Here is a 72089-nt window from a genome sequence, read left to right as displayed (position 1 = left end):
ATTAATTCCTTATTTTACTAATAACTGATTTGAATTTCCAATGTGGGCTGTTTCCTGCTTCATGTAATATCTTCTAAATGTAACTTCTTATTTTTCTCTGTTGCATTTGGGGAATGAGGCTCATAGAAGTCAATTACCTACAGTCAGTGTATAAGTAATACCAGAAAATTGTCTCTGAAAAAAGAAATCATGTAATCTCATTATATTTGCTATGACTTTATAATGGATGACAAAAGATGAATTTGTACAAGCTTTGTAGCTTTCTAGATTGTATACGAACTAAGTACATATATTCATCACTTTTGTGCTCATTGGGGTGGCTAATCTTGTCTGCAAACCTAACTTTATTAAGAGATGTCTGAGAGACAGCAAATTCCATTTCGGAGTGTGTCTGTGGAAGTGTTTGCAGAGATAACTGGTATGTGAGTGAGCAAACCAAGGGGACAGACCTACAGTGATTGTGGATGATGCTATCCAACAGACTTTACACCCAGACTGGAAAAAAAAAAAAAAAAAGAAGAAGGAGGAGGTAGCCTGTGCTTCAGATTTCATGTCTGCTTGAGCAGGCACATCTTTTGTTGCTTCCTTTGACTGTGAACATTAGAGTCTTCTTTTGCCCTTTCCATTTGAACTCACTGTAGTGACTCCTCAAGGAGCTTTCAGTGTTTTCAGATTCAGATTGGTCCTACACTCTTGATCTCTCTCATTCTGAAGATTCTAGCTTCTTGGACTGAAGAGATACTGACCCTAAGGCACTCTAGTAACCAGACAGCTATTGAGAAGTGCACTAACAAGACTCTGATCATGTAAGCCATGATTTTGATAACAGATATTGAACAGAAATGTACCACTTATATTGCTCTAGAGAGCTTTAATCAATAACATTCATGATATCTAAATGGTCTTAATTTTAGTCTGTAAAAAGTGTTTTCTCTCATAGCCAATGGGTTCTAACACATTTTACAACGGAAGAAGGGGTATGAACAGGCACTGCACTCTTCACAAACAGCCACTTAATTTGCATATGCCTCTGAACTTTGCAAGTTACAAACATCTATCAGTAAGATTATCTTAATTTTAAAGATGAAGACTAGTTTAAAGCAAGTCAGAGGCCATACATATGTATGGCTTTTTTATGCTTTGTGTGTGTATTTCCCCCAAAAGCTTCATGCAGTCATTGGGATAGACTTCTCAGAGGCATCTGAATTGAGAATTTGTGATTGATTCATGGTTCAGCACGGAGATTAAGAGCATGAGAGATACTGGCGCTATATTGTAATGCAGGCAACCTGCATACAATATAAGGGACAGAAAGAGGTCTGTCCTCTCTCTTCCCTTGTTTGCTTTTTTTGTCTTCTGCTACTGTGACTGTTGTGTGCCTTGTGCCACGCTGCTTTGCAACCAGTCAATTATGGGCTGAAACCTCTACATCTGTGAGCTAAATAAACCTTATTTCCTTAAACTTTGGATGTTGAGTATTTTTTTCCAGCAATGAGAAAAGTAACTAAGACAACTTCAAAGCACTATTATTCATATTATTTCACCTTTCTCCTTTTTCCATACTTTGGAATTGTCACAGAATTCTGACATTTCTGAAATTCTTGAAACTGATGCTGGCTCTATCACTTTCGCTACTTGAAGACTAGAACTGATCAACATCTGACACTCTCAAAACCGAAGCCTCCATGCTTCAAATAAACTTGCATCAAAGAAACCTAGCTAGAGTTACTGCCCCACTAAGGATTGTGCTTGGATTTAGTGTTGACATACTAGTTAAAATCTTCCTTTGAAAGTTGAACCAATGCTGTGTGCTTGGCTGGCTCAATACACTTCAGTTAACATTTTTAAGAAAACAACAAATGATGCAATACACACTTTTTATTTCTTGTTTTCCATGCATCTTTAGGCCTTGTAACTATTAATTAATCATACTTTAGCCCTTCAGGACAATAGCTAGGATGAGGTACATTTGAGTGCATAAATTGAGGCAAAGTGTCCAATGGCAACGTACATCCCTGTACCTGTATTCCTTCCTCCCCAAGGAAGCATCAATACCTCTCGGTGAGTGTGAGCACGGCTTATATAGCACTGAGCAATACTTACCCCCAGCAGCATAGTGTTTGTCCTTCTTCCCCCTAAGAACATGACTGTAGAGGTGATAAATATGAAGGAGGCCCATAGGGAAGTAAATGATCTGCTATCCTAACAGAAAACCAATTTCAACTATAACAACCACATCCACAGGAAGCTGGACACAGCTCCCTTGATAAATACAAATTAGACTTGTGTTTCTACTTAAAACAAATGGGCGATAAGCACAAGTCAGGCAGTAAACTTAGCAGAACTGTTTCTTCACTAAATCTGAGCAAAGATAAAGAAAATGCAGCCTATGCAATGGATTGAACTCCTCGTGTCATATTTTATGCATTGGTCATTCAAAACCTACTCTTGTTGTCATGGGTCTTAGTATAGAACTCCCTGATTGTAAGCTGCATCACCATTGCAATTAACTTTTGGAGAGAAGGAAATAAAAGAAGGCAAAGGAACACTAACAAATCACTATCAAAGAAATCACAGATTAGGAATTTTTAAAAAAAAATTTGTGTATCATAAAATCAGAGAAATTGTATATCAAAGCCTGATTAACCCTCCTTGCAAAGGCCTCTGGTAGAAATTCGTGGAGAAATGACAATCTGATCTTTAATTCTTTGGGAATTGAAGAATATTTATTCTTTAGTAAGACTTGTTTTACTTTCTATATTCACATTAGCCTGCTACCAGTCAGTATTTATTAAATGCAAATATTTACCTACTATGTAATATATTTGATTTACTATTTATATTTTACAATTATATATTTGCTTGGAACTTTCCTAACCAGTGTCACTAGGATACAACTATGTATATTAGTACAGAGATAAAATGTTCACAGAAAAATTGTAATTTAATCTCTGCTTAGCTCCATTTGCTATCTTTATGGGAAACCTGGAGTGTAGTTAGGGCAAGAAATATGTCAAATATCATATGGCACTAGGTGATATGCAGAGTTTAAAGTGTTCTTTCAAAGTTTACAGATACAGTAAATATTAAGCACTGCGTAAGTTGAAATTTTTGATAATAAGCAAAAGATTGGTTATAGTTTTTATACCGGAAACCATAATATCAGTATGATGTGGCTCTAAATATGAAAGCAGGCTAAAAAAGAGGGGTTCATGGACATTCACACTGCAGAAACTGTTGGGTGGTGTTTTCAGTTGCTTATCATTACCATGAATCCATTCTAAGTATTTCAGTCTTTTGATCAGTGTTGTCAGGTTCCAGAGGAGGAGAATGTAATTATCCAAATTTTAGTTCTGTTCCCATAATTTTAATATTTCAGTCATGGATCCAGAGTTTCATTATAGTTACTCATAACTGGTCAGTACAATGTCCAATAGTGGGATTCAAGTGGTAGCCACAGCAAATGGCATGTTATTCTTGCAAGAAGAGTTCAATAGGATAGGCATCAAAACACTAAATGACAGTTATAAGTCCTTATTCAAGAGATTCTTTATACATTATATCACACATTATATTAAATCCAGATAAATAGAAACCAATTGAAATTTAAACACTATGCTAATCCCATGCTAATGTATCACACAGTTAATCCTTCTGCTACAACCTTCATTTTCTTCCTTGTCATCTAATGCTCTGGTTTTTGCGGTAATATTTTCCTAATTAGTTCCTGATGAGCTACCGGGTGCTGAGTCATGAACTTGGTAATGAGTGTATTTCACACATATTGTCATGGCATTACCAAACTACCATCACTGGATTAGAAATCCCCAAGTAACTACATAATTTTAAAATTTGAATTTAATTATTAAATCAAACACATCATCTAGCAGCTAAATGTATATTATTAGAGAATATAATTTTATTTCCATGTAGGTTAAATCTGTGAAGTGCTTCCTTTTTCTGAGTCACACATTTTCATTTTTTAATATTCTTCTGTATTAGCCAAGGCCCTCGAGAAAACTGGTGTTTTGTACCCAATCCACATCCATTGGCCTGAGAATCAGGAGCACCAAAGTCTCAGCATTAGAGAAGCAGAGGTCTTGCTTTCACCTACTTTTTCTGTACGTGCCCTCAACAGATAAGATGATGTCTGTATTCACTGAAGAAGGATGAGAGTCTTCACTTGGTCTATTTATTCAAATGCTAATCTCTTCTAGAGAAACGCACACAGTTACACTCAGAGAAAATATTTGACCAGTGACCTGGACATGCATTAGCCCAGCAAAGCTGACATAAACCTTTAAGCATTGTGCCTACTAATTTTAACCGTGACCCTTACTGGAGGTATGTACGGTATATCTTTGTAAATGTCTGTATATGTGGATATATTTGTCATCTAGATAAAATACCTTATCTATTTTTTTAAATTGTAATAACTTGTTAAAAATAGGTACCTTGAGAGTCATATTTTATAAACAAGCCTATTTCATGAAAGGGAAAAGAGACACACATTTATTTGCTGAACTAAACTAAGTGGTATTTCATATGGATTCAGTGAATAAATAAATTAACCAAATAAAGTAAATTAACTATCTTTCAAGAAATGTTTTGTTGAACTTCTAACTATATAGCTTCCTTATGTCTCCCAAAGTGCTAGAATTAGCCTATACATTGGAAAACTAGGGTATTAGATATGTTCATCTTTAAGGTTACCTTAAATTTCAGAATTTCTCATTTCATTATCCTTATGTGTATGCAGAGGGAGCTAAACTAAGTCACATGGAAGTCATGTATACCTAATAAGATATGACAATAAAATGGAGAGTATAAATCAGTCAATCCAACTGTTCAGCAAAAATTTATAGAATCCTGTTATAGGCAGCTGAGTTAAACAGTAATATTATGGATAGTCCGTCAAGGATAGGCCTTTGAAGGAGCCAGTGCAGGTGACCAGATACCTTGCAACTATCGGGGAAAAGAAACACCTCCCAGATCTCAAAATAAAAGACAAAGCAAATGCAGCCACACTCTAAGGAAAAACATCAGAGACTGATATTCCAAATAAGTCTGTATCATGCTAAAAAGCCAGAAGGAGCCACTAACCCAACTCCTGATAGGCAAAATCCCTGTTCTCTATTCATGCTGGCTTGCTTTGTGACTGGCTTTCCCATTTTCTCCCAATTTAATTTAATGAATTTTATCTGAGTGACTGCTCATTGTCTGACCATAGTTCTGTTCTACCTTGGGCCTGCCTGCCTTGTGAGTTCCCATTTTTCTCCATGTTGGACCTCCTCACCTCGTGGTTTTGTTCTATAAAAATCGCTGGAAAAGTCAGGATATTTGGAAGCCACTTAGGACCCCTTCTGTCTCTTTCTCAGACAGACACTTTCTTTCTCTTAATACATATATTCTGATCTTAATAAAAACTATGGGATCCTTGTTCCAGAACAGTTTCTTGAGCCACAAACGGTACCAAGATTCATGTCTAATACATAGACTATTCTAAAGGAGATAACTATGATTTTAGTCAATATCCACACTGATAGCTAAAGAGATTTATATTGCACTTTGATATGAGTACTGGATATAGAGGTGCTGTTTGATATAGTGATTTTGATGAATGTTGCTAATTGTTATATAGCTCTTTTCTATTGGAGGTTGTCCAATAAGTCTTCATAAATGTTTTAGGGTTGACATTCTCATCTTTCCTTAAAATGACACTATAAAATGGAAAGATTAGACTGCATGTGTTTAGGTTTGAGCTTAGGATTGATGATTAAGGAGTTAAAAATTTAAATGAAGTACTATAATTTATTACATTAAAAATAGGATATCCAGTAAAGATGGAGACATTTTCAGGAAAAAAATATTCTTTTAGAACGAGGCTCTTCACTATAGTAGCCAATATTTTTGTGGACTCTGAAATATGATGTGAAAGTAAAATAGGTTTTCTTTTTCCTATAGCTTTGAATGTAAACTTTTGCTTGGGCAGTATTATTTTCTCCTTGAGAAAATTATTACTTATCTCATGTCTACCACTTAATATTAATAATTGTATATTAGCTAAGGTAAAGTTAATAATATGCTCTGTTTGTGGTTATATACTGCCTGCTGGTTATGTTGGTATCAAGACCAGGGAGAGAACTAAAGGATGCTGGATTGTAGCCTGTCTCTGCACCTGTCTCTGCCCTGCTCCTGCCTCTGCCTCTGCCTCTGCCTGTGCCACTCTGTCTCTCCCCAACCCCTGCCAGTCTTGTTAAATCATGCTTGGCTTTGATGCCAGTGTAAGATGTTGGGCAGATGTTATCAAATATGCTTCAATAAGAGGGGATCCTAAAGCTCTTAAGTCATTTATGCTTCTAAATGTCAAGTAGCTAAATTGATATTTCCATCTGCTTGAAACCTTAGTGTGGAGAAAGGAAAATGAGGAATGGAAATTCTAATTTTCTTTCAAAGTGACTTCAGTGTGTTATCATGCCAGGGACATCTATTTTTGAGGCCTCCAGTTTAGCGAAGAGGGCTGGGTAACTTTAGTGGGTCTTTTAAATTATATTTATTTGAAATGCCAAATAATTATGTGCATTCTCCATACCTTGATTGAAGTCAGTGAGGTTGTTCTTTGCAAGAAAATGTGATAAAATGTTAGGTTAAAAAACAACAGCTGGTCTGCTATTGTTCTGACTCCTCCACACACTTGTATGCCTTTCTTTTTATTATCTTAACCAAGCCCTCTTTTGTCTTGCCTCTGCCCTCTCTGCCAGCATATTCTCATTTTCCTTCTTGGATGTCAGTTCTGTAAAATATTAGCAATCCTTTAAGTTTATGCTTCAAATGACTGGAAAATGTAGATGCATAAGTGTTCACAGCTTTTAAAGCATAGATAACCCAATTAACCAGGCTGCTAATGTTGGCCTCTAAGGAAATGTTTATAGGTAGTATTTATTAAGTAGCAATTACATATCAACCAAATACATATGGATTAACTCTTTTAGTCCCTGAATGCCATGAGGTATCCAGTATTAACATCTGCATTTCACAGATGAGAAAAATGCAATTAGTAATTGTTTACAAAGCTCTCTAATAAAAAAGAACTGGACACTAACAAAGCAAGAATTAGAACTCCAGCTTGTTGGCTCCTGGCTTCTTTATTATTGGTTTTTGTTTGGTTAGTTTTTTGTTATAACAAATTACTCTGACTCTCACTGGGTGACAATCTGGGTGTTGCCAGGGGTATGTTCCTTCCCAAGGATGCAATAGGAAATATATTTCTTTGTACTTTCTGGGAGTCTAAAGACTGATTGGATTCCTTGGCTAGTGGCCCCTCCTTCTGTGTTCAAAGTCAGCAGTGTCAGGCTGACCCATTTTCACGCTGCCATCTCTCCAGTCTTCAGTTACTGTCTTTCATTTTTAAGGTTCTTGAAATTATACTGAATGCATTATACAATGCAGGAGAATCTGACTCACTAAACTGAGTTTCTCTAACCTTAATTCCACCCACAAATTAATTCCTCCTTATTACTCAATATGACACCTCTGTAGGTTCGGAGATTAGGGCAAGGACGTTTGAGATACTGTCTCTCACACTTTATTTTTAATCACACCTTTTCACTAGAAACTGAGTTAATAACATTAGCTATCTCCCATATTCTAGGTTAGATTTTATTTAGGTATTTTCACTTGATTCTCAAAAAAGAAAGGTGCTTTTTTTCTATTAAAAGATAAGAAAATGGGTTTTAGGAATTGAGTCCTTTGTGTACATAATAAGGAGATTTGAGGTGAAGTTTGAATCTAAATCTATTCAATTAAAAACCTATGTTCTTGTCTACACTGCAAAATTTTGGTTTGATAAGCATAGTTGGATGAAATCGCTATAAAATATCTTAATGAAATGCTTAGAATATTGAAAGACCTAGGTGAGATTGTGCTTTTTCTTGATTACACAATACTTTACTCAGTGGCAAAGTCACTATTACACTTGGTCCTTGCACAGAACTCAGGAAATAGCTCTAGACACCAAAACACATTATGCCGTGTTTGCTCTCATGTATCTTCTGCAGGTTTTGTGTTTTCTCATCTTTAAACTGTACATAGTAACATGTAACTTGAAAACTAGAGATGATGCTTTTAAGGCAAACCAGATCACAAAGAGTTAATCCTTAACTAGCATTGGTTAAAGCTTAGCTACTACTAGTTAATCTTTAATATGAGTTGCTATTGTCTTGTGAAATACACCTCTAGAATCTTGGATTTCTGATTAAATCTATATCTTAAAAAGTATAATAATAAAAATACAAGTATTTGAAAAGTTAAGTGAATCAGATTTTGGTTAAATTTCTTATAAGTAACAAGCAGTTAGAAGCTCCAGGAAAATCATGAAAGAGACTATTTTATTAAGAGTTTCCTGGGAAAATCAGTGACTAGCTTTCTAGGAGACCTAGAAACCCATGACTTGGGTCATACATACTTTTTTTTCAGAACTGGGAACTGGACTCAGGGCATTTCCATTCAGTTATATCCTGTCATCATTATCATCATCGTTATCATTATCATATTTTTTTACTTTGAGGCATAATCTGGTCACCTAACTTGCCAATAAGTCCGTAATTTTCCAGGGATGAGCTTGATCTTGCAGTTCTCCTGCCTCAGCCTCCCAGAGTCTATGTGTGTCTGCCACCTCATCTAGCAATTAAGCAGAGTTCTGCTTGAAGTTAGGCCCCACAGAAATCCTATGAGGATTGTATTCCTTCTAAAGTCAAACACCTTATTTGAACTTTTGCCTGCTTTTCACCACTACAGTACCAAATGTTATAGAAGTTTAGGCTTCAGATTTTTGAGGTGCAATATTTGTGCATGTACCACTAGAAGAAAACAAAGACATTTACAAGCCCCTGTCACATCACATAAAACATTGACTGTATGATGAGAAGTATAGGATTAATGAAAAAGAGTAATATATATTTTAGTTACATACACTTTTCTTCTTCTGTATCCTTAGTGTACTTTCTAATATAGTGCCTGGAATTCAGTTAAAACTTAGTACACGTGGGGGCTGGGGATTTAGCTCAGCGGCGTAAGCGCCTGCCTTGCAAGCAGGCAGTCGTGAGTTCGATCCCCGGTACCAATAAAAAGGAAAAAGACAAAAAAAAAAAAAAAAAAAAAAAAAAAAAAAAAAAAAAAACCTTAGTACACGTTTGTAGGGTAAATACATGATTGAGATTCCTGGGGTTATTAGCCATAAGCTTGACCTCTAAGAGTCTTCTGTATAGTACTAAAAACATTAAAATAGCATCCAAAAAGTAATAAAATTTCCTTCCACATCACTTGTTATTTTCAGAAAGCAACTTAACATATGTTCTTTCTTATTACTCCCCAAATAGAACTCAAAGACAGAGAAAGAAAACACCTTGGCCCTGACCTGATTATGGTCAAATGAAAACCTGATTCTGATGGGGGAATTTTTTTTTCTTATGCTGTAGAATCCTACAGATTTTTTCTATAAAAGAAGAAAGTTCAATGAGCTATTTTCGTGGATCATCTTCTGCACAAATAACTTCTGCCGGTCTTTCAAAAGGGGTTGTTAATGTTGGGTTTGGCAGCATCTCTAATTGTGGACAGATGTTATAGAAAGTTGACCTTTTTTGCTTAGCAGGGTTCAGAAAAGAATCAATGAGATATGATGATCAAGAAAGTCTCACATATCCAAAGTGAAAAGTAAAAGTCAAGTCAAGATAAGAAAAGTAAATATAATCAATAGAGTGGAAGATTAGAAATTAAAAGCCAAAAAGTTTGATAATATCTTATATTTAGGCATATTTAAAATAGAGACATTTTAATGTTTTTAAAAGAATAAGTAATATAAGAAATATCTTATGCCTGCATATTTTAAAAATGAATTTAAACAAAAGACAGTAGATATCTAACATTTCTTTTAACAATAAGGTCCCTAAAATTTCTCACCTCTCATTTCATCAGTGGAACAATGACTATTAATAATTACCAAAATTACTTGTCATGCTTTTACACACATAAAACTGACCCATATACCTGCATACACAGCTACATAACTGTCTTATTATTAACAAAAATGGTACCTTATTTTATGTATGCATATGTTTATGAATCATTTTATCCACTCAGTCAAACACTATGGATCATCTTGCACTCCTTATAATCTATACGTGGCAGCATGTATTGTGACAAACTTAACTATTTTATATGGTTTCATACATCTGTGTTTGTATTGATGTGTATGATACACAGGTGAATCATGGATTGTTAAGTATATTTTCTTTGTTCCTCTGTTCAGTGTTTTGTTGTGAAATACACATATTTCTTTTTACTAATTATATACAAACATCCTTGTACCAAAATGTCATGTGGTATAATTTAAAACAGAAAAAGAAGGGAGGAATCAGGGACAAAAATACATCACTCCAATCACACCCCCTACTAATCCACCTGTTTCAACTGCCCTGCAGCAATTCAGTTATATATATAGTGCACACATGGTTCGTATTACCTTCTGAATGTCTCAACTCCAAACGTGATGCAATTTCTCTGCTTCCTGGGTGCCATCATGTGAACAGTTGACCTGTTCCATGCACCTCCACCATGTAATTTCTGTGTTGGAGTCAGTTAACTATGGACTGAGCCAGCTAAAACCCTGCAACATCAGGAACATCTCCAACCTTATACTGTTTCTATTGAGTATTTGTCCCAGCAATGAAAAACATGACTAATACATATATATAATGAACTAATCAGTACAACCAAGCAAATTAACATAACCATCATATAATGTATGTATTTTTATTTTAATAAGACTATGTAAAATCTACCCTTAATAAATTTCTAGTATGCAACATAATCTTAATAACTGAAGTCCTCATGTGATTCATTGACTTTCTAGACTTATCCTATATAACTTGTATCTGTTATGAAATACACATCTTCACTGTACACTGCATGCATATTTCTTGAGATGAAGTGAGTTAGGAGTCCTAAAGCATAAAGGATTGATAGTCATAGTGGTAAGTGTATACTTGAAAGATTTTGAGATTTGTTTTTCTAAACTATTAGTATAGTTGTTTCTTTTAACCATGGAAAATCCATCTCAAATAAATGGAATAAGAAAACCTTTTTTTTTTTTTTTTTTTCCTGTCCTTTTCCTTTTTATCAGTACCAGGGGTCGAACTCACAACTGCCTGCTTTCAAGCCAGGCACTTATGCCACTGAGCTAAATCCCCAGCCCTTGAATAAGAAAGTCTTAAAGGTGGAAAAGTAGTGTTGTTCAGCCCGACTCTTACCTCATTCAGCTTCTTTCCTTGTAGAACTTCACCCTCGTCGTAACTTCTGCCTGCAATCACCTCTGGCTCTAAATCTGATTACCTTTCAATATTTAGCTTGTGGCTCCATTTTCTAAACCCTTCTTGGGATTAGAATGTCCCACTAGTGCTCTGAAAACACGCTGCATTTCATTAGAAAGGACTTGTGTTATGCCCTCTGTAATTATGGATGTGTTGTCCTGTTGCCCTATTTTTCTTTGTTAGATTATGAATTTCCTCATTGGAAGTAAGTCTGTCTGCAGCATTCCCTGTCCACGATAAGATGCCTAGAAAAGTACCAGTATTTCTTCTTTAGCAGAATAATTGAATGCATTAACACATGCATTATCTTTTTTCCCTTTCTTGTAGCTAATGTATGCATCTGGTATTTTAATAGACTGTGTGTGGCAGCTTTGAGGAGCACAATTCTGGTCACCAGGATAATATTTAAATTTGGGAAACTTAAACTATTAAAAAAATCTGTGCTGTAGAGGAAGAAAGAGGTGACTCTTTTTGCAAGAATGGCTCATCTGCTTCAGCTGTTTTGTGAGAATGTTGATGTAGGTTTCATTCCATTTACCAGCCTTATGTGATGTACCTCATATTCCTAGTATTTTTCTTTCATCCAATAGTTATCTTACGGAGGCAATTCAGCAACTCTCACAGGAATGCCAAATGAGTCACTGAGTTGTGATCACAATACCTGATGCCCAATTGCCCATGCTAATGGATTCGCCCATGATTCACAGCCTCTCACAGTCCCTCTTTCTATCATGCATAACTAGCTTTGAAGGAAAGAATGTCCTTCAGTTGTAATCCAAGCTGTCTTCATCTCTGTCACAGATTTTATCTTCCAGGATTGTACCTTTCACAGGAGTGCTACCATACCTGAGGGTTAAGAGATACACCTTTCATGTTTTCTCCAGATATCTTGTATTGTATAAACATTCTTATGTGAGATGCTGAGGTTCATGTTTATGGGAAAACATGAACTCATTCTATCATATTCCAAAAAGTTTATCATAATCCACAATAAATTTTTTAAAACTGGATCTCCTTAGGTAGTTCAGGTTGGTCTTGAACTTACAGTGATGCTCCTGCATCAGCCTCCTAGGTTCTGGGATTACAGGTGTGAGCCACCAATCGTGGCTTTCATAATAATTTATTAACTATGAAAATGGCCAAGTCACCTGAAAAACCACCTAATTCTACTTGAATGAAAACTAAAGTTAAAAAAATACTGAGTGTCGTCTAACTAGAAACTAGTTGAAGCAAGACATGAATATAAATCTCTTGATAATTCATACAAAACACATTTCTGACTTGGCAGATAACGGAGGCCCCTGTGAATGACTAATTGGGTGCCTGTTGGGGCTACTGATGGTTGGGACAATTCCTAACAGGTCATCCCTGTGCTCCCATTTCTAGAAGCAGTACAGTATTTGATATAACTGTAGAGGTCCTAAACAAAGACTACACAGATCAGAGTTGATCTTAGTAGCCAGATGAATTTGGCAAGTTGCTTAGGCTTTGTGTGTCTCAGTATAGTTAGCAATGAAATGGAATGGTTGTAATATTCATTTTATGGTCATCAGGAAATTTAAGAAAAGGTTCATCAGCGTCAAGTGCTTAGATGAACTGGAACACACAACGCTCAGTCTCACCTGTGCTTGGTCATAGACGTGTGTCGGATTGGGAGAAGAACTGGGGCTTTCCCATCTCCCCTTTCTTATTTAGAACTTGAATGAGATGCACACTGTGCTATATATTTCTTGGGATTTCAATGCTTTCTCATTTGTTTCAGTAAAACCTTAGGTCCTGTGCTTAGTTTTGAGCTGTGAAGGACAGACACAGCCTGGTGTAGAGGCTAAGTCATGAGGCTGAGGGTCAGTCAGACTGGGTTTTAGGGAGACTGGAATTGACGTGTGTGTGTTTTTGCTGCTTTCATGTCACTTTCTGAGGTTTATATGGGAATTTATGCATCAACAGAAGCTCCAGTGGAATATCATAGAGGACCTACTTTGTAGCAAATATAATGTGAAAAAAATATAAATGATATCACACACTCATCTCAATATATTTTCTTCTTTTGGCTGCCCTCCCCTCTCTTTTCTTCTCATCCTATCTCCAAAAATCCTTTATCAAAGGAACAATTTTGTTGTGATCATAACACATTTTCTAGGGTAGGGTGAAGTGAAACAATATTTCTTCATTTGGAGGAGAAAACTTCAGCTTCTCCTTTTATTGTTTGCAGATTGAGAGATTATTTTTAAAAGCCAGCATTCAAAATTAAGGCACCGTAAATTCTACAATCTGAAAGAGTATTTGTTAATGTTAATAAACAAAAATGTTTTAAGTGTAATTATGTTTCTAGAATTTGATGTTTTAATGTAGAACTTTATGAATTAAATGACCTAGAAAAAAATGTAAGAAATTTTAGACTTTTCATCTTGGAATGGGAAATATTTGGAAACAGATTATGTAATAAATTTATAATCATGGTAAGGTACTTGAAAATAGAAACACAAAAGGAATGCTTTTAGTCACCTTAAAGGAGCACTGATGTGGTATTAAGTTGTCTGGATCCTAGCCCTGAAGGAGTTACTATTTCATTCTCTCTCATCCTATTCTGCTGTCCCCCAGCTGTAACAACCTCTGACTCCTACAAATGCAGGTGTGTTAACTTGAAAGAGGCATCTGCTAGGGCAGACAAACCAAGCTGAAATACATTGATTAAAGTGCCTGGCATAGAATTGCAGATGAAGACAGAAGTGTTTTAATTCAATTATGCGTCAAGACCTGAAGGAAGTGGCTTGTATTGATTGTCTCAACTGGTACTTCAGGCTCTCATAAATGGAAACAAAATTGTTTCTTCTTCTTTTTTTTTTTTTTCTACTTCTAGATTCTCTCATGATCACTGTTTATTGAACCCCTTCTGTGTGTCAGGCAGTTCATATTTATTCTAATAATAATAGGCAACTGCTTAATAATAATGAAGGTAATGATATAGGAATTATATTTCTAATAACATAGGTATTATTTTTTAAGTAGAAAAAGTGGAATTAGTGAATGAACTTCCTCAGTTCTACAGGAGAAAATTTCTGCTGCATAATACCATCAATCCCCAATTTATAACTACTTGACTGCTTCAACAGAATTCTCTGACATGGTGGGATTTTTTAAACACTAATTCAATTATTTCAGATGCAGGACAGGAAGCACAAACACTTCACAGGTCACTGACAGCATTCTCACTCAGAAATATGAGTGATAACATGACAAAGAGAAAATATTATATGTGTATTTGCAATTACAGTTTTAAAAAAGGAAATAACAGCAATTATGCTGCTCTTTGGTATTTTGACTTGCAAGTCTCACAAAAACCCAGTAAAAGGCTGGGGATTTAGCTCACAGCACAAGTGTCTACTGGCAAGTGTGAGGTAATGCGTTTGATCCCCAGAAACAAACAACAAAACAAAACAAAGCAACAACAGTAAAAGTAAATTGATTTATGCATTTTAAAATAGAGATTGCTTCAAAATCTGGTCAGTGTGATTTTTTAAAAATGTCAACTCACTATCTAATAGAACTCACACAGTATTCTCATTGCAGTCCAAAAAAGTATAAAATATGGATAACTGACTTAATCCAAGGGATCGTGAGAGACTTTGTAGAAGCATAATTGAGCTGACATTCATAAGAATAGAAGGACATCAGCCAAAAGCAAGGTGTAGGTGAGCAACAGAACTCCAGGCAGGAGTACTGAAGGCTCTTTTGATTAGGGTGACAAGAGCATATTCAAAAAATGTAAGTATCAAATGCATAATGTAAAAAGCCACCAATATGAAACTAAAGAGGTAGGCTTGGGCTGGAATGCATGGTGCCTGTGGAAAAGTTAAAGAACTTGAGGGTTCATCCTAAATGCAGTGGGAAGCCTTTGATGTGCTCTGAATATTGGAGGGAAGGATCCAATTTCCATTTCAAAAATATCACTCTAGTTGAGGTGCCCAAAATGGACTGAAGGAGGCCAATAATGATTCGAGTGTCAGGTACACAGGATAATTTTAAAAAGCTAAAATATGTCAGTCATCCTGATGAAATGACTGAAACTTTTAACAATCTCAAAATGAATTTATAGAAACTGAAATAAAGTCATTAAAAGTATTGTGACAATATAGTCATTACTAACATAAAGAACGTACTGGTCACCTTGGAAGCCTTTTTCTTAGAAAAAGCCAATCCTTTATATCTTATCTGGAGGCAAAAGTTGTCCCATCCCTACCTCTATGGACCAGTTTTGTTTGCTTTAGAATTTCGTGTAAGGAATTATTATACTTAATCAATTGCACTCCCCAAATCAGATTAACATTTTCAAGTAACAGGCACATTATTGACTGTATTTATGGTTTCATATTTCCTACATGTATTATATTTTGTATTTGTATATCATTACGTTTTTATTCATTCACCTTTAGGTGGGTAGGTGGATTGTTTTAAGTCTAACATAGCTAAGGCTCTTATGAATTTTTGTATACAATTTCTTTTCAGGACATATGTTTTCAAGTACTTAAAAATGGACCTACTTAGTTATCAGTTAGTGCATAAATCTTAAAAGCTAGATAACACTCCCGATTATTAATCAACATGTATTCTACCTCGTTATATAAGATTCTAGTAGTTTGATCTCTTAATTAGTTTTCTTGATCTTTTAAAATTTTAGTCATTTCAGAGGATGTCAGTGTATTTCATTTATTTAGTTTTATACTGTCTTTTTGAGACACGGTTTTGCTATGAGGTTCAGGCTGCCCTTGAATTCACTTTGAATGGTAGGCTGACCTTGACCTCAGCAATCCTCCTGCCTCAGTCTCCTGGGTGCTGGTATTACAGGTGTGCGCCACCACACCTGACTTATTTCATTGTTTTAAAACCTTTTTTTCTGATGACTAATTATGCTTAGCATTTTTACAAGTATTAATTGATCTCTTGTATATTTTTATGGTATTTACCAAGTTTCTTAATTTGACTTTTGTCCTCTTTCTATTGTGATGGAGAAGTTCTTTGTGCTTGGATAAAATTCATTGCTAGATACATAGAGTGGAAATATTCTCCTCTCAGGCCCTAGTATACCTTTATTTTCATGAAGTTGTATTTTGAAGAACAATAAATTTGTCTATGATAAAATCCAGCTTACTAGCATTTTCATTTTAGTTTTTTTTAACTAAATTTTTGCTGAGCAAAACTACTCCGTTCTTCATTTTCTTTAAGAAATTTTGTAATTATGTCTTTTATACTTAAGTTTGTGATTGTATTTGATTTAAGTTTTGTGAATAGTGTGACATAAAGGCTGTGAGTACTTTTTGTTTCTCTATAAATATGCAGGATTGTCTGTTACAAAAGCACAATTTGTTAATAATACTGTATCCACTGAATTTGCAACAAGAGTATTTGCCAAAGATCATTTGAACTGATGAACATAGAACTATATCTTTTGTTTGTGCTTATTTTATAATGGTCAGAATGATATTTAATTTTATTTATGTGGTACAGTGTTGTAATTCAATACTCATATATATGTACATAGAAGAATTTTGTGTGTTGGGATTTTCATACTCTTCTCCTATAGTTATATTGAAATGTGTAATCGTGGTGACTAGGGGGCCCACTTGATTGGCTTTGAGATCTACTTTGGGGATTGTTGGAACATACATCTACATGTATCTAGGTGGGCCATGGAGGTGTAATTTTGAGATGGATGTCTGGTCTGTGACACATTTATCTCTGATGTTGCACTCTTGCTCTGATTCCTGGCATCATTAAGTAGCTTTGTTCCACTAAATTCTTCCACTGTGATGTCTTTGCCTTGGAGCCAGCTGATTATAGACTGGATTCCATAAAACCATAAGCCAAAATAAATCTTTCCTACTTTAAATTGTGTGGATTTGGTGGGATAATTTTACATTGTGCCATATAATAGTTTGCATGTCTATATGCAGAGGAGTTGAGCAAAAGGAAAACTAATAAAATAATTGTATAGATTTTAGTTTCTTTATTTCTTGATTCTATTGTTTACCATTAGTCTATTTAACTCTTTGTATGAAAACTATACTATCACTAGGTAGCATCTGAGGAGATTCTCCAAAAAGGAAATGGGAATCTCATTTTGAATCCCCTTCTAGTAAGTTCTTCAACTCTCATCATAAAAAAAGATTATGAGATGTGTTAGTTTGAAGTGTAGACAGCATTATTATGTAGGGTTAGAGAGTAAAATAATATAGAGGACTTCACTTAAAGAGCTAAAGAAAGCAGAAACTCTGGTTAAGCAATATCTCATATCTGAGTTTGAAAGGTGGCTCTTGCAAAAGTCCTTGTCATGTGAGGGGAAAAACAAGTGTCCGTGAGATGGCTGATTCTGTTTAGAGCAGCATTTTGTGGATGCTTTCAAGGAATTCAAAGGGACCACAGGTTTCTTGCAATTACTAGAAATTTCTAGGCAGTTGTTTGCAGTTAAATGTCCTGTAAATCTCTTATCTTGTTGTCCTCTGGCATTTGGGGAGTGAGATAGGTTATATAAATGTAGTTTCTAGTAAACCTTGTATTGCTAGCTCTCAATCAGACACCCCTTAAGTGATTAACATGCCTCTATATGGTTCGGAGCAAGATCGACCCACACTTTGAAAGTAATAAAGAAGACAAATACAATTTTTTACATTTATTTACTTATGGACATCAGTAGGCCAAAATATAACATCACTTTTTTAGGGAAATTTTGTTTTAAATCCCTGACTGAGTCAGTACTCAGAAGAAACTACAAATCTTGTTTTTAATAAATAACAGAATAAGTTACTTTGTCTTCTGCCCCCATCATGATTCTTAGCTTTGCTGGTATCTTCTACTGTATCGTATGTGTATAGCTCATCCCAAATTATTTTATTTTTCCAAAATTTGACTTTTCTAGATTTTTTTTGTATTTTCACATAAATTCTGTAATCAACTTTCTTGTTTTAAAAAAAAATCAATGAAGTTTAGACCAATTAAGCAGAAAAATCATCTTAATTAAATTGAGCCTTAAAGTCCATGATCATGAATAAATACACATATGTGTATAATGTATATGAGTATACATAATTATATATAAATAGATCTTTACTCTCAGATGTTTTCAGCTTTCAATGTATGTGTGTTATCTTTCATCTTTTTTAGCTTTATCTGTAATTTATGCCATCAGCTTTTACTCCACAGGGTATACGTTTTAATAAGAAATAAACTATATCACATTTTTATTGTGTAATTCTTCCAGTTTGGGCAAAAATGTAGTTTTGTAAAAATTAATAACATTGCAGTAGTTAACAGTAGCAAACATGGATCAGTTTCTTCAGCCCAAATAGTTTCTTTATATAAGATGTGTTAATTGAATTCTCTATCCAATGGAATCTGGAAAAAATGATTAGTTTTCTATACCTATAAATTTCCTTTACTAGAATGTCATATGAAATAATGTATTTTTATTCTGCCTTATTTAACAAAATACCTTTGAGATTTAGTCGTGTAATTTAGTGTAACAATAGTTCAGTCCTTTTTGCTACAGCGTAATGCTCTTTGGTGTGTATCTCTGTCTCCAGAGCCCAGGGCTAAACTGGGATTTAATCTCAGAGTGGCTAGCACCTTTGCCCAGAGGAAAGTGACAAGGGGTTGTGTGTTTCCAATGTGAATGTCCTGTGGCATTCACATTGGACATTCACAGCAGGCAGCCACATTGCCTAGTTGTTCCTCACAGAGAAAACTTGTTTATCCTGCCATATGTCCTCCTGGCTCTTGTCTGACCTGTGTTCATTTTATGCCTGCCTGAGGATCCCTCCAACACAGGGACAGTTCCTGGTGTTTTCTTCATAATCTAGGAAACTTGATCTGGAGAAGCCCATGGATTTTCCTAAGGAAGACACAAATTCAGTAAAGCACCACCATTTGAAAGGAGCTCAACGATTTATTACTAACAAATCCTTTGGAAGGGTACGGTAAGTCAGGAGGGCAGTTTGTATCCCATGTCAATTAAGGAAGAAATAAAGGAATGAGCAAGAGAGAGTGAGAGAGAGAGAGAGAGAGAGAGAGAGAGAGAGAGAGAGAGAGACGTAAAGAAGAAGGGAAGGGGGAAGGAGGGAGGATCTGAGTGAAGCACAGAGAGCTAGGGACTGGGAGGGGAAGGAGGGGGGCGAAGGACAAGGAGAGGGAGTGAGGACAGAGTGGAAGGAGAATGGACAAGTTCTGTAAAGGAATAATAAGTAGGTCACCTGAAATTTAGTGGCAATTGTTTGAATGGCTTATAAACCAGGCAGTGTAAAATGAGAAGCCTCGCCTTCTAGATGGGAAATCTCTTGCTAAACTCTTATCCGTAGATAATCAGTTCAGGCCATTTGGGTACAGTGTTATAATTCATACACAGCAACTTTGTTTGGGTCCTCATTACAATATATCACAATAAGTTTGTCCATTTACCAAGTAAAGGGTACTTGAGGTACTAAGATGCTTTTAAAATTATATACAGCATATAAAATCTGAGACATTCATATAGAACTGTCTGTGTAAACATTGAGGAGTGAGAATCGTAGCTTGTTTCATATTAATATATATAACTCTATGAAAAACTCCCAAAGAGTTTTTCAGAGTAGATATACCTTTGTGCATTCTCATTAGCAATGTGCAAAATTTATAGCTGTTCCTTTTTGTTCATGGTTTCTTAAGTATTTACTCATTATACCACACATGTAACAGTGTCTAATTATGGATTTTTATTTACATTTACCTAATTGCTAATAATGCTAAACATTTTTCTATGAACATATTTGCTTTCTAAAGGTCATGTTTGATGAAGTTTCTTTCTCTTATACTAGTTTTTTAATATAATATTAAATATTTTTCTTATTTTTGAATAATACATTCATCTATGAGCTTACCTTTTAGAGTTTTTTATAAATTCATCATATATGGCCTTTTATGATACATGTGGTTTGTAAATGTTGCTCCTCACGTTGTGGCTTGCTTTCTGATCTGTTCTCATTTAGAAAATTGTGTATCTCAACAGGTTTATGAATTCTGATGAAGTCAAAATTTGGTAACTATTTGTTTGGATAATGCTTTTGATATCCTGTGTAATAAACATTTTCTTAACCCAGGTGTATAGTATTGTCTATTGTGGATGTTACTAAAAATTTTGTAATTTTAATGTTTTTATATCTGTGATCAATTTTGAGTTATTTTTATAAAGCATGAAGTATATTGTGAGCTATTATTCACTCAACCTATTTTAAAAAGATTGCTTTTCTCTACAAAATGGCCATTGGACTTTTATCAAAATTAAAATCTATTTAATAATAAATGTATATGTGCATGTCTATACATATTTTTGGTTATTTATCCTGTTTTACTGATCAATTAGTCTTAACTTATATTAATCTTGTATTAACATTATCATGATTACCATTTAATGTTGCTTTATGATGATCTTCAAGACCAAGTAGTACATCAGGTTACAAATAGGCAACCCTATTTTCTTGCTTTTCTCTAAAAAATTTCAAATACATGGCTAATTTCTCCAAAAATACAAAGAATAAATAGTTTGGTTTTCATTGACACTTCAGATTAAAGCTTACAAGTCAAAATAGCTGACTGTTCATTTAAATTTTCTTTGCTCTCTTCCATCAATACTTTGCAGTTTTCAGCATAACAATCTTACACATTTTGTTTTACTTTTACCTAATATCTCTAGTTTACAGTGCTAGTATAAGTGGGATTTTCATTTCAATTTACCAAAGAATAAAAACTATATTCAGTATATTATTGATTTTGTACTCAGACAACTTTTTTTTTTTTTTCAGACAACTTCTTAAACTGGTTTCTTTTTTGTAGAATTCCTCATATCATCTGTGTAGGTAATTTTGTCATCTGCAGGTATAAGCTACTTTGTTTTCCTCCTTCAATCTATAGACTTATTGTTCATTTTTCTTTTATAGAAGCTTAAACGTATGTCTCTGTGTTAGACAGAAGTGGTAGAATAAACATTTCACTTCATTACTAATATAAAGAGGAGTACATTCAGCTTTCACCACTAGATATGGTATTAAATATCGACTTTCAAGAAAGTGCTCATTTTAGTTCATTGAAATTCTCCTCCATTCCCAAAATGTTAAGATTTTTATATCATTAACTAATACTTAATATTGAAAAGGCGTTTCTGCACCTATTATAAATTTGTATTCACTGTTTTAGGATTTTTTTCTTCCATATTCTGATAAAATGAAAAATCTTACTTTCTCAATTTTAAAAGTTAAGCCAACTTTACATTTTTTGAATAAACTCTTAGAACTTAAGTGGACTAATCCAAGTGGAGGAAAGAACTAAATAAATTACATATCAATAGCACTTACTAAATAAAATTGAAAGATAAAGCTAACATAGCAAAGGTAAAAGGACAAAGCATGTAAAAGTGTGGGACAATAGTGAGTAAGCTAACGTGGACCCTTGGAATTTCAGAAGGGAAAAACCATGGAGGTGAAAATAATATTTGAAGAGATAACAGCTGACAAATTTCCAGAATAATGAAATACCTTGCATTACAGGTACCAGAAACTCAGAACTGAAAAGGGAAAAAAATCAAGTTTGTTCATATTTTTCAAAAGAATAAAAATAAATCTAAATCGATTGCCTTTAAATTTTTGCAACCAAGAATAAATACAAAATATTGAAGTAAAAGCCAGAGGAAAAAATGCACAATATTGAAGAAACTTCTCCAAATTAATGAGAGAAATGACTGAGGAGTGGCGATGACTTAGGAGATTTTAAAGACAAAACTTTCTATTTGGGTTTATATATTCAGAAAAATCTCTCTAAAAATGAGCCAGATATAAAGACTTTTTGATCAACAAAAACCAAAACCATTGTTTTTTAGTAGATTTAAATTAGAGAACATATTGAACAACATTCTTCAAATAGAATCAATATGATGCTAAACATGCTAGATCTACAGAAAAACTCTTACTGGTGTAATTATCTTATTGTGTTGCAGTCTTTCTTTACATATTCTGGGTGAAACCTTTTGTGGAGAAGCTTGTCATTTGTTGACTATATATGCAAATATAAAACTGACACATGAAATAAAAATAGTACATATGTCAGGAAACAAGGATATAGAGCTATCATGACCTGACATACAAATCCAAATATTAAATAAAATTGAATTTTAGTGAACCAGGGATTCCTTTTATAACTTTTACTGTTTTCATGAAGTTTAAGACTATAAATCCTTCTAAATAGATAGTAAAGTTATATGAAGCAACCAACCCTAAATAAGTAAGAAATGAATAGTCATGCAACTATTGGTCATGTCCTTAAATAGGCAGATGGAGGGTTCAGAAGAGTTCATTTTATCACAAATTACATGTTGTATATTCTTCCATATGTAGAGAGTCTAACAGTAATAATTAAACTACAAATTAAAGCTACATTTTAGGAGAACACCAAATCTTTAATACATCCTTTTTTTAAGATTGCTATTTGTAGTACATATATAGACTATATTATTATATTTATCCAGCAGAGTTGGCACATGTACATAACATGTCTTCATTATAGTTATATTTTTAGCATAAATTTTTTTACTATAATTTGTTACATTTTGTACCTATGAAAGAGAAAATTTTTGTATATTTTTTCTTGCGTGTACAGAATCTTTACTAATTTTTTTATTTAAATTTCAGTGTGTAATATATTATATAAAACCCCGAAACCTCTGTTATTTCTTTGTGGTAAAACACTCAGAATCCTGTCCTCTTTCCTTACAATGCTTTATAGTTACCTATAGTTACTATATAGTTATAACCTATATAGTTACCAATAGTTACTATAGTTACCTATAGTATTAGTCAACAGAACACCAGAAATTATTTCTTCTTTCTAATCTAACTTACTACCCTCAGCTAAAGTTTGTCCATTCTTATCTTTTCCTGTATTCACCAGATTCTCATAACCACTATTATATTCCCAGCTACTGTGAGATAAACTTTTCTAGGTTCTGCATATGAATGGGATCATCTGTTTTTGCTTTTCTGTGCCTGGCTTATTTTCATTTAACCTAATGACCATCAGTCGCTTGTTGTCACAAATTACAAGGATTTATCCTTTACAGGTTAATAGTATTCCATTATTCCATCCACATTTTAAAAATCCATTCAGCAAGTGATGAACATTTAGGTTGTTTCCATTTCTTAGTATTATAAATAGTGCTGTCATAAATGTGAGAGTTCAGGTATTTTTACGATGTAATGATTTAATTTCCTTTGACTATATACTCAGTCGCAAGTTTGCTGAGTTACATGGTAGTTCAAATTTTAATTTTTGAAGAAATTCCATAATGTTTTCCATGATGTCCATACTAACTTACATTCCCATGAATAATGCATAACATTTCCTTTTCCTGTACTTCCACGCCAGCACCTGTAATATCTGCTACATGCAGGTTTGCAATGGACTGTGTGTCGTGAGTACAGAGTCCAGAGTTAGCCCTGTACTGCATCTGCCCATATACGCCATCCCACTATTGCTCCCACCGTCCACACCACAGCCCCATGCATTTGAGTCTCGGAAACCATTGCTAAAAAGTGCTGATACAGTTTAATTCTAGAAAGTCTTCTGTCACGCTTTCAGAAGTTGAGCTTTAAGAAGGTGATTGGATCATAAGGGAGCGTTACATTCATCAGTGGATTAACTGGCTGAAGAGTTCACAGCTGAATGTGATGCTATGGCATAGGAATGACAGGAAAAGCAAGTGACCTGAGAAGGTAAACAGTATCTTGGTCTACTCCCTTCTTTTCCTTTCTCTGATTAGCATGACATGAAGCTCTTTCCTCTGCCAGATCCTTCCACCCTTCCCTTCCTGCCTTGTAGACAGTCAATTGTGGACTGAATTCTCTAAAACTCATTAGCCTAAGTAAACTTCTCCTTCCTAAGTTGTAGCTGTGAAGTATTTTGTCACAGCTTTGATGAGAAAGTGACTAAGGAAATCACTAACATGGTTAAAAGCTCTGATCTTATGCAAACACACAGTTAGATCATGGCCCATGGATGATGGTAGGTCATGTGTGAGTCTCCATCACATTAGCAATATGCTAAACATGATCATAGATTTGAAATTCTAATTGTCACTTTTCAATTATCCAACCCTCATAGGCTTTTCTTTGAGCATTTGAAAATACATGTTACTTGTTCCAAAAATACTTAAGGGGTAGAGTTAGGTTTAAACAATCTAAAAACTTCAAATTATGGTTCTTTTTATGCATTGGTTTTTCAAGCACTGTTTGTAATTTTGATAGTTATCACTAAAATAGATACATAGATAGATGATAGAAAATAGATAGAAAAATATGGGCACAGATATAAATTATCTGTTTTAATTCTGATACCTGAAGAATTTTCTGTAATGATTTGAGATTCAAATTCAAATGTAACTTTTGACTAAGAACTCACTGTGTTAACATGCATAATTGGATTCCACTGTTTTCCTCTTCCTATTTCTTCTGTGGTTTTGTTCTAAAACTCTCTCTCTTTTTTTTTTTTTAATCTTTTTTCTTTTTATCGGTACCAGGGATCGAACTGACGACTGCCTGCTTGCAAGGCAGGCGCTTATGCCGCTGAGCTAAATCCCCAGCCCCTCTAGAACTCTTTTTTGACACTTTTTCTAATGGAAGAAATTTCTGGCATCATGATAATATGCCAGTATTAATTTTGTCATTAAACACATTTATTTCCCTAGTGACATTTCTCCTGCTGGAATCTTGACCTTTGTAACTTGCTCAGCTCATTTTACTGGCAAGAGTAGACATCCAACTTGCATCAGAATGCTCTGGCAGACACTTCCCTTTTTGGTTGACATCACATACTTCAATTTTTGACATCTACAATATCCTACAGTTCCTGTGGATGACTTGAGACTGTATTTTACCCCCACAGATAGCATCCTTTTGAAGCATTCAAAAATCTCTCTCTCATTAATGCATTAACTTGTATCTTAAGCATAATTTTGATGTTTGGTGAACCATATTAACTTTTATGCTACCAAACTCACAGTATTGCACTATTTTTTCAAGGTATGTTTACATATAGTAATTTCATATATATATATATATATATATATATATATATATATATATATTATATCCATTTGTTTATTACTAATTTCCTAGGCAACCACTTCTTGAACATGTCTGTCATGTGACAGACCAGCAAAAGTAAAAGAAACAATTTACAGGAAAGAGACCTGTGCTTAATTAATAGTAGATGGTCTGAAACGTTTATTCAATGAACACATAGTGAATGAGTAAAGTAGCAGCAGAAACATTGCATAACTGTATTTAGTTTCAAGTGCTTATTTGAATTTTTCATTGGAAAAATTCTAGAATTCCAAAAACTCAGAGACAATGCTTTTTGTTAATAATAATAGAATGGGCAAGTGTTACCTCTGATCTTTAGTTAGTAAAGGAATTTTATCTGACTCTCTGCAGGAGATGAACTTGACTGTCTAAAACTGAAGAAGTGGAAAGTAATAAAATCATCAACTGAACAGAAAAAAAGAAGATGCTAATATTCTGAGACTGTTTTATAAGGCTAAGAGGTACCAGAGAAGGCAAAAAAGACTGTGTGTCATTTGTGACATTATAGGGGAATAAGAATGGCATTACACAGAAAAATAGTACTCCATGACCTCACTTATTGGTGGAATCTAAAACAGTTGCACTCATAGAATAGAATAGTGTTTCCCAGAGGATGGAAAATGGAGGAATTGGGGAGATATTGGTTGAAAAATATCAATTACAGTTAAGAGAAGTAAGTTTTAAGAGATTTAGTCTGCATCATAGTGACTGAACAACAATATACTGTATATCTAAAATTTCAAAGACATTAGATTTTAAAAGTAATTCTCTACACAGACAAAAAATATGTTTGTGAAATGGTAGATAATTAAATTTATTTAGAAATTCCACAACTTTTACATATATCTAAGTATCATATTATGTGTCATAAATATATGCCACTTTTGTCAATTATAAAACAAAAAAGTATAAAAGAGTGTGAAAGGGGTTACAGAGAATAACGAGTTCTGTGACTCTAATAGTTTTCCTGTATCCTTAGAAGACATGCAACTATATTTTCTTCTTTTGTATCACTGCAGAGAGAATGAGCTATTGCCAAGATGGCTAAAGCTATAAAGCTTAAAATATAACTAGAGGCAGATAAAGACTCACAATAGTTGATTAGTGTACAATAAGGTAGCTGCCATGATTCATACTTAAAGCACTTGTGGTTGATTCTATCAGTGATTCATTCCACAAGAAAGCCTGAGCATACTAATAACCTCAGGGAAACAGGGGCAATGGCTTTTGAGCTGATGAAAATGAAATACTGTGTCTGTCCACTCTGGAATTTAATCAGCAGACAGGGAGGTCACGTATTCACTGTTTATGGTGTTTCTCTGGGTTGCATTCACTTAACCCGCCAAACGTGTAGCTTCTGAGCTCAGCACTGTGCTGAAACAGCTCTCGTAAATGATCTCAATAGCTTTCTATTTGCACGATTCCAAAGCATCATCTCAGCTCTCATCTTGTTTGGCTTCTCTGCAGCATTTGACACCACTGACCATTTTTCTTGCTTTTAAAACATTCAATTTCTTTGACTAATGTGGCTGCAAAGTATCTCCATTGCACATGAGGCTGTTAAACATCTGGATCCCCTTCTTCCTTGGGTAAAAGCTTTGATTTTTTTGAATTGTGTTTGCATTTTGAAAACTTAAAATGCCTAACATTCCTCAGTCCTTAGTAAAGATAAACAGGAACATGCCCACTGATCATACACAGACATATTTACTCCAGAAATATGGATGCAAAAACAAACAAATCATAGAATACAAAAAACTGAGTATGAAAGAGCAGCAGTGGGGAATTCTATTCTCCAGGTTCAGTGATTTTTTCCCATGTTTCTCTCTGCTTACTCTTGAAGCATCAGTAACTGACCCTGACTATTAGAACATTTTTCTTCATAACAAGTTTAAATTTATCTCTCGGAAACCTTCTTGCTCCATTGGGCCCTAAAAATGTAAGGACATAAAGGATGAGGTTAATCTTTCTTGGAGTAGATTGTTATTATTTACTTTGCTCAAAGTTTCTGAGAAGTCTTCTCCAGAATGAGAGTCTCCCTAGTTTTTTTTTTTTTTTTTTTTCAGATTGGTCCTCGTATATTGTAACCCTCTCATTCACCTTAACCATTCTGGGCAGTCTCGTGAGTATGTGACAGTTAACTTGTTCACTAATAGCTGGGAGTGTATATAACATTTACGCTGTTCTCTTTCCACCTTAGAATTTAGTGCCTTAGTTTTAGTGAAATGTCTGAGAATCTGGCATGTTTTTAAAAATCTTAGAAGGAATCTTAGTATGTGTAAGTAGTCTGTTGAACAGTGTGCAGAGATAAGCTTTTAGTACTGAGCACATTCCATCTTTATGTCAGTTTAATAACTGACTGCATGGAATGGGCAGGTAACTCTTACATCTGGCCTCGGTTTCCTCCTCTTTAAAACAGATTTGCTCATATAGGTTGAGTAACTCAAAGGAGCTCTCAGAGTTTTATAGTGCTTGAGATTATATCTGAGCCAAAAAATGAAGAACATCTAATTTATTTTTGTTACTCTACAACTCACATTCCCCAATTACCAATCAATTACGATGTTTCAAAAATTGACAACTCCACCTCATATAGAACTGAGTTTCTGGCATGGTGTGAGGATAATCAGTTCTTTCCCAGGTATTCTGCTCTTTCTCAGTTTAATTAGACCTTGATTGGTACTGGAGGAATCTATAATTTGTAGCATTTCGGCAAGTCCAGAAAGATCTCCCCGGGGTGCTGTCATAAGAGGTAGAAACCAGGACTTCCCAAGACGAACTCTTCTAGTAATGAACTATCTTTCACTTTGTCCACACTGTAGGAATTCAGCCCATTAGTTGGTTTGAGGAGCAAGTTAGGGCACTGAAAACTTATGTGTGATCATTGATTTTTCTTTTTAAAGCTGCATTGGGGATTATCAACTGAGCAAACTCAAGCAGACAAACAGTAGATATCTTTCATCAGGTTATTATCAAGATGACCTAGCTTGTGGCCAACTACGTTAGTTGAAATAGGTTGTATGTGTGTGTATGTATGTGTGTGTGTGTGTGTGTGTGTATCTATGTGTCTGTGTTCTGTGTATGTGTCACTGTGTGTATATATCTGTCTGTTTGTGTTTAACGATCTAAAGTAAACTACCCCTCACTACCTAAATTAGCTGGAATACAGGGGACACTCATAAATTATTTACAAAATGTACATGTTTCCTACTTATTGTTTTCTTCATCTGTGACTTGTCGGGCTCCTTCTTAGGTGAAGTCAGAGGATAAGTAGTTCAACAATTGCCTCTTTTCTCCCTTAAGAAAATTAACTGGCCATCAATAGCTTGGTAAAATATTATCTTACTTATTGTTTCAAGATCTTCAATATGGTTGTTTCACCAATAACGTGCTTTGTTTCTTTGAGCAAAAAAAAAATGCACAAAATGATAATTTAAAAACAAGTCTTTGTAGGAGATAAAAATAATAAGTGAAGATTATCAATTAGTCAGTGAAGAGTAGGTGCCTAGGACTATACTAGTTGGGTTTCTGTAACTTATCCAATAACTGTAACTTTAATTTAAGTCATTCAATATCCATAATCTCAGCTTTGCACCCAAATACTTTGTGTCCTATTGTAACATGATGGAATAATACAGTGTAGCTTATCCAATATTCCAGTAGGCTCTGCTATTTTATAAAGTACTTCAAAGCAAGTAATCAACTATGGTGTTTTTACCTGTTCTATGGTGCATTTTTAGTGGCTCCATTTTATAAGTAAGCAAACTAAGACAAAACAAGTTGGCCTCCAGTATGATTCTGTGCCTAGTCAACATGAATTGTTTTAATGACCATTTTGCTGGGAACGTACTGCTTATCACAAATAATTCTAAGCGCCTTTCAAATTATATTCTGTTGCCTTTCTGAACAGTCATGGGAAAATGGCATTACATTTTCCATTTAGCACTGCTACAGTTTAGATATAGTATGTGTCTGAAAACCACTGTGTTCAGATTGAGTTCTCTGGAAGTTGATTAAATCATGTGGGCATTATATCATTGACAGATTGATTAATCCTTATAGCTAAATGTGTTGTTAGGAGGCATGATCTAGGAGTACGACCTGGAAGGATGTATCTCTTTTTCCATCACCTTTCTTTGTTCTCTGCTTCCAAGCTACCACAATGTGAGCAGCTTTCTTCTACTAGACAGGCCACCATGCCTTTCATGTCTTGATGTCATCAGACCATGGTCTGAAAATGTAAACTCAAATACTCCTTTAAAATTCACTGTTGGGTATTAGGTCCAAGAAACACGAAGGTGACTAAGACAGACAGATAAAGGATCTGAATTTTATAGAAATGAGATATTTTCCTTGAGATTATTTAACTAGTACAGGCTGGAACCAGAATTCCAACTCAGGTAGCTAGCCTTAAGTACTTAGGTTCTTTCTCTAAAAATAACTGCACTTCAGTGTAGGTAATCACATACTGCCTGGCTTCCTGTCTTACTCTTGTGATGTTGAAGATACTTTCAGCTTAGTTACTCAACACAATCTCACTGTCCTGATGTATAGAAAAGGATAATAATGACAGCCACTACATGGGGCTGTGGTGAGGGTTAAATTAATTCATATGCCTGAAGTGCTCACAACAGAGCTTGGTGCTGAGACTTACAGAGTGAGGGCTAGTAATTGTTTTGTCATTACTGTTTTTATTGTTTTTACCTTTGTCTGTAGCAACATAGGGTATGATAAAAGACATTTTTCCCCCAAAGCCCTTCCCTGATTGAAGTGGGGACTGGTTTTGTTGTACACGTTTCTTCTGTGGAATCGAAATTCATTACATTCTTGTGAGCAGATGCTAGAAATATGAGCCACATTATACAACTATTTTTTGCACGATATTCCCCAGATGTCCAATGCACAGGACTTCTCAAGGTGGCCTTGTTATCTACAACTCTTGTATTCCACAGCTCCTTGCTGAGTGTCCAGTTGTCACAGTGATGTTGACAAGTACTGACAGGCTTCGAGACTTCCCCTAGGAATCTCTGGCCAGCACAATTGCTTGTGAGGACTGCGTGTTGGTTTTCGCCTGCTGGTTACAAGTCAGTCAGGTGCTTTCCTGGAAGCCAGTCATTCCCCAAAGTCTAAAAACTGACACAACGGAACAAAATACCTGTCTCTCACCACAACCCAATCAAGCCAAAGGTCCAAACTATCAAATTAGGATTCCTGGGGCCTGCAGCAGAACTCATTTTTGCTTGCTCTCTCTAGGGCATTAACTTGCCTGTCGTGTTCATCTACATATGATATTTTCACTTCGGTGTCAGAAAGTGTCTTAGGGAAAGGCTGAGTCAAACTGAGAGGGAAAATTGCAAATCTTTGGGATGACAATAGTCGAAACTGATTCTTATGTACATGGGGGAGTAGCAAGTTTTACTGTTAAAATCATGAGCTATACAGTCTAAACTGATCATTGTTGATCATTATGACCTGGGTAAAATTAAAAGTCAAATTGTGGAAGTCTCATCAGAAAATCTAAGATCTTGAAGAAAGATCTGTAGAAAGACCATGTTTGTCATCTAGATCTGCACCATGCAATTAGTTCTCTCATGCCATCATACATGGAAAAAGTTTAAAGTTTGCATATAACTGCCTAATGTTTACACTGGCACTCCTTACAACACTGCAAATTTGAACCAAAGGCTAAATTCATTTTTATAATCTGCAAGTTATGGATAATTGACACTCTCTTTAAAAGTTGTTTTGAGACTGAAAAGTACAGATGATTTCAGAGAAGTTAGAAAATTCTACTTACCTTCTCATGACAAGCTGATGTATCCTTCTCATAGCTGGATTTTGTCTGATCCCGCTTTGTGTGCTTTCTTCACTATCATGTTCTTCTGGCTTCTCCGTTCAGGTATTTCCCAGATCCTATTGCCACTTGAAAGGATTTTATTGTCGTATTTATGTATTTGTGTAAGATAATTTGTCTTTCTGTCTTTTCTCCTCTTCCATCTCTTCACTCTCTCTTTCCTTACTTTTTCTTCTCCTTCTCTTTCTTTCCCCTCTTCTTCCTCCTCTCCTTCTCTGTCTTCTTCTCTTTCCTCCTCCTTCTGCCCCTCCTTCCCCTCTCTTCCTTCCTCCTCCTTCTGTTTTTCTTCTCCTTTTCCTTCCTCTTCTTCCTTCTGTACTTCCTCTCCCTCTCCCATTCCTTATCCTTCTCTTTTTCTTTTTTCCTTCTCTTCCTCGTTCTCTATCACACCACAGCTACTACTGTTTCCCCTCCTCCCCCTCCTCCTCCTCCTCCATCTTCCATTTCTGCCCCCACACTGGCATTCCTGGTGTTTATAGCAGCACCTGACTCCCTAACAGGTAACAAACTGAAAATTCTAAATGGCTAGCTGAATTTATTGTGCTGCTGCTGGATCAAATTACCATCGACCTGATGGTTTACAACAACTTAAATTTATTTTCTTAGAATTATTCAAACCAAAATCAGTAATGTTAATCCAAAATCAAGGTATAAGCAGGTCTCTACTTCCTCTGGTGCTAGCTTGCTTTGGTCTGTGGTCACTCATTCTCTGCCTGAGACCCAAGCGATTTCTCTACTGACTCTGCTAAATCTCCTATGTCTCTCTCTAATAGATCTACTTGTGATTGAATTAGGACCCATCTGGATGCTAAAAGAGAATTATTCATTTAAAAAATCTGCAACAATAATGTCCTAAAAGTAATTTCATACATAAGACAACACAGGTAGGTTTTAGCAATTAAGATTATATTTTGGGGAAGAGGCATGCATAGTCAGCCCACCAGAATATTTGCTTTGTATTTATTTTTATCAGCTCTTCCTTCTGTTCTTTCCTTTCTTTGTTATACTGCTGTCCATCAATATTATTAGCTTTCTTCTCTGCTACTACTTTTTCTTCTCTGTGTCCCTTCTTACTTCTGCATCTCTGTATTTCTTTCCTATAAGAATCCCTGAATTTTAAATAATCAACTTGAGGTTACACTTGCTCTCATTAATCTTCATAAAGTGTGTATTATAAAGCAACATATAGTACGTTTAAGCAAAGCACTCACTAAATATTGGGGAAAAGTGGTTGCCATCTTTTCTTTCTTTTGATTTTAGAGCTATGATTATGATTAGTTTCCAGCCCTTAGCATCCCCTCTCTTAATAATGCTCAGTGAATCCATAAGTAATTATCAAGAACAGTCTGTATTTTGGTGAAGAGGGCCAAAATAATTATAACAGTAGTCTAAGATGCCAATTGCTAAGTAATTATTCAGCTACCACCTGATAATTAACCTGTTTTACCTGCATGATCAACCAGCTAACATTTCAATTAGAATGTGATGTAGGTTACTCAATGTCCTTGAGTGCTACAGCAAAATGCAAGAAAAAAAAAAGGAAAAAAATTATGCACTCCAAAGAGTCTGTACTAATATTTAATTGAATAATGATATTGCATTTGGCTCATAGGAATTCAGGCCACTGGAATGGCAGGTGTCTATGATAATTTTAATTAATTGAGCACATTTTTAACCTTCAGTAAACACAGCACAAAAGAGGAATGTAATCAACAATGTAAGTCTAAATATTGCAAACTCCACAGAACCATTTACATTCAGAATGCTTAAGCATTATCCTCTTACCAAAGAAAAGGGACTCTTACAGTGGAACACGAGTGATTCGGGTCAGTGATAACCACAGGTTTGTGTGCTCAGGATTTCTAGGAAGGTGTCATCAGGCGACAGTTGATAAGTAAGACTACAAACATTTCTAAAAGGTAGCTAAATGTCACTCACCAGGAGTAATCAGAATTAGATTAGTCAGTTTTAAAATGAAAGTGCTAGCCTGGCATCTTCAGGTAAGCTCCTCTTGCTCCTATTTCTGTTCATCTCTGGGGAAATGGAACTGCAGAAAACAAGACTGTGCTCTTTGCTGGAAAGCCAGTAGTCCTGAATTTGCCGTTCTGCTAACGGAGTGGACACTTTCAATCATAAGGGACTTACTTTGCAGCGTGAGGCAGTGATAATCTGAAACATGGAAAAGAAACCTTAGCTTAAGGAGGTTTCACTGGGCATAGAAGAATTGGAGGCAGCTGAGACAGAACTCTAGGAAGGGTAACTGGTTTAGCTCGTTCCTGACTATTGCTTTTGATCAATAAGAAAAAGGAAAATGCTTTGTTAAGACTGAAAAACCTTTTGAGGAAAATGTGAATTTAAGGTTGTTAGTTGGGCATTTCAGGTCAATCTTGGTCTTGAATAATATAAATAAGAAGTGTTTCATTTCTCTTTCTGACTCCAATACTCTTGCCTGAATAACAGCATTAGCACGGAAACAAGGCAACAATAGAATTCATTAATTTAAAAAGGTATTAAAGTATTGTTAAACGTATCTGCAATCTAGAACCAGAAATCTAGACCAGGAAGAATGAGTTAGTACATGTTCAGTACATGTTGCATAACCTGTCTGTCCCAAAGCACAGAATCAGTAACTAGACTGTTTCTTACCACCGATGTGAATGAACTTTAAAAATCAGAATTTTCTCATTGATAAAATATAGGAAACAATAGTACCTCTCCCACCAGCTCCTATAAGGGGTGAATTAGTTCATGAAATATGAACATTTTATATACAAGATACAGTTAAGTGAGACTCTAAAATGTGCCAAATAATTATTACCATCACCACTATTATTTCCTCATCTATTAAAAGTCGGACCAATGATAGGCCCATATTGAGACACGTTTGAAATACTGATGTAAATGTCTTTCATAGGATTAGGCTTCATCTGTGACGTGGGCTATATTTACTATCAAATGGCTTGCTTCATTTGTTCCTTTTTATGGCCTGCACCTCTTTCTTGGCTTTGTGTTTTTTAACCAAGGAAGACAATGCCCAGAGAAAGTAAGCATTGTTCTTTGGTCTAAAGTACATGAATGGTTATACTGGTTTTTTAGTTCTTTCCTCCTTTTCTGTATTTTTTTCAAATGAACTTCTGTTATGGCTTATATCTAGATGTTCTCCCAAAGCCCCATATACTCATAGGTGGCTCTCAACATCAACTTGGTGGCTTACAAGAAATACAGCAAAAATTAGTCTTTTAAAGTTCTTAAGTGAAAAAGCTTTTGGGAGTGATTAGATCATGGGTGTGTGTTTCTGAGTTAGTATATTGATTGCTTTAGCATAGAACTGCATTTATCTGGGTGTCTGACTTACTGAAAAGGGCAGACATAGCTGAGATATTTGTGACACCAACCAAAAGGCTTGCAGTCTGGATGGAATAAAAATGGAAAGAAGAAGAAAGTTTTGCTGTTTCTTCTTTACTCTATCATAAACTGTCTCTTCTCTATCATGTCACCCTGCCTTGGAGCTGGCCAAATATGAACTGAAACCTCTACAAACTGTGAGCTAAAATAAACTTCTCCTTTAACTTCTGGTTCTTGAATATTTTGTTCCAGCAATGAGATAGTAACTACATCAGCTTCCTATAGGAAATCAATTGAAAGTGATATCCAGAGTCACCTTTGTAGTCCTGAGATCAAAAGACTATATAAACCAGCAGATATATCCATATTCCTATTTAAGATTGAAGATAGAGGAGAGTTAAACATAGATTTCTAGTTCGTCTTTCCAATAATTGTAATTCTAATTTCACACACAAGCTACCGTTCAGCCCACAAGAGTTGCTCATGGATTAAAAAAGCAAATTAAAGAGCCAGGCATGGTGGTGCATTCCTGTAATCCCAACACTTAGGAGGGTAAGCAGGAGGCTTGCCATGAGTTTGAGGATAACCTATATTACATAGTGACTTCAAGGCCAGTCTGAGCTACATACTGAGACCTCATTTCAACAAAACAAAACATTAGAAAATTGAAAACCAATTTGATCAGTTTTTGTCTGTTTTCAATTATTTGATTTTAATAAGCATGAAGACATAGACAGCTATTTTGAACAAAACAAGAGACATTATGGTAGCCGTTACTGCTTTCCTAGTGTCTGAAAGTGCTTAAGGCTCCCATTCTTGTGATTTGATTGCTTTTATGTTATTTTGATGTGTATTAACTTACTGTGTGTGAAAGTATGGACAACTACTTTGAAGAAAACAAGAGACATTATAGTAGCCACTGCTGATTTTCTGCTTTTTCTGAAGCTCTGTGTTATTTGCATTGTTTTATTCTACTCTGCTTTGTTCTGTTTTGTTTTGGTTTGCTTTGTTTTGTTTTAGTCTCTTTAAATTAAAATAAGAAAAATTGAAAACCAAAACAGAGATTATCTCTCTCAGTTTGTGATAGTCCAAACTGTGTAACAATTTCCCCAGTGCTCAGAATTATTTTCCAAAGAGGCACTGAAAATATGTGGAGGCCCAAAAGAATTTGAATTTGTCTTCCTGAAAAATTTAGAGAAGAGGTAATGGTTGAACAAGTTTTGAATAAATCTATGTTCTGAAGAGCAGAGGATAAACATTTTTTAGAAGTTAGAACAATATATTCAAACCATGGGGGTGTAATAGTGTCTTATTTTCCCCATCATGATCCATGGAAAACTTACTGTATTTTTAACTAGAAAGGTAAATTAGGGCCTGGAACAAAATTCCTACAGGAGGTTTCAATAAATTATACAAATGCCACTGAGTTAGATGAATGCCTTGGGAAATGAATTCTACAAAGCATCATTTTTAAGAATAGTACTGAATACAAATAAACAAGACTAGTTATGAGTGTGGAGAAAGAGAATGCAACGTAATAGAATCATACCTACCTTACAGGTCAGGCACAGCCTTTTTGAAATAATTCATTTGATTTAGAATCAAAGAAAGAAGGAAACAGTAACTTTGATCTCCTGTTGGTCAAATTGTAAGATAATTTTATTTAATGAATTATAACTTAGGCATTCTGTATTGTATTTGAATATCATATATATACATACTTTTTAAAATTAGATAAATTCTACTTGTTATTTTAGTAGGAAAAATATTAATATCCAACATTCATTGAAAGCTCAAAACAAAACAAAATTGACCTTCCTAAATTGTTGCAATATAAGGTCTCTAAAGTTTCTTCTATCACTAAAATCTATTATGTACATTAACAACAATAATTATTTCTGGATATATATTTGCATTTTATGAGAAATAGTTCTAACTCTTTTGCTCAATTATTTCTTGAAATCTTCTAAGTATTAGTTCATATGAAAATTCCTATAAAGTTTTGAGGAATACCCAAGAATTAATTGTCCACTGCAACAACAGTAGACAATGTCATAGGATGACCCAGCATATTACTCTAGAGTAATAATGCATAAATTTGAATCTTAACTCAGTTACAAAGTTGTTAAGTGTCAATTTTCTCATCTCTGTAAAATGGGACAAGCATCTCCTACACAGTAAATGAATACATGTAAAGATTTCCCTATTGTGTTTGGCAAATAGCAATCATTATTCACTTTTGATACTAAATTTGAGCTAAGTGTGTGTCCTTTGCAAACATCAAAGGTTTACTTCAGGTTCAGTAAATGTGCTAATGTCATGAAGTTCAAGAAACAGGATACAGACTCAAGTCATCCGGGCTCAAGTGAATCAGCTCCCCCCCCCCCATAACACAATGGCTCTGCCTATCACACACTGATAGTGGTAACTGAGAAATCAAGGGCTAGGATATGCGCCATGCGGTTCTTGCTGCATACACATTTTTGGTAATTATGCACATTTGGAAAAAGGTATGTGTTCTTGTCTGGAAATACCAAAATCTAATCAAGTCAGCATCACACAACAATATCCCTTAATCTCCTGACACTCATGTTCATCAACTTTGTTACTGCTAATAGCTAGAATATAAAGGTTTGTGGCTATCATGCATTGTTCATGTGAAGCAGATTCCTGTAGAACTCCATCATAATTCTTTTCTTCATTGGATACACTTTCTTGAGTGGTTCAAAAGAGGTAATGCATGGGATAATTTGGGAAATTTTCAGTGTATTCTATACCTGAAAACATCACCTGTCAAGTGGGACTGATGGAGATAAGCTATAGCATAGATGTATGAAATGCTGATAAAGCAGGTTACCCATCTGAGAATTACTTTTAAATACTTTTGTTTGCTCTTTGGAACTACTGCCCCCTTTCCATCTTGGGTGGTTTAATGGGAACCCCCAAAACAGCCATGGCCTGGGGCTGCCCATTTTGATCCAGCTGCTGCTACTGTCTACTAGAGCAATGCCCCTGTCAAGCCTTTGGTAGGTGGGTACTCCTGAGGATTCTTACGCTGAGTACCCCTTGACTCCCTGAAAGCCTACACTGCCATGGAAGAACCCCTGAAAAAACAGTAGGAGGAGAAAGGGAGGAAAATGGCTTTACACAATATATACTGGCTCAACTTTTCAAAATCCGGCTCACTGCCTGCCAGAATGGAATTGAAGTAACAAAGAGGAGGCTGCTGTGACACATATCGGGGAAGTGTCCTGATGGTGATTGGCAGCTTGTTATACAGAGGTCTAATTGGGCCCGATGGCCTCATAAATGAAAGTCAAGTGCTCTAAGCCAAAGAGAAAGGAAGTAGCTGTTGGGCTTGCTATCTTCATTTCCCCTACAGTGACCAACAAATTGCCATTTTATAAGGACTCTTCTTGCCAATGGGTTTTGCCACTCCTATAATTAATTCCTGACCCTGGAGCCTTTAGTGTCTACTCTCCAAGGTTCCAGCAAGAAGCAAATTATGTTAAATAAGGCAATACGGCTGGCAGCATTGATTGCAGTGACTTTAAGGGATTACATACAGCAATTGCATAAATCAGAAAGGCATTCCACCTCCTCGAAGTGGAGCCTTCCTGCAGTGGAAGCACTTGAAGATTGGAGCGGGAAAATCAGGGAGGAATGCTTTCCCCTGAGTAAAAGAAGTTATCCATGATTTATTAAATCACTATCAGAATTGTGCCAGGTGCTTTTACAGAAGTGATTTGCTCTCCATTGCAAAACTGGAACTTTATGATTTTTATGCCCCTTTTAGAAATGAAATAAGAATTTCTTAGATCCTGAAGGATATTTATTCAAAAAAAGTGAGTAATGCCATAGGGACTTAAAGCCAGATCTAAACTGAAAAGTTGTGTATTTCATGCTGCAGGAAGCTGACATGATGTGTATGCTCTGGGATGCAAATGTGGGGATGCATGTTATCAGGGACTCCAGTGATGATGCCCATATTGGTAACTATAATGATAATGGTGAGCATGAAACTCTGATAGTGACAGTGACAGTAGAATAGTGTTTTGCTCTGTTGACTTGTGCTTTTTTGTTATTCTCTTCTGAAATATGCCTTTCCTTCTTTGTAAAGGATGCCTGAAATATGCCTTTCCATCAGAGGATGCCTCTTGATCTTTTCCTCTATCAAGAGGATGTGCAATGCTGAAAGCAGAAATATATGCACTTCTGATATTAAAAGTCCACTTCCCAGGAGAGAGAAAATTTCAGGATGCACATAAAATGTCTTAGAAATAAATGGGGACAAATAAATGACAAGAGGATAAAGCCAGGTGCTCTTTCTGGATGGTGACCTGGTGGAAGGGTAGCAGTAAGAAGACTCAGAGATGGGAACTGAAACACCTGAATGCTAGGACTGCATCCCTCAAACTTCCACATCCTGAAAACTCAGTTCTTTCATTCCTATGTAGATATTTAGAAATGGAGTCTTTCAGAAACAGCAACCATTACATAGGACCATCAAGTCAGTCCCCTTTATAGGTTTAGTGGCTTTAAAAGATGTCAGAGACCTAAGGTTGGTCACCTTGGTTTCCTATCCATGTGATTCCCTCTTCTGAGTTAATACATGGGAAGAAGTCGCTCATTGGATGCTGATGCTGGGATCTTAGACTTTTCAGCCTCCACAACTGTAAGTAAATAAATATTTGTTCTTCATAAATTATCCATTTTCGTAATCCTTCATCACTGCCCAACACAGGCTCAAATAATGAAAAAGAAGTACATGCATTTAAGGGTCATGAAGACTTTGAGAAAAGTAGACTAAAGCACCATATAAATGGAATGGTGTACATCTCAGTGACAAGAGAATGATTAGTGACCTGAGACCAAGTGGGAGACTTCACTATCCTCCCCTGCATCAGTAGATGCTTACTAGAGAAGCAGATTTAAAATTTACAAGATGGACTTACAATGGCTGCCTGCAGTGTCACATGTGAAAGAGCACAAGAAGTCTGTCTACATAATGGCGATCCAAAAGGTCCAGTTGAAGGCTTGGAGCTGACCGTAGTGCCTTGTGAGAGTCCATATCAGGAGGGCAAATGGTCTGCCATGGAAAGCTGAAGGTTTAGCGCTATAAGCTGAAGAGTCTGCTCTGTAGTCCTGGAAAAGACATCCAAGATAAAGGTACAAACTGGAGTTCCTCTGAAGAAACAGAAGTGAGCCTTCCTTCTTCATTTCCTTTTTAAACCATTCTGACAACAGTCCTCCTAGGGTGGGTCTTCCACATCCAGAGCTATGCTGGGCCATTTTGTTGGACATTTCTTACTCAGGTTGATGCAATCAGTTAACTTTCACATACTCTCAGCCACGGGGTAGCAGTTAAGATTTAGAATCACTGACCCAAGCCTATCTCAGCTTTGTAGATAAAATCTAAAAAACAAATTTTATTGTAGTATCCTTGAAGTTAACAAAAAAGCCGTGAAAATGTGCAAGTTTTACATAGCTGAGAAAGAAACAAACTCATAATTGCTTAAAATTAGTGATAATCATGAAATAACACTATTGAACACTTATGAATGTACTATCATCCTCAGAAGCTGCTCTGGAGTAATTTAAAGCTTTATCTGTCATAAGTTAGTGAACTTAAAAATTTTCATTATTCCCACTGTAGGAAGGAGGAATCTCAGGATGTATCTTACTGAAGTTAATATAATGCCACATGCCTTTAGAGGTGAATGTTTGTCCCATGGCTAATTCTTTAACATAGGACAATAAAATATTCTTTCTTGGCTAATTATTTAACATAGGGCAGATTTTCTTTCTTAGCTAATTCTTTAACATAGGACAATAAAATATTTACTGGACAGTTGTCCCATCTGTATTATCTGGAAACCTGTGAGTTTTTTAATCAGACCTGAAAACTATTCAATGAGATTCAGATAAATGTCCTCAAAATATCAAAGTGCGATGCTACAGGGAGCAGAGGCATGATGGACCTCTACAGCAGTGTAGGTATGGATTTATTGAAGATAAAATCAATAACTGACAATGCTTCACATTTAATTTGTATCCTAATTAATTGATACAATGGATACAAGTAACCGAAATTCCACTGGTACAAGCATGTGACTAAAATCAATGGATTAGGCACACTTCCTTTGTTGGGACAAAATATTCTACACAATAATAATAATAATAATAATAATAATAATAATAATAGAGGAAGAGTTTGGTTTTTCTCACAGTTTCAGGAGGTTCAGTCCATGGTCAGCTGTCTCAAAGGCAAAAAATGAATGGAAGAACACCATGGTAGAGAAAAGCTGTTCATTGTGAATCACAGAGAGAGGGCAGGAAGATCAAGGGATAAGAATACACTTTTTCAGGTCATGATCACAAATGATCCATTTTAAACCAACATCTCCCTCCTAAATGCACATTAAGCCACCAAATTCATCAGTGGATGAATCCAGTGAAGAGTATTATATTATGTCATCCTTGATCCATCTGTCTCCCAAACACATAAGACTTTGGGGGAACATTGTAAATCTAAACAATAACAGGTTACTACTGCAAATAGTTTCTCTTTGTGTCTCTTTATCTGTCTCTTTAGCTCATCAACTTTTCCTCTTTCCTATCATCTCGTTTCCTTCCTCACCATGAAAGCTCCTTTTCTCTTTCTCTTCTCCATATCTATCACTGGTTTGTAAAGACCTCACACCTCCATCATGCTGATATTGGACATGGCCACATGACCTTGTCAACATGGTATGAAAAGGTGTGCTATGAGCTTGGAGGCTTGGGTTTGCTCTCTTAGGCTTCAGTGAGCCTCCAGGAGAAGAAGTCCTCTCCTGCTCATATAGTTATCTACTGACCTATGATGCAGGGCCTCAAATGAACAAAAGCAGAACACACCAAACTCTCTTTACACCTTGTCTGGATAAAACCTAGAACATAGAAGAGCAAGATTGACTGAGGGATATGGGGCATGTCTTTACTTAAGTAGAATACCTTGAAAAGAAAGCAAAGACTTAATTTACCATGATCATGTTGCTGAAAGTTCTCAGACAGTCCCAAATTCTTCTGTGACATGTTTTTTCCCCTAGCTTTTTGTTCTCAGTATGTCAAACTCTCCAGCTCTATCTTTCATCTATCTCCAATAGGCACAGAGAGAGAGAGAGAGACAGAGACAGAGAGACAGAGAGAGAGAGAGACAGACAGACAGACACAAACAGACAGTTTTTCAAATGGAAGCACTCATAGCTCTGAGCAGGTATCCAAACTGGTGGTAACTTAGTAATGAGCTATGTGGTCCTATCCAGTCATACCTTGTTTTAGACATCAAAATTTACCTTTCGTATCCCTAGTATCCCTAAGAGCTGCTATGCCCTGCACAGTGATAGGCTTCATGGAGGAAGACATCTAAGAACATAGAGCCTACTCTCTCATTTTGAGCTTGAGAATCAGTAAAGAAAGGATCATCAAAGTGGCAGGAAATTTTCTATATTACCTGACATGCCCTTGCCAGATTTTTTTTTATTGTACTGTGAATAGGGATTTTTGTACAGAGCTAAATCTCCAGCCCCACCTACTCCATTTTATTTTTTAATTTTGAGGCAGGGTCTCTCAGTGTGGCTCAGACTAGGTTTGAGTTTGTGATTTCCCTCCTTAACCTCTTAGAGGACTGTGATTACAGATGCGAGCCACCATGCTCAGCTTGTCTCTTGTGTTTAATGGAACCCTGTGAATTCTGTCATCTTCTGGAAAGTAGACTAGAATACACAGTCTTGATCTAAGAGGTTAATACATTTTAATGGGAAGGAAACATCTGAAAAGAACAAGCAGTGCTCTTCCAGTTCCTGTATCTATTCTCACTTTTCTTATATAAGTCACTGTCCTCAGCACTCAATATTGGCAGCTTTCATTTTTCTCCTCTGTAAAACAACAGGGCTTAAAGCTAGATAAACAGGCCCTGTTGCTCTATTCATTTATAGTTATGTGACTCTATTTTAATAACTTCTTAAACTGCCAAATATATATCATAGGTACACAGTTAAGAAAAGTTTTAATAGCCATGGCCCTAAATATTTATACAGCATGCTTTTACAACATATTTTATCATAAAAGCTTTGTGTGCTACATGATGACATTGATATTGAAATTTCCCAAAGGGAAGAACTTCAAGTTTAATCTGTTCTTTTAAAACTGAAACTACATGGACATTCATTATAGCAAATATATTCCTGTAGCATCTAAACTTGAAGCCTAAAATCAATGAGGCAAAGCTGTTTCCCTGAGTTATTCCAATAATATCTATTTGCTTTTAAGGCAGCTTTTGTCTCATGGTAGAATCTTAGAGCTATGAAAAATAGCAGACTCCATCAAATCTAAACCACTAGTTCACAAATGTGCACATTTTTGTATTTTGTGTTGTCCTTGTGCCATCTTGCACTTGGTTTCATCTAAGATCATCTCACTCTCCTGTTGTCATTATTACCATAAGATGAAGGGAACAAGCATTTATTGGCCACATACTATATTTAACACTGTAATGGACAATTGTATGCCATTACATTTGTACCTTACAACTGAAAACTAAGTGAATAGTACTATCACCATCTCACCACGAGTGAGGGAATTTAAACTTAAGGTTCATGTAAGTTGAATGACTACATAGTATTGTTTAGAAGCTGTCTTATTGAAAATACAATAACAGAAAATTTACTGCATGCATGTCAGTCCAGGCAGGATAGAGAATCACACATATCAATAGCTTAAAATGGCTATTGCATTTCAGCTTCACTCTCTCTGACCATTGAGGAGAGTGGTAGCTTCCTTGTGGCTCATATTCAGTGAACCAGTGTCATCATTTTCCCCCTTTTTGGAAAGTCACAGCCTATGAAGACAAATAGAAGCACTCACTGGTTCCTACATGCATCCAAAATTTCTATTTTATTTTACTTTGACAGAGTTAACCACATAATTAGACCAAAGGAGAAAAAATAAACAGGTATAACTTTTAGATGCTCAAGGTAGACCATGGGAAATGCCCATCACACTAGAGTTTCTAACATCCAGTGATATAAAGTACAGAAAAAAGAAATAGAGATTTGTAAAAGGAAACTGAAGTTAGAAGAGAAAAATAGGTCTAACACAGTTCTTTATAGTTAAGAGCAATAGCAAGAATATTGGCCAGGTGTTTTCTCACAAATAAACTATATGGAAGGCACATATAATTGTTTTAAAATTTAAACCATTTTTAGGCATTCAGAAGTCTTTTCTCTGTAAGGCTGTGCAAGTAGGTATTTTCAACTCTGTGAGCCATTCTTCCCTACCACGGTTATTCAGCCCTGCTGCAACAGAACACAAGCAAATATAGAAAATACACAAATGAGCATGGTATCAACTAAGTCCAAGAGCTATATAGTGCCACCTCCCTGCAGTCCCAGCTACCTGAGTTAGAATTGTTTGAGACTGTGAGACTAGTCTGGGTAATGTAGTAAGACCCCATTTCGCCAAAATATAAATAAAAAAATAAAATCCCTACATTATCAACATGAATCAGATGCTTAACAATAATCTCTTAGTTCCTTTCCCATCACTGGAAAAAATACCCCAAACCCACAATTTACAGGAGGAAAAGTCTAGTTTGGCTTCCTGCTTCAGTGGATTAAATTTAGAGTCATCAGGTCGAGGACAGAGATTTAATGGTGGAAGAACCTGGTAAAAGGGAGATTCTCACTTCACTATAATGCAGGAGCATGGAAAGAGGGAGAGGCTGGGACAGGGATATTCTTCTGAGTCACCCACAACCCACTTCTTTCCACTGACCCCCACCTCCTAAGAGCACAGCCAGCTGTGAACTCATCAATGGACTAAAGATGAGATTAGGATTGCACTGCGTTAAAGTCAAGACAAATTTCTCTATTGACTACACAGAATAAGCATTAGTGACACATGGACATTTTTAACAAAGTTCTTATTACCTATGTAGGACTGCTTCCTAAAAAGCCACGTTACTCTTCCCAAATGCGAGCTAAGTCATATGATCATTTTATGAGGTGATTAAAAAGTGCTTCAATAAATTAAAATCGTTTTGGTAGCTTGACTTAATCAGGAAAAATATATAAAATAAATACAAGATGAATACAACATTTTTTGAGTAACCATTAATGCAGATTTTACATTTTTTAAACTTTTGATTTAAGCAAAATAGGCAACTAATTTCTGGTAAGAAGATACTGAATACAGATATTCCAGGTATCATCATAACACAGATTTGCAAAAACCTTCTGGGAAGAATGAACTAAGTTACACTGAACAACAAAAAAAAAATAATAATAAAACTTCTCAAATACACACTTCCTTCTTATCTTCTATTGCAAAAGGGAGAAAGAGGAACTGAAGATGACTGAAGTGACTCAAAATTTTAATTAGAAGAAATATTGAAGTTATAAGATAATTTTTCTTTCTCTCGGATCAGGGTTCTTTTTGCTCGAATGTAAGTGTCCCCTACTGCTCCTAGGGCCACATGAGAATAAAATAGCAATGTTCAAAAGCTGGACTTCTTTAAACAATCCTTAGTGCTGTTCTTTTTGCACCTTTTCCTTAGCTTCCTGATTTTTAAAAATTTTACCTTAAGCAAGATTTTACAGCTCTACACATAGTTTCTACCTCCTTCATAGGTAAAAGGACTCACTAGCTAGGGCTATTCTGAATCACGCACATTGGTAGAACCATACTGGAATGCCTAAATACGTGCCATTATGTGACAACTAAAAATAACATTGAAAACATGTGAAAAAATAGTTAATACAACAAGACATAAAATTTTGGCATAATTTTCAGCATACAGCAACTGCTCATCAAAGTATACCTATTATCTTTAAAATTAGTATTAGCTTTACTGTGTTCCTTATATAATGGCATGCATTCCACCCGGTTAGATGCATACTTTCAAAAAGGAAAAAAAAAAAAAGATAACAAATGTGAATTAGCATAGGGCACAACTGAAACCACAACTGAAACGCTTCTACACTGTGGAGGGAAATGAAATGGTGAAACCACTATGGAATGCAAGATCCTTCAAACATTAAATATAGAACTACTATATGATCCAGCAACCTGATTTTTGGGTTTATTAAAGCCAAATGAATTTAAATCAAATATTACAGAGATAACAGCATCACGTATCCATTGCAGCATTATTGAGAGGCAGATAAACAGTCCAAACGTCCTTCAGTGGCTCAGTGAGCTAAGTAGTGTGATGTGTGCATCCAATGGAATGTTCTTGAGCCTTTAAAAAAGGAACAAACTCTTACAATTTGCAATGACATGGATGAACCAGAAGGGCATAATATTTGGTAAAAGAAGCCAGCCACAGAAGGGCAAATTCCTCATTTTATCTAATGAGGTATCCACAATAGGTTTAGAAGTAGAGAATAAAATGATGATGCTGGATTTGAGGGAGGGGAAAATGGAGAGGTATTAGTAAGTGTAAAGATTTAATTACGCAAAATGAAAATCTATAGAGATCTGTTGTACCAAATCATACCTCTAACTAACCATTCAGTATGGTGACTGAACCTTTTTTAAAGAGAGTAGATCCATGTTAAGCGTGTACCACCTAACCAACACAAACTCCGAAGGATTTCAGGGATGAGTGGGCAGATGATGCATATGCACATTATCTTGATTGTGGTGATGATATCACAGATATTTGTGAACAGCAAACCCATCAAATTACATCCATCAAACATACAGAGTTTTATGATATGTTGATGATGATTCAATAAAATTATTTTTAAAATCCCTTGTGTTTGATTACATTCTAGTTACAAATTCTTTGGGCTTCATATGTCTGCCCCACAAAGACAAGATTATTAGTCGAGTACACAGATATTTCGTATCCTAGATTTTGAGGGATTTTTTTTTCTCCAATGGTGAAGGTTCACCTTTATAAGACACTTTATCTCTGGGCAGGCAAAGCAGAGTAGTACAAAGTATTTTTCTCAGTGCTTTTTATGGATAAATGAACAATACTGACATGAATGTTAGCTTTTAAATTTCTCAACTCAGCATCTATTACAGGTTTAAATTCTCTAAGAGAACACATATTTGTACCCACATATATACAGCTCATGTGTACACACACACACTGCACTGAGGTCCAAAAAAAAATTTTTTTTTCCCATTCCTTAAGTCCACTCTATTACACAGCAGGGCAGCCCTGTCTTAGAGAGAAACATCTGTAGAACAACTAATGGACATGTTCTGCTTAGTGGCCACCCAGGAGGTTAGAAGAAGCTTCTATTTATTATGTTTTATTCTTAGCTTTTTGTGAGCGAATCTATAAATGTTAAATGAAGACTCTTCCAAAACAGAAACAAAGTGCTCCTGGGTTGCACACAAATGGATCATCACATTTTTCTCTCCCCCAACAATAGCTTAATCACATTTCTAGGGCAAAATGTAATAGGATAGATACATAAAGTGAACTTTAAAAGGTGTCTGCAAAACACCACTGTGTAGGGATAAGGTAAAGTAATCTTTTTCATTTCTTTCAGCTGTTAATTTTCTTTTTCTTTTTCTTTCTTTACTTTTAGAAAACATCAGGGCATGAGGATTAAGACTGGCTATCTTCATGATTCCAAAGCCTTTTAAAAATTTGCCTCTGTTTTTTAAATTTATTACCCATTTCTCCTCATGAAGTTGCCTGTCTCACTGTGACAAAGTCCTACCTGTTCTTTGTTTTCTTATGCCATGCCTTTTTCATATACTATTTCTCCTTTTGACCCCAGTATCACCTAAGTAGATCCTGTGAATTTTTAACTGTGGCTTAGAATTATGCAAATAGCCACTGAGCAATGACAAACATGGATATATAGAAACAGGATAAGTTAAATACCTTTTTTATCCTCCAGTGAGGACATAAAGAACTGAATATTTGGCAGATTTAAGATAACTGCCCCAAAGTGCTGACTGTACTAACGTGCTCAGCCCATATAATTCAGATATGGGCTCTTTGGCTTGTGCTTAAGCTTCAAAAAACCATTTCCTAAACTTCCTTTAAGCAATGAGGAGGTGACTGGGCCATGGTAAAACATTTATCTAAGTCTCACTCTAAACTGCGCTAACCACCACCTCCATGGCCACATTCCTAAATCTGTTCACCTCCCAATGGGCTGAACTATATCTTTGGGTATTGTGGACTTGGGGATAATTCGAAAGGCTGGTGTTGTTCACTGGAGCTGTGACAGGGCTTGGATGTGCACGTTAAAGTGTCTGCATGTGTGTGAGACCCCTTGCACTGCAAGTTGGGTCCTGGGACAGGATACAAAGGAGCACGAGGATACAGGAGGTGATTTCATTGTATTAAATTCTGACTTTCTGTCTCAAGGAGAAAGCATGTCTGTTAAGGTAAGTATCATGCAGTTTTTTAGTTTGATTTAGACACATATGATTTTCCTGCAAATGTTAGGTCAGGAAAAGACCAAATATTCTGTCTCCAAGGGGATCTTCCTTGATTCTTTCAGACACCTCTGATCTCCTGTTTTATTACCTGTAGGCCATTCCTGTGCTGTATGCCATTTAGTTGTGAGGCAGAAAAATTTACGAACCAAGATCTCCAAGCCTAGACTCTATAATTTGCCCAGACACTCATGCTCTGTCCCCCTGAATGGAACACATAGCCAAGTAAGCTGAATTCTCAAGTTTAACCTTCACAGAGACTGGTTTTCTCTATCTTCTAGGCTTGGGATCCACTTCCTGTGATTCAATCTTGGATGGTTTTGTGATTTACTTGAATAACGCCTTATTCCTCAGCTTCTGCAGAATAAGAATCAGTAGGAGATACATATTGAAATTTACTGACAGAAATACACTTACCTCATTGTGGAGCTGGCTAGGCAGGTCCAAAAATCTGTAAAGCAGATCTTCTAGAAAGGCTGGCTGAAAATGCTGTTAACAGGTAGTATGTTCTCTTACTCAAGGAAACTTTCATTCTGTCCTTACCACTTTTCAATGGATTGAAAGTCTTATTCAGTTTGTTAAAGATTATCTTTTTTACTTAAGTTTATGTTCCCTAATGACTTCAACAAAATATCTACATAACAATTTAGATCAGTGTTTGAATGGAACATTTTCCTGGAGCCTAACAAAATAGACACATAAGGAAATATTTGACACAGCCTAGCATTCATTCACTTCAAAATTTTGCTTAGTTTTCCATATTTAGTCCAATTCTTCTGTTCAAATTAATCAAAATGAAAGATCATATTAGGGGTTATGAGTCAGTATTGAGGAAATAAGAACCAAGGTGAGAGAGTGTTGTTGTAGTCAGGGGTTGTACACAGAGAACAACTAGGATTAGGACATGGAATTTATAATAGTTTTATAATGGTCACCGGAAGTTAACACAGGAAAATGCAGGAAATCTATCCGCAACACCAAAGACATAGATTATTTAGTCAAGAGTCTAAACTTCACGGCAATGTCCCACATGAGTCCAGATAAAAATCCAGAGCTCAGGGCTGGGGATTTAGCTCAGTGGCATATGCGCCTGCCTTGTAGGTGCAGGGTTGTGAGTTTGATCCCCAGTACCGGAAAAAAAAAAAAAAAAAAAAACTACTAGTTTTCATGGCTGGGGATTTAGCTCAGTGGCATAAGCGCTTGTGAGTTCGATCCCTGGTGCCCATAAAAACGAAAATAAATAAATAAATAAATAAATAAATAAAAATCCAGAGCTCAGGACAATGCCTCCACGAGTCCAGCTGGAGGTCCAGAGCCCACAAGAAGGACTCATGCCAGTCTCTTTTACGGATCCCTCCCAGGAAGACCCAAGGGTCCGTGGTGGAAGCCAGAAGGTCTATGCCAGCAGAATGAAGGAGCTGTGCTAGTGGGATGAGGGTTCTATGCTGGAGCCGAGAAGTCACACTCACAACAAAGACCAGGGCTATCCTGAAAGGCACCACAGCTGTCCTCAGTGACACGGAGGCCCAAGCTCCTCCTCCAACAAGCACAATCGGGTACGTGCCAGGAAGCAGCATGAGGAGTTCATCCTGGAGACCAAGCAGCACATGTCTTCCCTTCCAGAGCCAGGAAGCAATGCTCCATGTGAGGACCGAGGCTTCTCCAGGAGAACCAACAGCTCAGACAGCAACTCATAGGAGAACCCACAATGCCTCCTTAACGCCTCAACCCTCAACACCTCCCTTCTTCTCCACCTATTTATCTTGGCAACCTTCCTGGCAATCTTTGCTCAATGTCATGGTGATGTAACCCAGCTGGTGTTAAGCTGACCACCAGTTCTCAATCCATAACAAGTGTATAGATGTACTTCAATCAGAGGCTGTAATGGAAAGTCTTCTGGAAGCCGTGAAAGAGATTCTAGTAAAGGAAGACTCTTCTAAAATGTTTTTCCTTAGTTCTTTTCTTTAGAGTTAGGGGAGTCAAGAGCAAGCCGCCTGAGGCGAGGCACATTGTCAGATCTTCACTTTTTCAATCTTACCTGAAAGAAAGTATGCCATGGATGAAAGGTTTTATCTAAGCACAAGCAAACTACTCATCAGAATTTTGCTCATCTATAAATGTACTAAATGGAGACAAAATGTAACGTAGTCATAAAATGCAAATTGATTCAGATATAATAATAATGTCTGAGTGAATTTTTCTCTTCCTCTCCATATGTGTGGCTGGCATAGCTCAATTCTGTCAGTTTTCAACATTCAAAATTATATTCATTTGCAGGTAAAACTCAACTTGCTTTCATAATTCTACAAGTATATAACTTTGATGGAGATTATAAAATTTTACTCACCAATAGTAGTTCTTCCCTTCAGAATATCCAATTAAATTTTTACCCTAAGGCAAGGGCTTACAGATCATACTGAAAGCAAAATGTTGTCATGGGTGGTGGCTGAGCTAAATGTTAATCATGGTCGGCTTCCTTTTGCCCATGAAACTTGAGTTTCCCTGTGACATTCAGAATGGCTTAAATGAGCTACATATTGCTCTTTCATTCTCCAGGCTCTATTTTACAAATTCTCTATATGTGTTAAGCATTTGTGTGGCTTGCTTTTTATATCACAAAATTATGTATCCTGCAGTTTTACGCACTCAAACCTTCCTGCTGGTAAGTCTCTTTGCCTGAAGTAGAAGAGAGAAAGGGCAAAGGCACAGAGGAGTAAAGATTCAAAGATAGTGTTTAGTATGTAGGTTGAGCATCATTCATCCATGGACTTGATTGTAAAGGGGGAAGAAATGTATAGAGAGTATTGCAGCATTATTTTAAAGCAAAGATAGCCAGAGACAAGGCATGTGATGCTTTCTGCGTGTTCATATGAGGAAAAGAAGCACACAGAAGGTGAGAAACTGGGCTTTATGGAGGAGTTTTAGATGGGTAAATAAGGATGGATTTTCTAATATAGTACAGAACTAGAAAATCTTGAAGACAAAGGAAAAATGTAGGAAAATCAAAAGAGTGTTTGGAACAGGCAGTCACCTTTGGTGCTGCAGAAGAGGGCATTGCTAAAACAATATGGCCAGGACCAGGTCATGAAAGACCTTAGATGCCAGAATAATAAACACACACCACCACCACCACCACCATCACATACACAGGCACACAAAATTCCAAAGAATACAGACGATAGCCTTATGATTCACAAATTGCGAACTAGCACTCTCTAGCGTGTAATTATGCACTTCTCTGCCAGTCTTTATCAGTTGCTATTTGTGCATGCTGAGATGAATGCAGACAATAAAATAAAATATTTAAAAATTTTATGTCTATCTGCTATTGCCATTAAAGTATATGACTTCCTATTTTTCACTGAGGGATTGGAAGTAGTTTTTCAACACTAATTTTCTACAAGGCACCCCAGGGGTTCCCTAACAGAGAACTTAATGTACAGACAAACTCACTTTCTATTCAGAATCAGAACTTCTTTTGTTCCTAATTACTATCCGCTTGCTGGCTGCATCCTTTTTAGTGTATTGTGATTTTGACAATTTAATATTCTGAATCAATCTTGCTGTGTAGAAAGAGATTATCAGATTATAGAAAGTAACCTCATGATATCAGGAGCAGGTATGGACAAAGTGTGGATTAAATGGGAAATCTGGGCTTTGTCTATCTTGTAAAGTTAAGCTAAACAAAATCATATTCATTTCTTGACATTTAACTCGTGGCTGGTTTTATACTATGAAAGGAAAACAAAGTTAGTCCCACAGAGATGACATTGTAAACAAGATTTAAAATAATTACCAATAGGGCTTCAGAGTAAAAGTTGGTGTGGGAAGTCATTCTTTGGTGAAAATTATTCAATGGGCACATGAGATTATTATTTTCTAGCCACAAAAGAAATATTAAGGCGAGGATGCATGGAGTAATGTCTTATATCAGTGTTTTTTAAGCACAGATAGAGACTCAAGCTTATGAAATATGATTAACCAAATGTGGCTTTTGACCTGTTTGTTTGTTTGAGGTAGGATTTTGTTGTGTATTCCAATCTTGCCTTGAATTCACTGTGGAGCCCAGGTTGGCCTTGGACTCAATTCTCCTGCCTCAGCCTCCAGACTGCTGGAATTATTGGCATGCGCCATCATGCCTGAGTCTTTGACACTGATTTTTAAAGACCATATAAAATTTATAGCATAGTAGCAATAATGCATCAACTCAATTTGCAAAGTGAAAGTTACTTCATTAACAATAGAAATATAAAAAAATATTAAAAGTATGTTTCCTCTTTTCTCTGCATTTCTTTATAATTGGTATAGCAATTAATTGTTGAAGACAGTAAATACAGCATTATTTGCTCCACTATATACCTCCCATACTCACATGCATTCCCAAAAATGAAATAATTTAGTGACTGAGAACAGAAGGCAAGAAGGGAACTACCTTTGTTTCAATCCACGATAAAACACGGGACACATCATCAACCTATAAGGTGGTAAATCATATCACCCTTATTTTACAAATGAAGGAAATGGAGACATAAACACATAATTTATCAATACACGTAAGTATTAAGTGAAAGAAAATGTATTTTGGTATAAGTATTTTCTTTCTAGATTCCTAGCTAAAGTTTGGTAAAAGTAAATAAAATCATGTCAGAATACCAACTTAGCTGGGAAAAAGAAAAATAAACAAAACATGAAGCCACAGAGGTTAAAAAACCATCAGCTCCACGTAGACAAGATCAGGTGGGAGAAATAGGAAGGAAGCTTGTTATACAGCTACAGGAAAAAAGTCAGAAATGTAAAACAGTGATGTTGGGGAGAGATAAGATTCAGAGGTACATTGAATACATTTTGAATAGTTAAACAGATTCCAAAGTTTCAAATCTCTGCACACAAACACACATATAAATACATATTATCAACAGTGAAACAAAAGCCCACATGAAGCACAGAGCAAGGGGTTGTAAATAGTCCTGTGGCTCTGCTGGTTTTCTGAAACAAATTCATGTATAAATTTTGGGTTGTTTATAAGTCCAGCCACAGGTGAAATAATGTTTGTGATCACTCATAACTTGGAAATGTATACCTATTGCCATGAATCACGAATTATTCAAAGCTATTGCAAGGGTGTGTTTTATTCAGCTGTCTTTTAGGAAAAGAAAGTCTTTTTCTCCATCAAACTACCTCCCAGGAATTTTTCTATCCCAAACCTTCCTCTCCTTTCCCCTTCTTTCCCTCTCCCTCTCTTTCCCTCCCTCCTTCTCTCCCGAGCCCATTTTTAAATAAATCAAATACATGGTCTTCATTGATGTAAGTGGAGAGAGAACCAGAAAATTACATAATGCTACTACAGCTCACCATTTTTAAAGTTTTTAACTCATAAATATGTTAAAATATCAATTTAGTTTGTTATTTGCTCCATGTTTTGCTTGTTAACAACACCGTGGTGGTTATTTTGAGGCTGATTTCAACATTAAAAGAAACAGATTGCCAAACCTGTAGTCACCCAGCAACTCATCTGACCTTGACTACCTCCCTCGGTATTACTGCATTCAGACAGCAATATATGCATAGCTGAACAAAATCATGAAGTCCCAGCAGGCTGCAACTCACTTTCCTGACATTCTAAGCCACTCAGATGTGCTTCAGGCCCTATAACATGAGCCTATCTGAAATCAGCCCATTATTTAAATGAAATATCTAATTACCTATTTTTGTGTTCTAGAAAAAGACTCTCCTTTCCACCTGAATTTCCAAGAAATATTCATGCAATTCCTTCCTTGCAATCTTTCACCCCACAACATCTAGTCATCTGCTTATTTGATTTTTAAAGATTTCATTGATTGTGACTTTCTGAACCCATCTATGTCTTTGTGTTTCCATAACCGTGGTCTCCTTTGTAGATGACCTTTTACCTGGGATTGCTGTATCTTCTTCCAAGTTATACTCCCTGATTCCACATTTATCTTTCTTCAATCCTTGTGTCATGTACCCCCTAAAATTACTTAAAGTTATGTTTCTATTTAAAAATCACTATGGACTCTTTCTGTTAGAATCAAACCTGGACTCAGTGAATTAGTCTACCCCACTCAATCATCTGACTTCTGCTTATCTCTCCTTCTTCATTTCTCATCTATTACACCATTAGCTGTCCCGATGAATAGTGTTTGCCTAGAGGCACAATCCTATTCAATTCCAAGCTTTTGTTTTGAATCATTCTACCTGGAGCACAGTTATACTCTTCTTTGAAAGACAAACCAGTTCATGCTATTCAGGACCCCCTTTAGAGTCTAAACATCCTGGATGGTTCTGCCTGGTGTCTCCCTTCTGACACACCCATCAGATTTCTGCCTGCTTAAGTGCATCTCTGTATTTCTCCTTCAAGGCAAGGAATATCTGAATTTGATTTCTATTGATTCTAAAACTGATTACTAACATTGATTTAAGACAATAGAAAGTCATTATTCTTCAGTTCTTGAGGATGAGACTCTGGCATGGATCTCATTGGGCTAAAATCAGAGTTGCCCTGCTTCTCAAGACTCTAGAAAAACTTTATTTTCTTCCTTTTTCTAAATTGTAGAATTCAGCCACATTTCATGGTTAATGTCCCATTCCAACATCATAAAAACCATCAAAGTGAATCCTTACATACTACATCATTCACTGCTTCTTCTGCTTCCCGAACTCTTCTGGTACAGGAAAGAGATGCTAGGATCAAACTCACAACCTCACATTTGCCTTGGAGGCTGTATATGGTCCCTCCTTCCTTGCTCTGAGGCACTTCTTCCTTGCACTTTGCTTCCTGACCCACTATGAAGAGTGCAACTTAACTTCATCATGTCTTTTTGATGGTAACGTAATCAGATGACCATCAAAAATAAACCATTCTTCATTTAAATGTCAGATAGTTTGTCCCAGAAATACAAAAGATGACCAATATAAAGATCAGCTTTATATTTTCACTTCTTTTACTAAGAAGTGAAATCATTGTTGCGATTATACCTGGACTTATGGTTTAGAAGCTTTTGGAATTGATTTTCAGGAGGGATTTGGAAAGGTTTGGAGACACAGACTAAAGACGACTTTAAATGTTGTAATAGAGCTTCTTCGATAATTCTGGTGGGAGCTCAGAGGACCACAATGCTGAGAGGTACAAGGAGAGTGAAGAATTTGCTCAAAAGTTTTCAGATGGGAATGGACACTGTATTAGGAGTTGCACTACAGGCTATACCTGTTACAGTCTAGCAAACAATTTGTCTAAATTCTGTCCATCCCTTAAAACTATGAGTTTATGGACAATGGACTCTTTGCTCTGGTGCAGGAAAGTTCAGGGCAATCTAATGTTCAGGATATCACATGAGTGGTGCTGGCTGATTTAACCAGATTTATATCGAGAATTGAGAACAAAAGCAGAGCAAAAAATTAGAACAACTTTCTGTTTCACCAGAAAAAAAAAGTACATGAAAAGTTAGATTCAAAGTGGTTACAATAGCTGAAAGATTAAATAAACCAAGTGCTTTGCACCAAGACAAGAAAAACAAGATGCATTTAGGCTGTCTTGTGAATCAGCAAGACTTACGCATTGTAAGCTCAAGGAAATACATCTAAACTCTTTTTAGACTCTTTTAAAAGAAAACCCTGGGAGGCCCCGGCACACAGAGCAACCTAAGTATTTCTCCTTATTCAGCCTTCACACTCTCAGAGGTCACTGCAGTCATGATTTAAGAGGCCCCTGATACTACCATCACTGGTAGTTGTATGTGACATCACCCACATGATGCTGGTGTTATAGACATGAAGAATTCAAGAAGAGTAGGGTCAGAAAAGCTTCCTTCCAGACTTTAAAGGAGGCCTGCGAGTCCACATGATGTGTGACAAGGTTAGAACTCCTTCTTGCCACCCCTTAGGGGGTAAAAGGTGAAGCCCTGAAAGTGATGCTGAAGTTGCCATGGAAATGGAAGAACTCTGGCAAAAACAGAAACATGATATCTGCTGAGAAAAGTTGAAGATAGCCATTGGATCTGTCTTGTGAGAGAGATTCAGCGAGCTGTAGCTAGTAATAGCCTTGGGGTAGGACAACCTAGGCCCTTTGGAAACATATGTTACCACCAACACTAGGACTTAATATTTGTTCTGCTGGGTTTCTTATTTGGTGGCCCATTTCTTTTCTATTTTCCTATTCCTATCTTTTAGCACTGCAGTGTTTATCCTGTGCAATTGTAACTTCAGAGTATTAAACTTCCTTTTCAAAGTTTATAAAAGTTCAAAGCTGAGCTTGCCTTGAATGTTAGATGAGTCTTTGACTTTAGATCTTTGTAAAATGCTGGGGCTTTTGAGATTTTCAGGGAAGCAATTAGTGTGCTTGCAGTTGTAGGCAAATTAGTTGTACAATATTAGGTAGAAATATGTCTTGTTTTTGTCTTTAGCTGATAATTAACATTTGAGGAGATATGTTTGGGTATCAAATTGACAAGGTGTTAAGGGTAATCAATAAGGTTTATTGCCAAATTGATTGGCTTGAAAGATACCTACAGGTGCTGGGGATATAGCTCAGTATTATAGCACCTTCCTGGCAAATGTGAAGTCCTGAGTTCGATTGCCAGTATTTAAAAAAAAAGAGGACCTTGAAAGATACCTAGAAAATTAGTTCAACATACTTATGAGTCTGTCAGGATTGGTCTCTGGTTCCTTTCTCTTCAGCTCTTCTTTGGTGCTCTGTTTCCTGGGTCCTATGAGTTTAGTAGATTTCCTCTGCTATCATTACACATCATTATGTTTCTTCTTTAAAGTCAACTGATCATCATGGACTGAAATTCTGAAACAGTGAGAAAATAAACCTCTTCAAACTTTAACTTGTGGATGTCAGATACTTTGTCCCAGCAATGAGAAACTGACTAATACAATTATCCTGTGACATCTTATATTGTTTCTAGATTTTATAAAGTGCTCAAAGGACATAGGAAGCACCAGTACCAGTTGACACTACAGATATAATAGATTAAATAAAACTGAGGACAACAACTTTAATTTTCTTTAAGAATTTTGGATAACATATTGTGAAGGAAACGTCACATAATACATAGAAGCAGGAAGGACACACATTTTAATGTAGAAAAAACATAATTTCTGAGCTTCTATTTTAAGAACTATTTCACAGACCATAACAAGCTTTCAAACAGAAGAGTGAATGCTTACTATCTACAGTATTTTTATTTATATTTATTTTTACTGTTATGGGTGAATAACTATTCATTTTTTTCACCTTGGCCTTCATAATAAATATTTGCCTATGCTTAAATCATGTGAAATCTATTGGGATAGATTATTGGACTTCTCTCTGCCTCTGCCTCTGCCTCTGCCTCTGCCTCTGCCTCTGCCTCTGCCTCTGCCTCTGCCTCTCTCTCATTTAATGTACCAGAGACAGCCCTGGAAGCTTCTTGCTTGAACACATATATTTGTGATATGTAAAATAATGGCCACTTTCCAAGCTGATTCATAAGATTCAGTCCTGACTTGACCTGGTTTCTCCTGAGTGTGCAAAGCTTCCTGTTCTTCCTAGAAAAACAGGTGATCATCTAAGACAATTTTATTTGCTTATGCTGATCATTTAATGAGCAACTCAACTGCTCAATAATTGTATTATTGGCTTTTTTAAAAATCAGGCTGCATGGAGTGCAGCCACCCAAAACTGTTTGTCTGTTTCTAGTGAAATCACTGTTAATACTGTGGTTGCCTGATAAGCTTGTGGCAAAGAAATGTGCTAGGCGCAGAATCCTACAGCCTATTATTAGGGACAATTTTGTCATCTTATCTGCTGGCATCCACTTCCACTTTGTGCTAATAATCAATTATTTGTGACCCTCTACCAAAAAAATCATACTAATTTTTAAATTGCTTATATGTTTGGAACTTTTTCCATTTATTTGCAACACAAGTTTCCTGGCTGAATCTCTGAAGCATATAATTCCTAGTAAATGCAAAGAAATTGACCTCATTCTGTCCTCATTTTGCTTTTAACATTCAAACTTAGATTATCTATTTATTTTGCATAGGTTTTGGCAAATTAATCAAATCTAGATAAGATATGCTATCTTAATAATTTTTTAGAATAATTTGTGATTGATGTGAAAAAAGCATAGGTCAAACCTTAATACGAATAGTAGACAGAAGAGAATTCTGTAAGTACATTGTTGCCTATCTATCACTTTGTTCCCAGTGAGTTCCAGGTAATATATAATATTTTATTAGGAAACTTGAACATGTGCTTATGTATATATTTATATGTTTCATGGATACCTTAGAATATGAACCAAACAATTTTACTGGGCAATATTTTAGGGTTTTTTGTTTGTTTGTTTTGCACTTGTGAAATATATTTTTGACTAGGTTGACCAGAATGCTGGTAAATTTGCTGTAAGTGTAAGCAATCTTTATGTTTCTTTCATTTTCATTGTTTCACACCAATACGTGTATCAGAATGAGGCATAAGAAATAGATGCAGTAATCTATGTCTTCTATTCTCCTTTAATTACTGCCAGTTTTGAGAAATTTCCTGTCAGACTCATCCATCAAGGTTGTATTTCAGATAAACAATATATCATGTAACACCTACTGGTTTCAGAACACCACAGCTCTAGATAGATATGGTGTATTTCACACCTCATGCAGTAGACTCTAAAAAACAGTAAAATCAAAGGTGTACAGGCTTTAGAATCCTCAGGTCTGAGTCTAACCTCGAATCTACCCTCAGGGTCTTAGATTCCATAAGTCTAGAAATGTAGAGGACTGGCAAGAGCTGTGAATTCTCTCCTTCAAATCAACAACTGAGGGAAGGAAACATGAGTCTAACGGTTTTGTGGAAAACTCATGGAGACACTAAGCACTTTTGTGAACTCAAAAATAGCAGGCGACAGACACCCTGCAGTGCAAGAAGGGTAGGAAGCCAGGTGCAGAGAAGATTTCTCTTCTCTTCTCTCCATTTGGCTTGGGAAAATTCTTGCCTGCCTTCATGCCCTAGAGAGTCATTACCAGCAACACTTGTTCAGGCTACTCAACGTGATCATACTGAAGCCCAATCTAAACAAATGTGAAATGCTTCACCTCAGCTAACATTCACCCTTCCTTCTCCTTCCCTGCAAAAAGCCCAGCTGTGATGCACTATAATGTAAAGGGAATGTTTTCTGCCTCAGCTAGCTTGTTCAAGAAGTTTAAAGGAGACTCTACCATCACAGGATTGTATCTGATAGAAAGCTAGAAAAGAGGGTAACTGATACTATTTCTGAGGCCCATTCTCTCCTGTACTCACAGAAGCAACATAGTATGAAGGCCTGGGCTTTGATTCTTCTGTATCACCAAGAGCAGACAGGTTTTCTAACATCTCCTGAGAAACAGGAGCTCTCAGCCAAAATAACCAGATGCTTGGGAAACACAAGCATTAAAGAGAAAATGTTAAAGAGAACAATGTTTGTCACATAAATTGGGAAAAAAATGAGATCAATAATTTAAACTGCTCATAAAAATATTTGCAATGACATAAGCTATAATGTTGATGAAATGAAGCAGGGCGATTGGAAACTGGTCATAAAACATGTAGTAGTTGTTGTCAAAGACAACAGGACTCCAAGGAGGGATGATGATTAAATGTAATGTTGAATACTGGATTGATTCTTGGAACAATACAAAAGAACAATAGGAATAGCCTAAAGGAATGTGACTGAAGTATGGGTTTTATTAAGCAAACTATGATATTATAGGTTACAGTAGTAGTGAGCACAAAAATGTGTTCCTAACATAACACATTAGTGATGGGGAACACTGAGTATGGGGCTTATGAGATGCCATACACTATTTGTAGCATTTCTGTAAATTTGAATCTTTTCTAAAATAAAAATACATTAAACCAATTAAAGACTTTTTGTTTCCAGTTTGAATGTAAACTTAGAAGGCCATAGTGATAGTAAAAACCTAGAGAAACTTAAGAATCACCCAATCATTGGTCCTTCAACACAATGAATTACAGGGCAATCCTGCTCCTGAAATGGAGAGATGAATATAATCATAAATAAACAAGAAATTCAAGAGCCGAGACATCCAAAAGGACTACTACCATGTTACAAAAAACTAAACAGTAACTGACAAATTGTTGGGTGCTCAGCAGGTAAGTGCTGAGAGTCAAAAAATTCTGCAATTGTGATTATGTGGGCTTTTACACTCATCAGGATAGCCTGGAGGAGTTCATCTAGGTTTTCACTGTGAATATCTGAGTAAAACTTCTCACACTTCTTGTAGCCAGAGTAAGAGATGAGGAACAGACAATGTAAGATACATTAGAGAGGTTTGTTAATCTTCAGAATATCCCCTCAAGAGAAAATATTTTATGAGACACTAAACTACTGAAGTTTTATCAGGATATAACAGATCTGGGAGATCAATATTCCAATCCAGCCCACTTTAACTATCCTGTCCCAGTTAATAGGGGGAAGACTGAATAGCACTCATGACATTTCCTATCTGGGGACAGAGGCTCACTGAAGTACTGTGATTTATAGACTACAGAACTAGTCTCCTTTTCCTACATTGATTTTGAAGTGAGGGAGTGAGCAGGCATTGAGACAAGACTGAAATATGGCAAGAATGTTAGAATTATAAGACCAGCTTATTAAGGAAAATAATGACTAATGTATGAAGGACTCTAATGAAAAACCAGATAACCCAGGTTGATAATATAATCAGAGAAAGGAGAATCCTAACAGGGATTTTAAAAATGGTTCAGATAAAAACAGAAAAACTACTGTAAAAGATAAAAGAATACCTTTGATGGGATTGCTGGTAAATAACACATTAATGGCAAAAAAAAAAAAAAGAAAAAGAAAAATCTGAGCTTGAGACTTTGTCAATAGGAAGGTATCAACTTAGGGAAAAAAAAAAAGCTGGGGGAAAAACTCACAGAATTTCCAAGGATAATGGAATACCTAATTAACTGAAATATAAGAAAGAGAGAAGAGAAATGAAGAAATATTGACTGAATAATGACTAAGCATTTTTTTCCAAAATAATATCACACAGTAATCCATAGTAGCAGGAAATTCATAGAATTCCAAATAAGGTATCTCAACCCTATTCCCCTAAACAACAAACATACATAGACATATCATAATTACATTTGAGAAAAGCAAAAGGAAATAAAATCAAAGAAGCTAAAAAGAGGGTACCCTACCAAGAGGAATAAAGACATGAATTGGTCACAGTTTTATTCCGAAACTCTGCAAAGAAATAAAAGAGAGAAGTGAAAAATTTCCAAATATGGGAGAAAAAAAAACAACAAAAAAGCACCAATCTGGAATTCTGTGCCATTCAACATCACTCTTGAGAAATCAAGAAGAAAGAGCACTAGTCATTACAGTTTCTAACTTCAAAATATACTGAACAGCTGTAGTAGCAATCTAGAGAAGGTAGCAGCTGAAGCTGGAGATTGATCATGCGGCTGGGAGGAGGCAAGCCCCGGTGGGAGAACAAAGAGCCTCCAAGCAAACAGGTGTTCCAGTCCCAAGAACACCAGTCCTTAAATTACCATAGATGCAGATTACTAGGCAACGGGATGTCACGTGAGACTAAGTTGCTAATGTTTAAACACATCACTGGTTGACCAATTCTTTTCCTCCCATCCACAGAAAGGGCTTCACCTGACCTCAGATTTCCTCTTTTCTTTATTTTCCTATCCTTCCCTCTGGGAACTTTGAGAGTTGTGCTGATACTTGGAAAACTAACAGCTGTTTTCCAAAATACATGAAGATTTCTTAAAAGTCAATGTGAAAATAAAATAAATTAAGAACCTGCTTTTCAAATAGGCCAAACAAGAACATATACCTCATATAAAATATAGAAATTTTAGATAAGCACATAAAAACATGCACAAAATTATAAATTAAAGCACCACTGTAGTATATATATATATATATATATATATATATATATATATATATATATGAACAGAGGATACAGAGGAACAGAAAAAGTACTGATTGGAATACAAAATGCTACAGCCACCTTGTAAGACAGTTTAGCATTTTCCCACAACACTAAACATTCTTTTCTCATATCTAGAAATTGTATTGCTTGTTATTTACTGAAATAGGTAAAATGTGTCTACATAAAAACCTGCACACAGTTGATTACAGCAGCTTCATGCAGTAAGTGAATGGATAAACATGAGGACATGGAGACGATGGAATATTGTTCACTGATATAAAGAAGCGAGCTATCAAACTGATAAAAGGCACGGAAGAATTTTAAATGCACATAACTAAGTAAGAGAAGCCAATTTCAAAAGGCTACCTGCTGTATTATTCCAGTGATATGACACTGAAAGGAAAAAGCTAAGAAAACAGTAAAAAGATTTGTGCCTTCCAGGGGTTGGTGCAGAGGAGGGGATGGATAGGAGAAACACGGACAGGAGATAATTTTTAGACAATAAAATTACTCCAAATGCTATGAAAATGGTGGACACATATGTTATATATTTGTCCAAATGTAAAGAATTAAACATATAGGAATGAACCATATCATAAACTATGGACTTTGTGTAATGATTATCAATGTACATGTATCCATTATATCAATAATACTATAAGGTTAAATCAATGGGTAGGGTGAATGTTTAAATTTTTAAAAAAAAATGAGTATAGTAATTCCTATTAATCCACCTCAAAATAGTCCCTCTTGCTTTAAATCCAGGCATTCTCTTATTTTTTGCTACTTATGAAGCATATCTGGAAGTTGTTTTTCTGCAGTTCTTTAGTTGCATTGCTTTAGTATCTGATTCAAAATGTTTACCTGCCCTTGTCATCCAGGCTTTAAGGAAGAGCGCACGGTTACACAGTGAATGAGGTAGATGAGGTCCCAGTGTCAATTCTACAATTCTCCTCCTCTCTTCTATGGCACTGGCAGTAAGTAGTTTCACCGTATTTTGGACCACACATTCTAAAGACATCAGAGAGGACTTTGAGAACAGCTCCACAAAGTGGCAAGAATGATGGCTTAGTGTGTACAAACCAAGAGATGTAATCTGAGGGGGATTCAAGATGATGTGTCTTTTACAGTACTACTTTTTTTTTAATTTAAACATTCATTACAGAGTATGATCACACCATATATTCTAATGTGAGATTTTTCTAGGAAAAGAGGCTTTGCATATGTTGGGTGGGAGGTATGCAAGAAATCTCTCTCCCTTCTCTCTCAATTTTGCTGTGCAACTAAAGTTGCTCTAAAAATTGTGTTAAATATAGTATAGTATTTGAAAAGCAAAAATAAAATTAAATAGATTTCAGACAGAGAATGAATTAGTGAATTTAAGTCTAAATGAAAGCTGTTCCAATAAATATCAAGGAGATGGCAGGAACAGGGAAAACTTTAATGCACAGAAAATAAAATTAGGGGCTGGGGATTTAGCTCAGCGGCATAAGCACCTGCCTTGCAAGCAGGCAGTCGGTCAGTTCGATCCCTGGTACCGATAAAAACGAAAAAAAGACCAAAAAAAAAAAAAAAAAAAAAGAAAAGAAAAGAAAATTAGAAGTAGCATGTTCAGTTCATAAAAGTTGCAGAAAAGGACAAAATACATGCATGCATGCATATATGTGTTTATATATATATATGTATAAATGTTTACACATGTTATGTTTACATATATGAAAATGTTTACATAGATATCTTCACTATACATATACATATATGCCTAAATGAAAGAGAAAAAATGCTGAAGAAATACTGATTATTTGTGTTATGGTAATAAAGAAAAATGGATGGCCCCCACTGTGCATATCCACTGGGTGCTAAATAGCACAGACAAGGAAAATCCTTCAGCCACACACATTTTGGAAAACTTAAAAGGCATCAAGAGGAAGATACAATTCTTACAGTTCCAAGAGAGTAAAGGTAACATGTTTTACAATAAAAGTCTGTAAACATTTTAGATTCCTAATAGTAATATTTTTGATGACTCAGTGATCAAAACATTGAAAGTAAAATATTTTGTACCAGGATACTTACCTGTTCAAATTATTAATTGTCTATCAAGGTTCAGTGAGCACATCTTTTAATTTAATATCTCAAAAGATTTACTAAACAAAGAATGTTTTTTTCACACAAAATTTTAAATGTAGAGATTTAGCCAGTGGGTCTATAGGGGGATATAACTCCATGGGATCCTGTCTTTAAAACAAGGACAGAAGAAATGGAAATTTTATGCTAAATTTTTATTGAATTTCAAACACATCACTGACTTTGACTTCAGAATTATTTAAATGCGAAGAAAAACAAAAAAGGAAAAGAAAGAAAAGAAAAACTAGTTTAGAGAGATTGCAAAATATTTCATTGCTGGTGGCACAGTATAATACCTCCATCTGCATGTAACTTGGAATACCACTAAATAGGAAAAAAAAATAAATCTAAATGATATCACATGTCATCTGGAGAGTAAAAGCAATCAAACAATTTAGTAACAAGTATTTTTAAAAAAAGACTTTCAATAAACAAAGACTTCTTATTTTGCACAACATGTCCTGTACAGGAGAAAAATACTGAGCACTGGCCTTCTAATGATTGTATATAAAATTAGAATCAGATCAAACAAAGAGGTACCATAAGTTAAATGGCAAGACTATTTAATTTTTAAATACAAATACTGTGACTTTTACTTGTGGTAAATCTACTTGATTAGAGAAGGAACCACCTAGAAAATTAGTGGAGTGCAGTTCTGGGCATGTCTAAGGATGACTGACAGCCATTCAATGAACTGAAAGTAAGATACATCTTGGTTGTAGGTGGCACCAACCAATAGCCTAGGAGTCTAGATGGAATTATAAAGCGAAAAAAAGATGTACGCTCATTTCAAAGATCTCCTGTGTCCTTGAACAGATGTGTCATTTTCTGTCCTCATTGGTCTCCAGATCTCTAAGGCCTTCAGTCTTTTGAGGCAGTCTTTTGGCACTCAGTGGTAACTTTGCAGGACTTTGACCTTGGATTGGTGCTGTATCCTCTTGTTCTATGGTTTCCACCTTCCTGGGTTTAGCAACTACTGGCTCTCTTGGCTGATGCCTGTTGTGGATTCTCCTTCCTGTTATCTCAAAGGTGGCCAATATGAACTCTTCCCCTGTTGATCCTATAGGCCCACCTAATAAGCATTCTGGCATAATTATATATATATATATATATATATATATATATATATATAATTTTTTTCTATTGATTTTGTCACTGTAGAGAATGCTGATGCAGGCACAAAACTGCTAAATAGCAGGGAATGGAGGCACACGCCTATAATCCTAGTTCTTGGGAGTTGGGAGGTATAGGCAGGGTGATCGCCATGAGGTTGAGGCCAGGACAGGGGAGGACAGGAGAAGGGGAATAGGGGAAGTGGCATGTTTGACACTAGGCCATGCATCAGTAGGTTCACTATTGCTTAGCAGGGAGGCAGGCTGGTTGTTTGGTTTCATAGAGTCCTAAGTTTCAACATGGCTCAAATCTCAGGAGTTGCTGCTGGTTCTCCCCCTGGAAGGGCCATAGTCCCACTTACCAATTAATTTACATAATTTCATTAGTTTACTTATCAAACAAGCAAAATGCATATAAAGAAATCCTTTTCTAAAATTTCTCATTATACCTTATGAATCACTTATCTGCTGCAAAAAATCATTTCAGTCAATGACAGACTGCATATACAATGGTAGTCATATAAAATTATAATGTAGTTGCAAAATTCCTATCATGTACTGATGTGATAACCTTCACAAAGGTCTTTGCACAATTCATTCACTTTATGGTGTGATGTTGAAAACCAACTTACTGTGTTACTAGTCAAAAAATCTAGCACATAATCTTATATACAGTGCACAATATTTCATAAAGATTTTATTTATTATTTTATTATCTTATTGTCTCTGTGTGTAAAAAACTGAGGACATAAATAAGACCCAAAATGTACAGTAGATTCTGTGAAAGAGAAAGGGAAAGAAATTGCTCAAAAGGAAAGAACAACTGGGATAGAGGAAAGGAGAAAAGAAAGAAGGGAAAAGATATATAAAACATTTAACTATACTACTAATCTATGTTAGTTCACCAAAAAAAAAAAAAAAAACTATTTGTGCTCTTATTGATCATTTTTCAAGCCTATGTCTTAAAATCTAACTATGAAGGTAAAAATATGCTATATATTTACCATTGTGACACATTACTTGTTTGTATGTTTACTATAGTTTTTATTGCTATTTTAGAGTACATGCTTTCCACCTATAAAAATGTTGATATGAAACACTATGCTGTGTTACTTCAACAAATGCTTCATACATGATTTTCTGGATCAGGTTAATAGGCCATGTCCAGTGATTGACCTGTCCCACTTAGGTTTGTATACGCTCACTCTGTTACATTAACACAACGATAAAAATCACCTTAATGACGATTCCCAGAGGGCCTTCCAATCCTTAAGTGATGTGCACTTATGTAAGGTTAAATAACTTGATTAAATACCATTTGCCAAAGTCCTGCAGCAAAAATTATTCCTACTGGAAAAACTAGACACTGTCTTTCACTTAGAGATAGCTCAGGATTGCCTACGGCACAGTACCAATACAAGCACTCTGCCCAACTTCAAGGGCACCATTCATGGAGACCATGGTAGAATTTACATGACATGAATTCTACTACTCTTTGTATCGTGCTTATCATGTTTTTTTGTGAAATTGCAAGAACTTCCACTATATTTAGAATGTGATTTATTTCTCCAAAACTCATGTTGGAGTTCAGTCTCCAATGTGAGCTATGAGGAGGGTAGGAACTTAATTTGACTATGATTTTTGAAGGTAGAAGCATATGAGTAATTGGAATTAGATCAAGTTATCAGAGTACAAACCCATGATCCAGTACTAATGGTCTTATAGGAAGAGAGAAAGACCACAGGATACACACTCTCATTCTTTTTCGTTCTCCTCCTCCTCCTCCTCTTCCTCTCCCTCTTCCTCTTCCTCTTCCTCTTCTTCTTCCTTTTCCTCTTTCTCTCGGTCTCTGCTGTGTTTCTCTTTGTCTCCCTCTCTCTCTCTCTCTTTCTCTCTGCCTTTTGCACTGTGATGCTTTACAGTATTGGAAGACTGTCTCCAGAAAAACCATGACCATATGTAGTTCCTTGATCCTGACGTAAAATTGTGAGCCAAAATGAATTTCCTTTCTTTATAAATGACCTAGACTATGATACTGAGTTATTTTCAAAAGAAAATAGACAAATACACTTGACAGTGATTAGGGAGTCGATAAGTAGTTAAATTTTGAAAAAGCTAACAAAAGAGAATGACATACTGACATAAAAAGGCATGATACAAAATAAATAGAATTGGTATTTTGTCTTATATAAAGACTAATATATAGATAAATGAGATAGAAGAGAGAACCCAGAAACTGAGATGTGTAAACAAAGAAACTTACTATCATATAAATACAACTCCAAAACCCAATAGGTATCATTTAATGGATACAAAACTTGGCTCAGAATATAGAAAAAATAAAAATACACACTTTTATAATGTAATATAGAACAGTAAGCTTTTAATAGATTTATAAACAAGTGTATGAAAGTTAAAGATATAACATTTTAAAAATTATTGTATAAATTACAAGTTATGATGTATAAGTTATATTCTGTAAGATTGCTTTTAAAATTGAGTTTACAGCGAGATATTTATGATATCTAAGTTGAGGCAGGCTTTAAACATCAATATGAGAGAAGAAACTTTATTTGTTTAGACCGAAATTAATGATTTTGTTATGGGTATGTGAAGAAAGTTAAAAGAAAAAATATGAAAATGATTAAATAAAATTGTAAAACTTATCTAGAATAAGAGATTATGCAACTCAAAGTAAAAAGATATGATAGACAAAATATTAACTAATAGTGGACAATCAAATAGATCATCAGCATGTGACAAGTTTGTCTATAAACATTTCCCCAAGAACAATTATTCTTTCAACAATAGACCCTAGGGTTACATCATTAAAAGCAATAGTTAGAATCTTTGATCTGAATTATTAGTGAAAGAAGACGAGGATATACTTTATATCTTTGACTTGGATCTGCTTTAGAATCTCAAGGTTGTGGTGTTCTACGGTTCTAGCCTGAATCACTAAATCCTGCCTTCTGGTTTACATGTCATTTAGCATCTGCAAGACAAATGAGGACAATTTAATGCAAACACTACAACTCATAGTAAGGGCTAGACCACAGTATTCGGATACAGTTATTGAGATTCGGCGCAGTGCCAGTTACATGAACCCTTTGAGTCTTCACTAATTATTTACAAAATTTATTAAAATGTTGCTTTCTAGGATAGGTTAATAAAAAAGTCTCTAACTTCAAATCTAAACGTTAAGTGAAAGAAACCAAAGTTACACTTGAAATAATTGAATACATTCATGCTCTGTATTTTCAAATGCACAGTAATGAAATACCTTTCAGTACCAGAAAGTATATAGGTAGAAAATACATAGGAATTTCAGTGTTTTTTATACAAAAAAATATGGTATTCAGTACCAGAAAAATGATGAATTCTGACTTTGGATGGACAAAGTTATTGTTGTATTTTGGGTTTAAAAAAATACTGCCCACAAGTTCATGGAGCCAGATATAGGGTTTTGGAAGGTGATTGGATCATAGGAAGCACATACTCATCAGTAGATCAATCCACTCCTAAATTAACAGCTAAACATGCTGTAAGGAGTGGGGCTAGGTCAGAAGAGGAGGAAACTGCAAGCACAACCTGAATTCCCTTCTCCCTCCCTTCTCTGCTTCCTGGCCACCATGATGTTAGCAGATTTCCTAAGCAATGTAATCTTCTACTATTTCTTTTGAACCTGAAAACTGTGAACTCAATCCACAGCCATGAGTCACAATCAAACTCTTCCTTTCCGTTGTGTGTCATGTATTTTGTCCCAGCAATGAGAAAATGACCAAGGTAGTCATTCAACTTAACTACTTCACTTGTCTCAAAAGTGATGTAGGTACAGAGCAATTCCTTGTCAGATTATTTTGTTCATTTGTCCCAGAAGGGTTGGAGAAGATAATCTAAAATAACTATCCCAGGACCTAACTATTTTTAAAATACTCAGTAAGAATCATTTGCTATAATTTCATTGAAGTAACTTGATGCATTGACTCTTTTATCTGGGAATTTTGTAAAGTTATCCCTGGATATTTTAAAACCTCTACCTATGATAGTGTGGTTCGCAGATTTATTTGATATTGAATAATTTAACAGAAGGTATGCATTACAGTCATAAATTTTGGAGCTGCAAATGGTCAAGGAGAAAAAGAAAAGTTGCACATTTATATGTAAAACAATTGAGATGCAAAGGTGTCTGCAGAATTTCAAGCCAGTAATTAAGGAGAGAAGCTTTGAGTCTTAATGTGCATCTTTCACAGAATATACTGTGTAATATTATTATTGTTATTATTATTATTTTGGTTTTAGTTTAGTGATTCTTTTCATTCTTTCTTTTTTTGTTTACATTCTATACGAGGCAGTTCAGGAAGCGTAAAAGAGTGAATGCCTAAAAATTCTAAAATAATGAAGGTTATTTTAAATTCCGTATGAGATTTGTATGTAGACTGGATTATTATTTTGATGTCAGTGAAAGAATAATGCATTGAATGGCTTTCAAATAGGGGCACCTTAACATGTTAATAGGGGCACCTTAACATGTTTGTAGAAAAGAAAAGGAGGAGTATATTCTGGGTAGAGAAAATATAAGCCAGGCAAAATCTAAAATGGATGAAATATGGTTATGGAGACATGAATAGCTGACTTCAACTCAAGCAGTTTTCAGACTCTAATAAACACTTTATTAATAAAGAAAGAGAAGAGAGATGATGGAATGAAGCAGGCAAGAATGAAGAAAAAGAAGGGGGTAGCAAAGCCTGGAAGAGCAGATTGACTGTTTTGAAATCAAGAGACAAATAGATTTAATTAATGGTATTTTCATGATTTTTTGCTGGCATTTTTTGAGCACATCTTAGTTCAAAATTGATGATCGTAGCTTTGGTTTTAGTCACATGAATGTTGGATTGTTAGTCACTGGTGTGTGTGTGTGTGTGTGTGTGTGTGTGTGTGTGTGTGTGTAAGGGTTGCACATAAATTGCAAGTGCAGTCAGAAACAAAGCAAACTAAACAGTGTTTCTAAAACACAAGTCATGGCCAAAAAGAATGGATGAATTATTACTCTGGCATTTTCTTTGTTATTTGTGTCCAGAAATCAATCATCTGATGAAGGCACAGAGTAATTTATAAGTCAGGTGCTGTCAAATACTTGTGAGTCTCACCCAGTATAACCTGTCTGTGAATTCTTATATGAGATTTTATGACAAGAGAAAATAATCTTATTACAGGCCTGGCATTAATAATTTTGTACATATTATTCTAACATGATATAAAATATGAATTTAAAATAAAATAGATACTGAAAATAGAAGTGCCCAAGGATTGTATAAAACCTTCTCTCCATACCTTGTTTAATAAAAATAGATGTAGGTGATGGAACATTTATTATGCAAACAAGTTAACCAAAGGACCTGTCATTTTGATGGAGGAGCTTATTTGTTCAACAAAATATCCAGACACAGGAGACAACCTGGAAAGGCAGTAGGGAAAACAGAGCCACCCTGATTCCTGGCTTTCACTCCCACTCTGCCTTTCAGGACAGAAATCAATGCCTGAAGAGTCTCGATTACAAATATAGGCATAGTTATATGAATATATTTTGCTTCCTCACATTCAGAAGGACTAGAGGATTATTAAGTCATCTCTTAGCAGAATTTAACCCTCTTTACAAACACTCTCTCACTCCCACAGCTGTGTGCTTTCCAAATCTATCTTATTCAATAGATGCAAACTCACATGTACTCAGTGTGTCCAAGGCAGAGCAACAGTAGCCAAAGTGATATAAATCTGATAAATAATTACATTGCTGAGGAAACAGTTTAACAATGGAGAAATATAATTGGCAGAGTTAATGTTTCCTATAAGCCAATTATTTCATCATATTCCTATAGGCTACATGGGAGAAAAACTCTCACTGAAAGGTATTTTGGAGATGAGTAATCAGATAAGAGATGTTAATTAGGCAATAGTAGTGGTTAATGGAACCAAGATGATTGCTTATGAAATTATTTTTATTCCTATAATGGTCTCATTCAGAGACCCTCCACTCTAGATAATTCAGAATTTGACATTTCTTGGCCAGCATTGACTTTACATTGCAGTACATCAGCTTTTGAAGTTTGATCTTCCTAGGCTACTGATCTGTAGTGATACTCTATCAAAATACATCGTCACATCAACAACTCACAATTTATAAACTGCCTTATGAGTATAAAATACTGATATTCTATCACATGTTCAGTTGCGAAGCTGTGATGTTCAATATACTGAACTTAATGCATTTGTGACATATTTTCAATTCAAGATGAATTTATTGAGACACCATTCCATCATAATTCCAGGAGCAGCGATACACATATCAGGAGTCACCCCCCCCAAGCAACTTGTAGTAATAACTAGACGAGTTAGAGAGTCCATATTACTAGGAGGTGAAAACTCACTCTATCTGTTGTACCAAACCCTGTATAATTTTCCAAATGAATAAAATTTATTTTCTATCCATAGCCTATTCCTATATTTTAATAAAGAGAAAATTGATATAAAAGAAAGGCTTTGGAGCCAGAATAGTATGGGTTTGCGTACAGGTTGTTTAACCTACCAATGGGGCCAATTTGATTGGTAAATTCTCTCAGGTTTGCTCTGTCTATAGGATGGCGGCAGTGACACTCACCTTGATGTACTGTCATTAGCCATGCTGCATATGAAATATTCCTTGCACAAAGTTTGGTTT

This window comes from Cavia porcellus, unplaced genomic scaffold (genome assembly GCF_034190915.1).
Source record: "Cavia porcellus strain 051 isolate PalLab524CR breed Dunkin Hartley unplaced genomic scaffold, mCavPor4.1 scaffold_17, whole genome shotgun sequence".
Lineage (NCBI taxonomy): Eukaryota > Metazoa > Chordata > Mammalia > Rodentia > Caviidae > Cavia > Cavia porcellus.
This window is presented reverse-complemented; position numbering follows the sequence as displayed.